Source organism: Thunnus thynnus, chromosome 17, assembly GCF_963924715.1.
Source record: "Thunnus thynnus chromosome 17, fThuThy2.1, whole genome shotgun sequence".
Classification (NCBI taxonomy): domain Eukaryota; kingdom Metazoa; phylum Chordata; class Actinopteri; order Scombriformes; family Scombridae; genus Thunnus; species Thunnus thynnus.
The window spans coordinates 9,755,407-9,827,247 of record NC_089533.1 but is presented as its reverse complement, the minus strand read 5'-3'; the positions used below and the strand labels follow the sequence as shown (position 1 = coordinate 9,827,247).

General features: G+C 39.4%; 3 protein-coding genes across 8 annotated transcripts; all 3 read right to left on the bottom strand.

The window, feature by feature from the left end:
• Positions 1-27,071: 27,071 nt before the first annotated feature.
• micall2a (mical-like 2a) lies at positions 27,072-39,552 on the bottom strand. The gene is made up of 17 exons (XM_067570417.1): positions 39,218-39,552; positions 38,358-38,406; positions 36,884-37,025; positions 36,518-36,684; positions 36,176-36,306; positions 35,582-36,085; positions 35,260-35,444; positions 33,932-33,989; positions 33,256-33,449; positions 32,509-32,616; positions 32,237-32,301; positions 31,916-32,039; positions 29,477-29,579; positions 28,950-29,023; positions 28,745-28,859; positions 28,575-28,621; positions 27,072-28,483 (listed from the first exon to the last, which is right to left on the bottom strand). Exons 1-17 carry the CDS (start codon positions 39,358-39,360, stop codon positions 28,404-28,406), a joined length of 2,289 nt encoding a protein of 762 aa, XP_067426518.1. The 5' UTR covers positions 39,361-39,552; the 3' UTR covers positions 27,072-28,403.
• Positions 39,553-40,722: 1,170 nt separating this feature from the next.
• Positions 40,723-44,867, bottom strand: si:dkey-43p13.5 (visual system homeobox 2). Its single transcript, XM_067616427.1, has 3 exons — positions 44,285-44,867; positions 43,829-43,986; positions 40,723-42,944 (listed from the first exon to the last, which is right to left on the bottom strand). The coding sequence occupies exons 1-3, from the start codon at positions 44,517-44,519 to the stop codon at positions 42,525-42,527; spliced, it is 813 nt and encodes a 270-aa protein (XP_067472528.1). The 5' UTR covers positions 44,520-44,867; the 3' UTR covers positions 40,723-42,524.
• A 6,878-nt stretch (positions 44,868-51,745) lies between these two features.
• Positions 51,746-71,489, bottom strand: ints1 (integrator complex subunit 1). Of its 6 annotated transcripts, none has more exons than XM_067615782.1 (48): positions 71,470-71,489; positions 69,642-69,762; positions 69,263-69,553; positions 68,957-69,153; positions 68,462-68,599; positions 68,192-68,351; positions 67,984-68,089; positions 67,634-67,820; positions 67,188-67,333; positions 66,952-67,093; positions 66,596-66,772; positions 66,391-66,499; positions 66,178-66,298; positions 65,996-66,073; positions 65,760-65,917; positions 65,371-65,467; positions 65,191-65,282; positions 65,025-65,085; positions 64,740-64,937; positions 64,075-64,204; positions 63,366-63,545; positions 63,046-63,195; positions 62,775-62,954; positions 62,548-62,661; positions 62,261-62,428; positions 61,820-61,931; positions 61,566-61,724; positions 61,330-61,476; positions 60,694-60,792; positions 60,412-60,536; positions 60,039-60,293; positions 59,507-59,666; positions 59,290-59,421; positions 58,516-58,684; positions 57,779-57,905; positions 57,550-57,665; positions 57,323-57,410; positions 56,948-57,198; positions 55,425-55,554; positions 54,831-54,964; positions 54,522-54,714; positions 54,259-54,383; positions 54,029-54,138; positions 53,738-53,851; positions 53,575-53,645; positions 53,392-53,483; positions 53,117-53,226; positions 51,746-52,924 (listed from the first exon to the last, which is right to left on the bottom strand). In XM_067615782.1, exons 2-48 carry the CDS (start codon positions 69,694-69,696, stop codon positions 52,809-52,811), a joined length of 6,570 nt encoding a protein of 2,189 aa, XP_067471883.1. In that variant the 5' UTR covers positions 69,697-69,762; positions 71,470-71,489; the 3' UTR covers positions 51,746-52,808. The 6 variants fall into 6 exon arrangements, with proteins under 6 accessions (XP_067471883.1, XP_067471881.1, XP_067471884.1 ...); XM_067615780.1 differs by lacking the exon at positions 71,470-71,489 and adding an exon at positions 70,146-70,281; XM_067615783.1 differs by lacking the exon at positions 71,470-71,489 and adding an exon at positions 70,146-70,281 and having other exon boundaries at positions 57,779-57,902.
• Between the last annotated feature and the right edge of the window lie 352 nt (positions 71,490-71,841).

Here is a 71,841-nt window from a genome sequence, read left to right as displayed (position 1 = left end):
GATTATCTGACACAAGGTGCTGACAGACGCTCACTGTTGACATTTCTGTTGATATTGGCAGTGAAAAGGACAGCAATGGCAGAGACTTACAGTGCTTACAGGACTTACACACTTGTATTTTCCTCTTTGTCGGCCCGCGTTGCAGGACTTAGCATATCATCGTCAGTTGAATGAGCTGTGGTACTGACCTGTCGTGACAGACCGGGATCATACATCAGGGCTGTTTCCTCTCTGTCATCACAGTTGTATGGTCAGGCCTGACACCTGGAACAGCTGAAACATCACAAATGCAAAATGTAAAAGCCTCATTGTAGCGCAGCATGACAAAAAGTATGTGTAATGGAAAGAGGGTCACAGTGTCGCTGTTTTTTTTATGTTGTGGTCTGATCCTCACCTGATTGGTTTCTGTTAGAAGTTATTATTAGAATAACACAGACCCTACTTACCATAAAATAACAGGTGAGGTTAATGGCAAATGATTTGTTGCATTAAAACCACAATTTTTGCATCTCTCTCACTTTTTTTGCCCTAATGGATTTTATTTTACTGAATATTCTCTGAAAGCATACATAATTCTGTGTGAAAGCAAATCTATTTTTCATGAATACAAAGCAATATTAAAAGCACAACTTAAGAGACTATGAATTAATAATTTTGCATTACAGAACATGAAAAATGCACAATTAAGAACATTTTTCCACACCCTCCTGTGTGGTGGCATAGCAGATGATATACTGTATAATATTATACTCTGAAACAGACCTTGAGTTGTTTAGGTCTTATTACACAGTCCTCACTGTGTTATGTTATGTTATGTTATGTTATGTTATGTTATGTTATGTTATGTTATGTTGAGTTCAGATGTAATTTTGCAAACATAAGTATAATATATAAGTTACAAATTGTAAATAAGCATCCACAATACACTCAGCAGACAACAACAGATGCATTTTACTTGCTGGAAAAGTCAATTCTACATCAGCCGACATCACTAACACACTGGTTATGATTGCATCCATAAAAAAAACGTGATACTTGATCTATTGTGCCTCCATGACATCTCCAGAGGACAAACTCTGGAGTCCCATAAGAGCGTCAGACTAATTAGACCTAATCACACCTTCCAGTAACATAATACATCCACAGTGAAAGAATATGGCTGGTGACAACAAATCCTGTGCAAAGATCAAAACCAACAATATGTTAGTCGGTATCTCAATACTTTCCAACTTACCTACATTATCTGTGGCTCTCAACCCCAAGCCCATCTGTTTCTACTGAGGATGCAAATCTTTAAAAACAAGTCATGAAAGTAAGTATTCTTTTTTTTTTCAAAAAAAAAAAGCTAAATAATCTCCTTAAATAACTGGGCACTGTCCTTTTAAACAAAAGTTACCCAAACAGGAGTGACTAGTGACTATTTTCTGCTGTGGATTTGGTGCGCTAGCAAGTATTTATGGTAGCAAGATGTATATGTGGGATCGACTCAAAATAAACTACAGTGCCAGTGTTAATTGTAATGAAGGAATGTGTCATCCATTTTTGGACAACGATGGTATGACTAATAAGCTAAAGAATAAGCTAAAGTATATCAGGCTTCAGCTACACATGCAATACTTGTTAGCAGGATCAATTCATTGTTGGTGTTTGTCTTTTCATGGGATTTGTTGACAATAGGGGAAATATAAAGTATTACCAGAAATATCCTTTAATCTACAATTAACCTTCAAAATTAATATTAAACTGTGTATCAGTAAGGTAATGGTACACTTTTGGCTCACTAAGACATCCAGAAGTGCCAAACATCAGAGACTAATGGGACAATTGACGATCATGGTTCTTGGTTGAATCAGCAGCCATGAGTGGATGGGTGGCAAATCACAAAGCAACAGATTTGTGTGTAAAATCCCTGTGGTATTGATATATACTTTTAAAATGCATACTTTAATTCCTGTGTATTACTGTATATATATTCTGTCACTGAACCTTATACTGTACTTGAAGCACAAGCAGAAATGGCTGTGGCACCGGCTTTTCCCATGACATTTGGAGGTTAATTTGCATTGGTTTCATGGTCATTTATCGATGGAGGGTTCAGAAATTAACATTCACCACGCTTTTTATTGACAGAAGTGTTTAATAACCCATCAAATCAAACAGGATGGTCAGCCAGGAAGCAGTTCTGCGCAGAGAAAATATGCTCCATTCAAACTAATACATTTTTAGTATCACACGCTACGTATTGTAAGGGATTTATGCCAGGAAAGCTTTGCGGTAAATATTCTGTAGGAAATGATGCCATGATGTTAGGCTAATGTGTGTGGAGGGATTTGCAAGATGATGAACACGCATGAGCTGCTTTGATCCAGATGGACCTGGTCAATGTAGTGGAGACAGGCGAGGGAAAAGGAAGGACTTGGCTTCTTGTTCTCACCACAGGTTTCCTTTAATTTTGACATATTTACAGCCTTGCTCAATCTGTTATGTCTTTTTTTTTATCACCTATACAGCATGTTCTGTCCTGCACACTGCTTGAGATTTACAGTGTAGCATTTCTCCTCACTTCCTTTCACATCCCTATTCCACAACTTTTTCACAAGAGGGAACATGTTTACTTTTGTGGTTGAATGAAAGATGACTGGCTGCAGAGAAGGTATTGTAGGTTTTGGAACAACATACCAAATATATATTGCTGTAAAAGCTGAAACATGTGCATTTTTTGTCTTGGAAATTAGTTCAAGCCCATAAAATACATTGCACATAATTTCTGTGATCTCCTTTATAATTCCCAGCTTCCTCCTCCACCCTTATCTTCCTCTAACCACTGTTGTGCTCAAATGTGTGTAATTTCACATCCACAGATTCACACGGCATGTCACCAACTCAGAGTGAAATATACTTATGTTCAAAGGAGTTCTAATGTGGAGTGATGGGTGGGCCTACAGTAGCCTCAGAGCCGTTGACACACAGCTGTCTTTGCTATAAATCTTGCAAATCCACTCAAAAAAATTGAAAAAAAAAAAAAAAAAACCCTCTCTCTTGAGACTTCTTTGAGTGGTAAATTGCTTCAGCTCTCAAAGTAAGCGTAGTAAGAATCTTCCTGTATACACCACTATTGAGCGAAATCATTTTAGTCCAATAGAGAAAGTCAAAGCACAATTGCAGTTCTAATAATACGGAGAAATTATTCTAGATTACATGTGTGTGACCAAATGTAAATAAGTAAACAAATCTGACTTCTAACGTATAGTTACTGGACAAGGTTAATCCTGCAGGTTAATAAATACAATGCATCCCTCTCTTAATAGCATGCATGGCCTTGTCAGAGTTCCTTTATCTACAAGCTTTGTCTGTGAGGCCATTATATAATTATATCATTGCATTTGTCATTTGCGTTCACCCTTGGGGTGAAGAACAAATTAAAGCACCGAGTATGTTAGCTTCATAAGCAGAATGTCTGCAACACAAACCACAGCAAAAGTTCATATTTTCTGTGTAATGAATGTTACATTATTTATACTATGAATTATGGATGAACTTGTGCAGACCTGAGCAGCCCTGAATGGGATGGCTTGTAATCAATCCTTGTCTGATGGACCTCTCCAACAAACAGTTATTAGTGGTTACTCTGACTCAAGTGTGCCTGGGAAAACCTAAATAACTGGTAGTGAGAGTAATAATATGAGATATTATTACCTGCGCCCTAGGTATAAATTAGGCTTTTATTCACAGGCAAAAAAAATCATTGCCAGTAATTTGGGAATAAATATTAAGATATGTGACGATTTAAAGATTGTAGAGATTAAGCAGTTCACTGATTTAGCATCGTTGAAAGGCTTATTGAGGCGGATTGTTAATACTTTTCACAAAATACTAAAGAGAATGCACATTAAATGACAGCATCCTTTGAATTAATACACTTTGTAGCTTCACAGGCAGTGGCATAAGCACTGAGCTGAGATAGGGAGGAAACATTATTCATGGTGTTTTTCATCCTAACTCTACTTTATTAGCTTATTTGATTCCCCATTCTCCTCATAGTTGATTCAATACATTTCCTATTTGCATAAAACTGTCCGGTAAGATTATCTTCACTTATTCGATCTATCCTAAGAGTCACCTTGTTCAGGATCTTATATGAATAATGAGATTTTAAATTGGAAGACACTCACACAGAGAATGAGGCATTTACAGTTAATTCATCTCATTGAGTTACATTGCTTAGAGGTATTGGAGGGTTTAGATTTTCATTCAAGCATCATATTTAACAGTGTCTGCTTCCCCCCACTTTACTGGCATTGATATTTAAATGGCCTGAGCCTGACAGATCCAATATTGCGACCCACTGTTGCTATTTTCCTGGGAGCAAATATATTGTCAAAATCCGTATATTCAGAGAATGAGAAGGCAAAAAAAGGGTGATCACATGGAACCCCTCATTTCTGTGGTTTACCCAAATATTTCAACAGGGCCAAGCTCCACTCTTCATTTGCCTATTTATAGAAACTGATAAACATCGGAATGATTTCACATCTCAAGAATTTTCTTTTAAAAATGACTTTTTTTCTGAAAAAAAAAATTACATACATACACGTTTGCACAATGGCATCACATAGTCAAATTTCTGTCACACATGCACACACATTCACAGTGATTTGACAGAGAGAGAAAGACAGAGTGAGAAAGAAAGGGGGGGAGGGGGTTAATTGGCTTTTTATGACTCCAATTAAATAACATTATGCATATACTGGCTTAACGGCTTATATGTGGCCTCCATTAACAATGTCCTCTTGATTGGTTCTTGGGCTTAAGGTCTCCTCCAACTCAGGCAGCACTTGTCATAGTGTTTAAACCCATATGTGGAGAAAAGGCTTGTGACAGTAAGAGATTTTATATGTGTGTGAATAATTTAAAAGGAAAACTACAAATCTTGAAAAGATCGGTGACCCCCCTTCTATACCGACACAACCTGCAACAAGACCGCATGAAACGTTATCTGTCTGAGATGACAATTGAATAAAATAAATCTCATCATTAAGGCCTTTGCGTGTTATCTTGAAAGCAAAAGAGAGAGAAAGAAAACAAGCATGTGCCTGTCCTGAAGCGGAGCTCCTGAGGTGTTAACTAATCTCTGGTGGCCAGTCTATGCACTGCCTCCTCTAATTGCTCCCTGTATTTCAGTCTGGTGTGAGAGCAGCCATTGTAGCGAGCGCCCAGTCAGCCCCCAGAGGTCTCACACCTTCATTATCACTCTTTATTGCAGAACCTTATACGGGCACTCGGCACCAAACAGCCTGCCCGTTAAAAATAGAGCCTTCTCCTCTTCTCTCCTTTTGGTGGTTTCAGTTTTAATTACTAACACAGAGCCAAAGCCAGAGTCCTCAGCAGGCCTAGCGTTTTTTTGTTCACTAATTAAAGCGAGGATGGAGTTTATTGAAGGGACCCTGACTCTGCTCTCTCATCTATTATTAAGAGGGCAGGACAAATCATTTTCAAATTTATATGCTGAAACCTGTCCAGGGACAGGCACGGGGCGGTAAAGGTTGGGGGAAGGTGGGGTGAAACGGTGCTGAACACAAGGGAAGGTGGTTGAGATGCTGTATATGTAGAGGAGATCCTGAAGAAGGATAAATGCAGAACTGTTATATAACACAACATCTCAGCATAAAGGAGGGAGGTACAGTAGATCAATGCTAAATGCTGTACATGTGCAAAGGCACCTGTGATGCAGCACACCTTAATTTAGGTCATTAAGGGATGAGAGTCTGGTAGACCTGCATCAGAAGTATTAGCAAAGATAATGGCATTGATTGGAGGACCCCCTCTGTGTGCTCTGTGTAAACAGTGGGCATAAATACCAAAACAGCAGGGTGGTAATGTGAGAGCACAACGTCCAGCCAGATTGATGTTCTTAGTGATTCACTAACCCCCTCTGTCTAGTATTCTTAATTGTCTAAACAGCCGCGACCCTGACAGCTGCACAGGTACCTCAGTGAAAGAACAAAAAGACAACCCTTTGACTGGAGAGACGGGAGGATGCAAGACAGCTGGCAACAAAACAGTAGAGACGGTTGGAACGGATACGTGAAGTCTTTGTACTTTTATGTCATACACATAGCCTTTATCTGATATTTGTACAGATTTTAATTTTGGAAATCATTTCATTTAAAACGCTGAGATGAACACAAGGATTTGGTTTGTTCCTGCCGAGGAACTGTTATATGTGATATCAATTGAAATCTTAAAACTCTTTGATTTGAATATACGTTAGTAAAAACAGATTTTTTTTAAATTGCATATTGCCTGCTGCAGCACAGTGAAACTGTCAGCACTGGAAAGGCCACTGGGTTGTTAAATGATTTGGAGTCTAAGAGAAACTAACAAGCTGGTTCTTCAGTAGCATTAATTCACAGTTTTCCTTATTTTTTGCACAAAAATGTGGAACATCAAAGAGATATCAGCTGATCAGAGCATTAGCAGACATGATTCAACTTAAAAATAAAAGAATAAAACATCCCTGACTCTTCACCTACTTTACTTACCTTCTTTACTTTACTTTCAAACAGTTATATACGAAGGAATGCGTTGTCAAATCGCCGCTATACGTTAAATTGCTCTCTAACAGTCACAGTATGTGAGGTTTCCATGCTGAAAGACACAAGTGGGGAGGAAGGCCACATGGAAAATTAGCAACATACAATTAGAGAAAGAAAATCTTCATATCTGGTCTCTAACCTTTATAAGATGAGGTAGAGTGAATTGAAAAGGAGAAATAATGAATTTAGCTGGGTGAAGAGCAAGAGAATCCTCCCTTAGCCTAACAAGCAGCTCGCATCCTCAGGGCAATTAGTCACTGTCATATGAGGGCAAATGTAGAACCCTTTGCATGCTTGTTAAGTAAAAACTTACACAGAGGTCACTGACATGTAAAAGAAATGCAGTGTAACCACTGAGCTATAGAAGATTTCCAGAGTAAAATAAGCCAGCCAAAACTCCACCATTACAATGAGTATGTGTGTGATTTTAAATAAAATCTAACTTAGTCGTATTAACCAAATGCTAAAGCGGGTAAATGAATGGATGTGCAGCAAACCACAGTCGACTTTTGGGGATTGGAATGGTATTGACCACCTTTATTTTATATCTGCCACAACATTTAATGTTGTCAAAACATATAAGCGTCCAGTACCAAACAGAATAAAGAAATTTAAATTATTTACAAGTCATTTAGTTCTACAAGTAAGCATTCAAAAGCAGCCTTCTGGCATACACGTTTAGCGTTTATGTTGGATTTTACTGATTTTCACTCAGCTCTTGACATACTGTGCATGCCTGACATATCTCCATCTAGACAATTTGGCCCAGTGCTTCACCCAGCTAACACCAAACAAATCCTCTACGTACAGCAAACTGAAGAATAAAGTGAATTTCACAACCGTTCAATATGTGATTGTTTAATTTCACCATTTCTATGCATTATAAATGTACATTTCTTTCAGGGTGGATTTTTCCAATACATACAGGGAGGGATATATAGGTCAGAGACCCCAGTGCCTTATCAGTAATTCGCCATTGCCTGGTTATTAAGGACAGCTTAGGTGGAGAGGGCTGGAGTACCAGGAGGGGTTAAGGTGAATTGATTGCCTGTGGACATGTTAAACATGACCCTGTCAGGCCTCCACTCCACTCCTAAAATGCACCAACCTGTGCACCTCACTCCAAGTAATCAGCTGTAGAGGCTTTAATAAAATTCAGAAAGCCCCGAGAACTTCCCCCCAGGGACTGTACCAAGTTGGAAATAATCGAAACCCGCGGCAAGAGACATTTGCACTGTGTTACCGTAGGAAGCATAACAAAATGCCTAGTGCTCTGAACCCTTAAAAATGTTTTCAGGGGAGAGAAAAAAAAAAGTTGTGGTTTATGAGCGTAATGGAAGCACATAGGTTGTTGTTGTTCACTGTTAAACAGATTGGAAAGTAATCACCAAAGTGTCTGTTCCTCTGCTGACTGGGTTCAGATGCAGCAGCTTGCAGCAGAGGGGCAGTGGCAGGGTAATTACGGGGTAACTTGGGCTCAATCTGTCTGTAGACGCCCTCCCTCTTGGAAGGGGGTGTTTCCCTTGATTAGCCCGACTCAGGGTGAAGCCCCCTCTGCAAACGGCAGATTGAAGTTCATCACAGGGGTCTCAGCTGCCAGTATGTTGCAATGAATTGCTTGCTGTAAGAAGGTGTTGACAGGAGCAGCTGGACATCAGAGAGTGATGAAAAGAAAGGGAAATTCATGGAGAACCCAGACAGAACGGTCCACTGGGGGAAAAGACAGCGAATTGGTCATCTGCTGGTGGAGAGCAGAACTGCAGCCATTGTAGTGTGGCCTCAGGGTGTGTGCGTACAAGTCATATTTGTTTATGTGTGGCCTTCATTGTGGAGAGAGTTTGAGAGTTAAGAATACTGAAGTTCAGTCACGCTGATTGATTGGATCACTGCAGCCTCCGGCAATTATTCAAGTAGTAACTTGCCTGAAATAGATATTTAAGTCAAATAATAATGTGAACCATTCAAAAAAAAAATATGATATGCCTGCAGCATGTTGATAAAATGACAATAATTGTGAAACTACATAATACTTATTTCTATTTTCTTTGTCATCTTTTGTCAAGCAGAGTGCACATAGTCAGGAATTCATGTTAGAAATGTTGACTATGTTTAAAACACAGATCACATCAAACCTTGTTTAGCATCTAAATTATAAATAATGACATTGGACAGGCCTTTCAGGGTGGCTGACAGTGACTGCAGGACATTACACACATGTGTCTATTGTCTCACAAGTGCTGCTCCTTAGCTCAGCAATGGTGACTAATGTTAGTGAAAATGAGAAATGTGTGTGTGTGTGTGTGTGTGTGTGTGTGTGTGTGTGTGTGTGTGTGTTTTGATGAATAGAGATGGTGCCCTAAGGTGAGGACAGACTATATTGGTGTGATTCTACCATTCACTATATTAATGAACTGCCTAAAGGTGCAAATTAGGTTTTAATGGGTGTTACTTTACTAGCTTGCTTCTACCACACACAAAGCCTTTTCACTCAATGTTCCTCCTGCACCTTTTTTGAAAAAAAAAAAGCAATTACAATTTGTAGTCTCTTCAGTAATGTCAAAATAAAATATAAACATTAGCAGCTCAACTTCTCAAGAAAAAAAAAAATGCTTATTCATTTTGTTATGACACTATGTTCTGAGTCTTTTCCCTACACATTTGAAATGCCTTAACTCATACTGCCAAATTTTGTCTTCCTCCAGCTTACTGTGAACAAAGCCAAACCATTTTGCATGCCTGCGCATTTGAACCCTTCATGCTGTATCATTTACAGTCTGTTTTTTTGCAGCGGGAGAATCTGGAAAGAGGAATTGTAGATTGCAACATTTCAAAGAAATCGGTGGAAGGAAAGACAAGTTTAGGGGAAAAATAGACAGAGAACAAACGCCTTTTAAATCAGTGGTTTTGAGAGCAGCTCCCTGCCTAACATGGTCTCTTAGCATACTTGACACCAGCCACTACTTAATTAGCTGCCATCATCTCTGAGCCCCGGAGAAAGAGGGACAGGCTAATGATTAATGATAAAAATGCCAGGAAAAAAGCCTTTGACAAAACACAACATGTCATCCTGTGTCCTCTACAGATGTGAACTACTGCTGTGATTTACCCTCCTTGAAGTCCATAAAGATTATTTATGCTCACAAACCTGATAAAGCTCAGATTTGTTGTCGCTTTTCCAAACACAGATGGAATTTTAGGACACTGTTTAGAGAAAAAAAAAAAAAAAGTCTGTTTCTGCAACATCAGGAACTGATAAGATATGTTTGACACATATATTGGCTGACTTTGCAAAGTCTACAGGGAAATCTGAGGAGTCATGTTTCTGTCTGTATGTAATGGTTAGGCAGTTTTGCATTTTTATGCTTTAACTCCACTGAATCTCCACACACACACACACACACACACACTGCACAATCAATTGCTTTATTGATCTATAACAAATTAGGGGAAGATAAATGGTTCAACTAAACAAATACAGGCTCTATAATGAGCCGATACAGTGCATGACATATTAATTGAGTTCTGCATAATATGAGGCTACCCTTCTATTAGACCTTGCGTGGTATTCGAGAGCCAATGTGACTGATGTTACGCGACAGATACCCGAAGCCTGATCAACACTGGAACATAAAATCATTTATATATATATATATATGTTTAGCTTACAGTAGAAAGATGTGTCCACAGCAAGGTATTTTGTGCTCTTACACCAGTGCAGCAAACACATCCCATGGTAAAACCACCTCTCCGGTGTGACTCGTGTTGTGTGCAGTCACCAGCGATCAAAGGCTAATTAGTTTCAGCTGACACAGGGTACGGCCCCCAGGTCAAAGATCATGACTGATGTTATGGAGATGATGGTGGAGAGAGAGAGAGGAGCAGGGGAGAGCCAGGGGAATCCTCATTAAGCAGAAATTGTTGCTCTTACATCAAATCCCAGACTAAACCGGACACATTTCTTATTCTAATCGCTTTGAAAAATCTGAACTTTTGGCTGTTTGTGTGAAACACCTTGTTCCTTTGTGTGTGTGTGTTTTTATAGAAAAGGCAGAGATAGACAGATATGTAACAAAATCAATCTTTTTTATGTTTCCCCAAAGTCCATTTTACAAAATCCACAAAAATACACACTATGCAGTTTACATTAGTGCCAGTGCAGTTCATAGACAGACTCATAACCAGGGGCTCCCTCTACAGGCCGACCGCTCAGTCCAACAGCAGGCAGCTCAGTCTCTTACTGACAACATGCTCTCTCGCAATGCTTCATTTGTCATAGCAGATGCTCAAAACTATTTTCCCTGGAAGCCTAAAATCTGAAGAAGTAAATTAATATCCCCTCCCCTCCCGTTTTAAGTCCCTCAGACTCAGTTCATAGCCTGCACTAAGTGCCCTTGTTGACTCAATTGGATTAGCACTAATATGTAAACACAGGAGGTAAGAGGAGTAATCCTCTAATGAGAGGAGAAAAAGTGAAATAAATAACTTGAAATGCCATGCCTTGCCTTTAACGGAGGCATCTGTCAGGTAAGCTGGATATGTGTAGATTCAAAGCAGGTATTAAATTTGGACCAGGGGATATTCTGAGGTAAACAGTTGTGACCATTCAGTGACAGCGTAATTACTCGTTTGTAACTTAGTTGGATAATAGGAATACAGCCTCCAGGGGATAAGACAAAGACTTGTTAATTATTAAAGCTTACATCAGCCAGGCACTAGAGAGTTGCAATTATTAATGTTGTTGTTCTTGTTTGTGCTTAAACACTACCTCTGCTGTTAATATGCTCATTAACCAAAATGAGTGATTTTATTACTCTTGATTTGGTTTGGGGTTTGTTCAGCATATCAGGGCTCAGCTGTCGTTGTTTACTGAGGGGTAAACACTTCTGGCAGATGTGAACAGGTGATGGGTTTTTGCCACTGATTCCTATTTTCTCTGATTAATTATAAAAAAAAACAGAATTGAGAGCACAAACTTTTCTCTCTTTAGTGATAGTGTGCACTACACGGCTGTGCAGTTAACCATAATCCCATAAAAAATATATATTTAATTTAGATTTAATCACACAGATACACTGCAAGTTTAATGTCAGTTAACGTACCACAAAGAATCACTCACAATTTAAACATAATATCGCACTGCGCTCAAAATATACAAGTCGTGTCTAATTATCCTGTGCCGTTGTTGAAATGGTGCACTGCTTTAACATTCTTTAACGCCTTCCTGTAAATGAAAAATTGGTCTATTAATATCTGTTGCATAAAATATTATGGCTCAAAATTTAAGTTGCAGAAGTACAATCCACAAAAGTCATTCAGTAATAAAACAATAGTATTATTATTCTTCATATATAAACTTTTCCATTATTTCTCAAGTCAGGCATCATGCAAATTGAAAGAAAATATTCATTATGATATAAAGTTGCTTCTATCTTGTATTTTAAGTCACAGCAGCCCCTCAAATGTTTTCTTGGTAAAACACTCACCAATAAATGCTCCTCTTACATCTTGCCAATAGTGATTTCAGATGTCAACACTGTTGATGCTGCTTGTGAAGACTCTCTAATTGGACCTGTCTGTTGATCCACTGAGTGAGGAGAGAAAAAGAAAAGGGATCTAAACTCTGAATGTCACCTATACTACAGCCATAACTCTGGGCCATATGACTGTGACAGTAGTTTTACTTAAAGTGTTATATTTCTGAATACAACAATAATTACCTTCACTGTAAGTCAGATATTCCCATTTTTTATCACCTCACATCTCGAGTTCTTTATTTAGTTTACTTGAGACACAGTGAGCTGTAACTGCTGTGACTCTTTAAACTGCTACCAAGGCAAATGTAGCCATTTTCCAATTTGGAAAAAAAAAAAAAAAAAAAAATTTAACTGAACATATTCTTGAAATACACAAACAACACAAAAAAACATAAAGCAAACAAGCAATTATATTTGTTCACTCTCCATTGTGAGCTAAAGCCATATGCAGCTTTAAAGGGTGTTCTTCTTCCTAATGGGCCCCATGGGAACGAAGGGGTTAATTGATGCAGATGTTGATCGCTTTTACACACGATGCAGGGAGCATCTCCCCGGTGGCTCCTATTAGAGGCAGTTTTAATGAAGTGCTAAACAGAAGGCCTTCCTACAGTGTGGCCTGTCCTCAGGAATACTCGGCAAAGAAAGCACTTCACAGGAAAACAAGGTCCCCTATTGATTGTCATGCCAAATAACTGAATCCTTTCTCAATCAATGCTTATTTCTCAACTTATGGAACCTAATAGAAGACAACATGAAAGAAAGTCAATCAGAGAGGTGTTATTTTGCTTAGGGCACATGAATGAGTGTGTGGTTGTCATGTGGAGAAAAAAACCCTGCTGATTTTAACCTCTTGTTGGCAGTGCTACCGATAATTCAGCTGCAGTTAAAAAAATGTTAATTCTTAAATACTGTTTTATGGGATATTTGCCTTTTTTTTTTTAGATGCTTTAAAGGTAAGAGGTAAGGTAAATTTACAATACAGTGTTTATGTTGTGACCAAAATATAGGCCATCCCAAAATTCATACATGAATTTGAACCCCAAACCATTTTTATTTCTAAAATTACACAAGAAAAAAAAAAAAAAGTCATACCACATAATGTGTACTAGTCAGTGGAGGTTGGTTAAAGTGATGGTAATGTAATGGGGCTTCTCACGCAGCGTTACCAGCCCATAGTCACTAAATTCTGCTCATTAAAATGACAAACCCAAACACACAGTTACTCAGGCGTGATCTTCAGCTGTGTATGGCATCTGGCCCTGACGCACCTCCGCCCCCAGCTCCCCAGAGAATAACACACACACACACACACAAACACACGCACACACAGAGAGAGAAAGAGAGAGAGTAACCCCAATCAAATTTTAAAACAATCAGCATTCCTTTCATTTCCAATTTAGTCACCTGCCACAGCCTCCTATTAGTGTCCACCATGATACAGTATTAGAGGTTTATAAATGAGCGCCGTGTCTTCCTCCCCTTCCGTCTGAAGGAGTTTTCTCCATTTTCCCCAGTCAGCTTCTCACTCCATCCGTCAGCCTCTTCCATCCTGATTATCAGGAGACACCAATTTCAAAGAGACATCTTAATAGTGATGTCAACGTATTAATTAGAAGTGTTAATGAGCTAAAAGCAACCCAAATTAAATTAATGCAGCAATAGACAGAGAGCGAAATTAGCTTCAATTTCTGTAAATGATTCTGAAGTGTGCACAACATATCAGCCTGTCTGAACATTCCCATCCCCCAAAGCTAATCAAGAGCTACATTGCAATTAGCTGCTTAATTAAAGCAACACTCTGCTCGGAAAATCCGGCACAATTAAGTAATGGCTGTTATAGCATGAAGACAGACTGTATTTTTCTTCTGGAGGAAAAAAAAATAGAAAACAACATATTCTATCCCTAATGGCCTGCAGGGGATTGAGCCAGCCAAGATGTGCCAAGATGGAGAGGTTTCTATCTCACGCTTCAATGGGGATCTTTGCTCCAGCTGGAAGCCTTGTGAATCAATGACAGCGAGGCAGATCAAACTGCCGTGCCCAGGGTTGCTAAGACATCTGAATTGGCACTGACTGGGGTGACTGTGTTCTAATCACCAGTTCTGTTTTAGCAGCTCAATGGCTTCCAGTTGGACAGAGGAGCTCCAGACTATTGACACTTTGCACATATTTCAGCAGTGGACCTGTTACTGATCCCTGTGGCTGTGGACACTGTTGTCCTTCAGTCCCTGATGGTGTGGCTGGAATATACCAGCACTGAAGGATAAACAGTGTTGGAGCCAGAGGAAAGTAGCTGCAGCTCTATATTTAAATTTAGTTTAGATATCCACACGGAAAACACACAAAGTAGGTAACTAATTGGAAGATTGTGAAGTATAGATTTGTAAAGATTTGTTTGTCTGAGATCTAATGAAAGGAGCTTATAGGTAAGGTCATTTTTATATGATGAAAATACACATTTCAGCAGCTAAAAGAAGACTGACCTGAAAACTGAGCACCACCCCTAAGTCAGACTGTGCAACTTCCCTATAGAGCAAGATGTGTACAGTATTTAAACTAAGTTTCATCATTGCTGGGGCAGTATTTTTTCCCGGGTGTTGTCAGAGTGACAAACAAACACTGACATTTATACACTCCATGGAAGAGTAACAGCTTCCAGAGTCTCCTAAATGCTGTATGTACAAACACAAACACGGTATCATATCTGACAAACAAAAAAAGCACAAGTTCAAGTTATTTGAACCACTACTCAGTTATTTTCTGGTTTTAAAAGTGCCTGGCTGAGTGGTGAGCTGTGAGTAACAGCCTTCTCGAGGTGGAGTCCAGGGACTGTGGTGTAAACGCCATCCTTCAGCAGGTGTAGGCCACAGCAGAGCATATGCCGTCAGGTAACCAGGCTGGTTCGCTCTACAGAGACTCCACTGTGATCGTTTCCCTGGGCCTGCTTCTGCTGGGAACCAGTGTCACTCACAAACACCATCTGCCAAGAAACAGGTTTGCCTGCTAAGAGCATTTATCAGCAGGTCAAGGAGTGGTGCCTTCTTCTCAAAAAAAAAAAAAAAAACGACACACACCTGCTGAAGAAAACAAAGGCATTGCTTTTATGGCTCCTAATTTCTTCTTTAGGAATCAGCCATGTAAACATAAAACAGTAAAAGCTTCAGGCACGCACAAGAGATGGCTCAGACCCCACAGAGCTCCAGGATACCTTTCCCTTTGCTGAAGAGAGGGGAAAAGACACCTGAAGTGTTTGACGCTAAATTAGCTTTTCAAAGACAATAATTAGACTTCTCCCCCTAAAGGTAAATTACCTGCTAACCAACTGAACTGTGTTCTAATTATAGGATCTTGCCCATGAGCCATTGCCAAGGATCCTTGTTCCTAGCAGGAGGATGTAAAACACATTTTGAAAAAAATACATGTTGAAGTGGTAAAAGCCTACAGAATACAGAGTGGAAACATGCTCTGTAACACTGAGTTGAAAAACTGACGGATCACTTGGATAACTGCAGTAACCTTTAGAGGATTTAAACAAGATAATTTCATACAGCAACCAGATGGCAGCTATCGTTCCTTATGTGAATTTTGACAGAAGAGGTTGACTGAGCAACACTGGATGGGTGACAACTAGGTACTTATCTGTGCTTTGCATATTTTGCAATTGATGTCATGACACTGCAAATTGATTTGTAAGACACACAGTCGGTGGAAAGGATATTGAATATTTACAGTCGCCATGTAATAAAACCTATCATGTCTGTGATGGGGAGGGTTTAGTTGGCCTTTAGGTCTATGTAATTTCTCATTGTTCTGCTGGGTTGAGTGTGGAGCCTCCCGCAAGGCGGCACTGTGGCTGCGGTTCGCTGCAAAGCCACACAGCAAAGGGCCACACATTTGAATTCATCACCCGTGCTGATAGCCTGCCACTAATTAATATGTAAATTCAACATTGTTTGTTTGCTGCTGTGTCAAACTTTGATGTGAGGAGCGGCTTCCAGGTTAACAGAGATTTAGCGGAGATTGAGGGCTGGAGACCTGCCGCATATCCCAACCAGCCTGTAATCTAATATTTTATTTAAATACATCGACTAATACTGTATGTCTCCACAGCTTAGAACCTGGGAGACAGGCTAATGATATTTTATTAAGCCACAGTAATTGAGGATCCCATCAAAATATGTAATTAAACACTTAAGCATAATTATCCAACTCAGTAGGAACCCGAATGAATTAATTAAAAAAACGTCAATACATCAATTTATTTGAATTCCTTTGTCCCTTTTCTACTTGTAATAATTAACATTTTAATTGCCTTAATTTGTGATGAGTAAAAGAAATTCATACTTTATTCGACACCCGCAATAAAGCAAGAAATTTGAGCTCACAGTAATGTGTTGGTAGGAAAATGATGATGAATGTTAGCCACATACAGCTCATTGCAGCCAAAGAAAAAAAAACTGTAATTTTTTTTTTCTTTTTTTGGTTGTAAAAGTGGGGGATATGATGGGATGTGCATTCATCTCTGTGACTGTGTGTGTGTGTGTGTGTGTGTGTGTGTCTTTGCTTGCTTGCCTGGGTATATGTATGTTCATTATCAGCAGGCTGCCTGGGTTTGATGCATACCTGGAGAGCAACTTAATATCCTCAGGCCACTACTACATGTCAGGCCATGAGAAAGATACACACACAAGACAGAGGAACATCTCTGGCCCCGGTGGAGCCATTTACCTTTCTCCAAGTAGGTTCAAGATATTAATTAAGATAAATCTACCTCAATTCACACATTCTGCCATCTGCCTATTTATCAGAATTATGTTAATCATTTCTGTAGGGCAGAAGAATTATTACCCATTTTGTACGTAATTCGTATTAACATTCAGAACTAAATGATTTTGCATTCTGCTCCATGTGGACTCCTTACACCATGACATCTTTTCAGCATACTGTAGTAAAATAAGGGACACATTCATAACACTCATACAGAGCGCATGACAGCGTTCCCCCCTCTTGTACTCCCACAAACAATATGGAAATGTATCCATTCTAATCATATGCAGCCTCTCAGGATTTATTCGTCATGATGCACCTCGTGCGTTTGAACAGCTTTAAACAAAACAATAATCTTACGATGATCCGTTCTGTCTCAGTGGCTGTGATTTGAAGTGATTCAAGGTTTTTTTTTTTTTGTTTTGTTTCTTTTGGGCCAATAGATGAGCTAGTTAATTAAACTCTAAGGAGATAATTAAGATGAGACGGCTGCTTGAATCACTCCGGTCATTCTGCCATTATCTGGGGCAGGCCGACAGGTGGCACAGGCCTGCATCAGGTGACAGCTCAGCCAACAGATAGCGCCATATGATGATATGGGCGAATTTCATGGCATCCCCTGATACAAGACACTCCTGCAGACCCACATGTCACGCAATATCCAAATCTACTGTAGAGCTACACTCTGTACAGAGATGTACGGACTCGATCTCAGCTTTGAGTTAGTGGCTGCTGGCTGATGGCATGTCTGGGTCAGAGTCAGGGGCTGGAAGGAGAGTGCCAAGGCTAAAACGGGGCAGATCATACTTCTGCACAAGCCAAAGACTAATGAGGGTGAGGACGGGGCCAGGCGATGCTATGTGATTAAATTTAGATCTGGAGGGAGATCTTGACCCATGGTGGCCTACGTCTAAGTGACATTTACCCAAGAGAAACACACTGCAGCTGAGGCTTATTAACCTTTTATAGATCTAAGCACTGCCGCCTGTCTTAATTGGCAATTGGATTATTAAATAGACCAAAATCAGAGTGATTTGATCCAACAAGGTCTACAATGTGGAGGCTATTTTGAAAGGTCCGGCCTGTGACAATGTGTGCATCCGATCCATGTAAGAGGTTCAATTTTCTAAAGTAAATTCTCTGGGAAGATTTTCAGTCAATTATATACTTGCAACAAGCCTTATTGGAGGTAAGTTGTTGAGTTAACTGTGAATTACAGTCAAAAAGACAGAAGTTGAATCAGTTCTTATAAGAAATATATAGTATAATATAGTATAGTATATATAGTATAATATGTCAAAAATCTGATGTAAGAAAAATTAACCAACACAGATAAATGATGGAAATTGTCTTGACTATACTTTATAATTCCTTACTTTTCAAATAAAAACATCTTGTTCATTATTCAAATCTCCATTTAAGATTCATTACAATGAATTTGACAAAGTGAGGAACGATATTTTAATCTGTGTAAACATACTGTCTTCTCTTGTAAATAGTTTAATTACATATAGAATTGTAATATATTGTATAATTGTATTGGACTTTGTACCAATTCAACTCATATAAGTCTAAATTAAGTGAATTGCAAATTGAGACCATAAAAGTGACGTTCCCTCCATGGCAACAACTATGGCCTCTTAACAAATACGTATTTCATATACTATATAAGAAACTGAAAGCAAATTTGATGATTTGAACATCTACAATAAAAGAGTAACTGCTGAAAACACATGAATTTATTTAGAAAAGGAATATTAAAACAGCTTTTTTCCAAAAAAAAAACCTTTTTAATGAATGAATGGCGCTGTGCATTTGTAGTGAGTATACTTTCCAAAAGTTTCATGATATCAACTTTTTTTTGAAGCTTTTTAAAAATAATTCTGAAAAAAATCAAGAATATTATAGAGACTTTATACTGATGTGTGTGGAATTAAGTACTGTATGTGTTTGTGACTGATGCAGAAGGACGACATGCCTGACTGTAACTGTGGAGCATCATGTGCATATTTCAATACTGTATTTGATTGCATACTGTAGCATCAATATTCAGTAGGTCTTCATAATAATAATCCAAATTTTGGCAGTTACAGTACATGTTGACTGCTTTGTCTGAATTTCATAGATAATTGTGTTCAGCTTTCCTTTTGCACTTGTGTCACTAAATAATTTTGTGGGTGTCTGAAGTTCTTGTTGAGAGCATGATTAGCTTTTTTTAAAAAATATATATATACATCATCACAGTGCAAATATAGTACTATATTAAATATTTTCTTTTAAGGATAGTACAATATGTATATCATTTCAAGAAAGAAGAGATTTCTGTGTAGTATTACGGTAACTTACAGTAATACACAAAAGAAAAGAACCCTCTTGAACCAAGGGACTGTAACAGAGCATAACTTCACCCACTGACTGATGCATTACATTTTTTTAAGTCATATACAGTTTATGTTGCATTACTTATTCTGCCATATAGTACATGCATTGCAGCACCAATGCATATTGTATATTGATATCCAAATACCAGAATAATGTCACTTCATGTACCAGAGTAAATTACAGCAGTATGTTATCCTGTATGTAGATGGACTTAATGGTTTTAGTCACCTGTTTAACAGTGATTATTGTTTATGGATACAAAGTTTATTTGCTCAGTGAGTTTAATGTAAAATAAAGAAGACGAAGCAGCTGAGCCAAATATCATTAGTACAACAGATTTTCCCAGCAGCTCCAAAACTTATGTCAGTCTTGTAGTGTTGATGCAGATATTCATTCAGTACAAGACGGCCACTTTTATGGACTTCTTACAGTCAGTTAAGATGACCGACAAGCACTGGGAACATTAGTTTTGTGCCACAAGTCCCATACATCAACTGTCTTGTGACGAGTAAGGGAGGGGATCAACATATTCTAAATGAGCAGACATAATCCCACTGAATGTGGAGTTAAGCCATTTCATAATTAGCAGATTTTCTAATGTATGCCAGGCTTTAATGACCTTTGCAAATGAGAATGGTTGTTTGAATTTCCATCCTTCACATCGTTTTATCCCTGCCATATCTGCCTGATAGAATGAGTGCACCAGTTGATGATATGCATAAGCTTAATGAACAAGTGCACACACTTCTGAATGGAAACTGATGGGCTCAAGCCAGGGAGATTGGAAATGCATTTCCACACCTTGCATATCATCATCATGGCCATAAGTGGTGTCTCTCTGACCCGTTAACAATGCATTTCAAGCCTTTTCCTTTAATTAGGTACACTTCTCACTCAGATTTCTCTCATTAAATTGCTATTAGCATACTATAGCATAAAAATATACTAGAATTCTATAGCATCACAACCTTTTAACTATTGTAAATGACAAGGTTACCATTCATTCAGCAGCACAGATGACACTCACACAGAGCAGAAAACTGTATTTGTAAACAGATTCATTCATGTGTAGATATCTAACCTGAAACTGAAATTATTGAGTATCAAGCCTTAAGTATAAGCTTTAAAATAAGTTGCCACTAGTTCACTATCCCTAGTGATGGAAAAGCAAACATGTTAAAGTTGTAATCTGATTACTTTTTGCCCATTTAACCTGGTTACACTAATTCAAATATATTATGTATATATTGTATAGTTATTGCAGTGATTAAGTTGATTTTAAGGGATACTCTCACAAATCTCAGCAACATTTTGTAATAGATATGTTTTTTACACATCACAAAAAAAACAAAATCAGCTTTACTAGCCTTTTTTATGGATAGTTCAGTTCCATAAATACTGAGACAGATATATAAATGAGATAAGCACATAGGCAATTATGCAATTTCAAATCTATAATAAGGATTTTTTGGCCATTTGGAGGCAGTGGAAAAAGCTATAAACACAACATTGACATATCATCACCTTATGAGGCTGTTATGGTGAACTTAGCAAAAAGTTGCCCATTTACACATGCAGCAGACGCAAAGCAACATTCATTTGGAGTCACATTTCTGCCCACCTGATGAATGTAAGTCCAACATTTACTCTCTTTTAACTTTGTTCTACTGAGGGAGAAATCTGGCTTTTTAGTAAATAAATGTGTCGCTTTTTTATTTTTATGTTACCTCTTTACGTTAAATAGGATGTGTTCTAAAAAATGGTGGCCACAATAAACTGTGGCTGTAGTCCACACCTTTTTTGGAAGGCATAAATCTTTATGTTGTGTTATTGTGTTGTATTGTTTCCAACTGTGGTATTTGAGTAATTGCCTTTTTATTTGTATGTGTATTACAGACTGAAATAAATTTAAATTACAACTACACAGCAAAAGTCTAATTTTGTCTGTCTGCCATTTAATGTTGCGCAAGCAGTGTAAAATGGGGTTTTAGAGCTTTTTCCACTGAAAACCGCTGCCCACTTCCTCAGGAAACAATGCTGATAAGAGCGGTGACAGTCACGCAAAACAGTAAAGTTGTGGGCTGTAAAACTAAAACAATGAGAATCCACTGTTAACTAAACTACACATGATATGACTATTAACAAAAAAAAACAAGATTTCATCAAACATCCAATCCACTTTTTATTCATATGCAGGGCAACAAGTATATAGAGTTCGAACTTAATGTGTACTCATAAAAAATCTTTGTTAATACAACTAAAGGCTATGGAGTACAAAGTATGAAACCCTCAGTGATGAACATGTATTTGCCTACTGAGCACTGGCTGCTACTGATCCCACAGACAAGTATCAAGTAGCTCAAGCTAAGCTAAGCTCACATTGTAGCATACCCTAAAATTGCACAAGACATTCAGATGTACCAATAAGTTTATTGCAATCTGGATAATGAGGGGGAATTACCCCCAAACATCGAACAATCCCATTTTAAGATACACGGTCAGCAAACCATGAAAGAAAGTTTCATGAAATGACAACACTGATGTATTTGCCGTTCCACAGTCACTCTGCCTAACTCTGTCAGATGCCTGGTAAGGCGCCACGTGGTGGGCTCTGCTAAAAGCCACCAACATTCATCATGGCTTTCATGCTATCAAACTCTAATCTGTCAGGGATTTCATGTGTGTTAACACAGCTACAAATGCAGAGAGCAAACACTTCAACAGCACTACATAAATGTCTCAATATATTAACTAGACAATAAACAACCTATTCAATTCCAGGGATTTGCATGAGAAACGTGAGCATTAGTGAACAGACAAGTCTTGTGCCTTTCTGCGGAGGGGAAGGATTGCTTCAAACATGATCCTTTGTCAGACGGGATGGGAGACACAGACACACAAGCCTCTCGGTTTTGGCAGATCTGGGCTCACAATGCCATAGATTAGTAACAGCCTGACCACAGAGCTGAAATAAGCTAATTGCTTAATTAGCTGACCCAATTCTATAAGCTTCTTTTAGCATATTAACAAGAGCTATGTAACAAATAGTTGTGTTTCACAGAGGCAGTGTTTGTTTATGGAATTACAATAATGAGGATCAAATACAAAACATACGGTCAATGGCACTCCTTTTATGGAATCTCTGCTTTAAAAAAATCAAAGTATTATATGATTTAAGCAACACTGAGGTGCCGTTTATTTATCTACAACTGAATTCAGCCTTTGTCTAATCCACATGCAAATTATTCTGGTGCTTATTTGTAATTGACATCAATTTTACGTCTGCTTTCCTTCTATGTTTATGTTTTTTCCCCATTTTGTCCCCCTTTTTTTTTTTTTTATTAAACAATTAAGCTGCTTCGGGGGAATAGTTTGACCGCCCTCTCAATATTTCTGGACATTTGAGCAACGAGGGACAAACGAGAGAAGGGAAGGGAAAAAAAAAATCTTATTAGATTGAATGATGATTGAAATGGATTAATTTACATTTTCTGCATGCATACTTTACATACATGATCTTTGCTCAGCACAGGGAGTTCTGGGCAAAAGAGCACTATTTGTATGAGATGAACTCATCTATATGCTAATTCATTGGCATGTAGACCTGCTTCATTTCTTCCATTCAGAACTGTTTACCTATTAGCTCATATAGATGCAAAGGGAATTGGAATATTAAAACCAAAAAGCTAAGGAATATAGAGCATTAGCAGTACATCACCTGTTATTATATTTATATTAAGGTGGCATTAGTGCCCTTTGTTTAAGCTGTAACCACGAGCCAACTTCCAAGACAGTTATTACAAATAAAATAATCCAACTCTTTCACTTTAAGTGAGACTTGTTGCCCCTTACAAAGGCACTGTGTGTTTTCAGAAGTCCTTCTTCAAATGACTGAACCAGACTACACCCTGCTGAAAACCATATGAGCTCTCCTGATTCAAATGAGGAATGATCTGACACTCAAAGATGGAAAACAACTTAGACTGTTTAGCATTTCACAAGTCGATTTCCAGGTTTCAAGGTGCTGTAATGTCCTTTTGCATGTTAGTCTCCAAAATAATACAATTCATAACATTGCAGAGCACAAAAAAAACGACTTAAATGCTTCATAGAAACACTAACATGGCCTTATAAGGACATGTTTGACAGATCAAGTTACAAGTGATGCCTAAATGCTAATGTAATTTAATATGAACCACGCTGAAAGAGATGCAATCAACCATTCCTGATTCAGACGACTGTTGTGTTTAAGAGGATGACAACCGCCTTTCTTATTGTCTATGTAATTCACCAAAATTGCCACTTACAGCCGCTAAGAGCAGGACGTTTCATCTCCAAGCTTCCTCTGGTCTTTGCTACTCATCCCATTTCTACTTCCTCCAAAAGTGCCACCACTTCATTAACCTTGCCAGGCATGAGATAAGAGAGGCAGTGCATCAAAGCTGCCTGCCCACAGAGAGAACAGAGCCCTGCATGTCTCCACTACACAGCAGCCATGGCACACACTGGCAGATACACAGTCCACAACCCATCCGGCACACAGAAAGGACCTTTTGTGTTCCAAACTGTCATTCAGAAATGTTTTTTTTTTCTTTTTTTTGCACAAGACATCATTATGTTTTAAATATAACTCTTAGAGGAGTGGAAGCATTTGGTTGTTCCAAAGGTTTTAAACAAGTTTGATTAGGAGGGAATGTAAAATAACTGGTCCGGGTCAGACTCGTCATTGCCTCAGACACTATACACACTTATTTAAGGTGTCTCATAGCAGTGTTATAAGAGGAGTTCAGGTACACGGTGCTGTCATCACTATGACCTACACACTTAAAACCTCTAGAATGAGAAAATCTAACAAGAAAAGCATCAAAGCCAACTTCAGCCCGATGAGTAACAACTCACGACTTCCTCAAAACATGAAAGTGGATGGTAGGAAATGTATTAACTGAGTCACAATATTGTTTTACTTGCACCACATACAAATCTCTCTGGTGCATTTAATCCCTCTACCCACAGTTTCTCAGAAAGGAGGATATAAATTATTTTCCTTTGGTGGAAACTGCAAATCCCTGTCTGGATTCTGTTAAAAGGCTTAAAATGTCACTAAATGCCAAGGCTGAGACTCCTGCTAACACGTAGGTCTTTAAGACAAGATGTTAAAGCGTTGAAAGTTACCTGAAATTGATGAGGTTAATATTCTTATCGCAAACCAAGGCTTCTGTGGAAGTGGATATTGAAAATAGCCAGGTAACCCTTCATATTAGAGGCTATCACAAGGATTAGCAGCATAAACACCAATTACACATTTAATTGTTTATTGTCAGTAGTATTTAGAAAATATGCCACAATGCATAAATTAAAAGGATTGGGGTGTAGAGGGAGGAATATAGTATTATCATCATAAGTACGTATTTCAGTGGAGAAGACTGTAAAATACACCCGAGCAAGAAAATGTCCCCAAAATAACAAGTCAAACTGCTGAATGCCGTGCTGTAAATGAGTAATTTACCATGAATATCCTTCTCTATCCCTTTACGGCCATATGAATTTCCAAACCATGTTATACTAGCGTGGAAGGGTCTGTCACTGAAATTTGAAATAGAGGACAAAGGGCTGCCGAACAAATAGGTTTTTTAGACACCATCCTCTGAGTTGTGTGCCAATGTGAATCAGAGGTAAAATACAGTGCATTAAGTCGACCTCTGAGGCAGCACAGAGGGTAGAGTGAGACATTCTGCTATCTATTAAGACTTGCGTTATGTATATATTGTGTTTTGAAGGAATTTTACTGATCCACAAAACCAGCAGGAAAGGATAAGAGTGAGTCCCTAAGACCATGTGGTAAGCAACTGCAGTGCAGAATCTCAGGCAAGTTGAAAGTTGCTGTGCCGTTAAGGAGAAAGTCTGGCAGAATCCTGCATGCCCGCTGATAACATGGTTGGATTAAGGATGTTTAAGGGAAGTGAAAATTATTCATTTGAGATGGATGAAAGCTGCACTTGTCAAGTCTACCAGTCATGCACTTTATACATTTCATTTCCACTAGCCAGCATGCATAATTTCCCCTCAATGCAAATTTCTACACACTGAAAATTGTGAGCATATTTACCCCGCTCCCTTAACACATTCTCTGACACAGAAAATGGATCATCTCTATTGAACAGGGAACAAAACAATGCAATTTTGTTTGCAGAGGTGTGAGAATCTAATTTTGTGCAGGAAGATAAAGTTACAAGACTCGGCAGAATACAAACAATAGCTTTCATTCGAAATCATGCCTGAATCAAAAAGAGACAATGTTTTTTGTGCCCTGCTCATCAGAATGACATCTATGGAAAATAATTTTAGCACATGCCCAATTATGCAAACAGTCTTCATGTCATGAGTGTAATTATTGGTTTTAAGTCACAAAAAGTCTCAGCCTCTGTGTTACTCTAGGAGTCTTGCAGCTGAGTATATGTACTGTATATCTGTCTCTCTGTACAAATATTATGATCTCTCTGATGAGAATTAAGTCTCCAGCCTGGATGGCCAATAAATTAGAGGCACGCTTCTCGTTTACTCATCAGAGCTAATGAGCCTGATAAAATTACCTCGAGGATCATAATTACAGGCTAGTGGCAGAGACTCTGGCAGAGACTGGAATAAGACGACACACACACACACGCACACACACAGAGGCAGAGAATTTAGATTGTGTTGCAAGTAGCAACGTACAACGACTAACCTAAAACATTACAAAGCACTCTCGTCTTATTAACAGAATAACAGACTAATGTCAATGTGCACAAGCAGAGATTGTACACCCTGCACATTTTCATTCAGGAATTCTAAACAATTCAGCTAACGAGCCATATAGAAAGCTATATTTTTGGACATCATCACATTAAAAAAAAAAAAAAAAAAAATGCACAGGATTAACATAATGTAAGGTGCTGAACAATATCACAATTTCCACCTTTCTGTCAGCGCAGTTCAAACAGATTTTACCACCCTTTCATAAAGATTAAGCACTTCATGGGTAATGGCATATTTTAATGAACGATGGCAGCCTGGACACAAGAGCTCACCTCAGAGGATTCCATTTCATCACACATTCACAGGATGAATTGTTTTACTTATGAATATTAATGTCCCTCTAATTTGAGGCTGTTGTTAATGCTTGTCGCTAGGAGCTTGGCAAATCAGGTCCCATTCCTGTTAAAACCATGTATTAGACACCCCCCTGACACTAAGCCCTCGCCTTTGATTCTTAATTGCAGAAGTGCAAGCATTTGCAGTAGATGGGGCGCAAAGCTTTAATTAACTCTAATATCACACATTCAGTCTCGACTGTCACCCACATCACGCATGGCATTTTGTACCAATATCATCCCCAACTCTGCTCAGCTAGAAAGATTGTGTTCCAAGTTCATGATCACAATTTCATGCATCTCAAAATGAGGGATATGTAGTTTGTAAGTAGCTGCAAATATATTGACGCCAGTGAATTATCTTGATGCCATCCTAAAAAAAAAAAAAAAAAGCCTTATTAAAAAAAAAAAAAAAAAAAAAAAAGCATACATTGATGCAGCTCTGATCACTGCACAGCTTTAATGCAAAAAAGGAGTTGCAGCATTGTTGGTTTCTCACTGAAAGCAACGTCTGATCTCGGCAGTGGTTGAATCAACAGTCACTGGTGAAGCTTGTAACATGGGGAGTGGAATGATAAAAAGTTCAGTGATATGTTTAAATAGAAAGATGTGTACCGAAAGAAGATATTAAGTAAATAATTCAACCTCACACTCACACACAGTAATCTTCAAAGGATTTATTGGACAACAGTGTTGAAGTTTAAAATACTATAAATAGTGTACAAGTACATACCATTCAATAATGCTTCTAAAATACAACATTACAGTACATTCCTCACGAGCACTGCAAATGCCATTTTCACAGATGAGCGACTACACACGTCGTTTGAACATTTTAATAGCTCAGGTGCCGAGCCATTCTGATGCAGATATTAGTAAAGAGTAATGTTTAATTAAACCAGGTTTGAAGATAAAGAGCTCAATACAACCTATAGTTTATAAGCCTTCCCCAGCCATAAGCTACTGCTCTACCTAATCCTCTTTCACATAACATTATTGCATCAGCACAGCTGAACATTTTTGCAGCATTTATAAAATTAGCAAAGAAATTAACTGTCTGTACTGTGGCAAATTGGATTTTCAAGTTCTCGCCTTGTGATACAGCATACCCAGGCTGCCACCTACAGTACAATATGAGAGAGGAACGCCAGTCTACAACAGGGCTGCTCAACATGTGTGGCTCTCCATGTTGCACTCCACAGCAATTCAAACTTAATTGTCAAGGCTTTTTCTCCTGCTAATATCCTTACAGGGAAATTTGTTAAAATCCGTTATTAAATGAATACTGAAATAATTTCATTTTGGATGAAGACTGTTGTTGAAGGATTATACATTTATTCTGCTCATTCATATTTGCATGTGGAACAGCCAGTGTTCTCTGTGGAAATTGTAATTTATGATTTGAACTCCCAACATCCCAGTTTTTTGACCCAGTGCAACTTAATCTGCTAAAAGTATGAATCAGATACCTCGTTCCAATCATCAAATAAATATACAGTATCTTCATATAAACACATCCATAAATGGTGGCATTGTGTTTTGTGACGCTTGAAATGTTTGCAGCAGCATTTGCCACATAATAAGACAAGAAAAAAATAGTGAAAAACAATTGTGAATATACAAGACACCCTCTGTGAGAAATGTGGATGGAAACATAACCTATATAGAACAATCTAACACAAGTAACAGCAAACTGAAGTGTGAATCTTAAACCACAGTAACATTTAAGTGAACATTTAGATTGAAAGTGAAACACAGACTGAAGACAAAACAAATGATTTGATCCAATATGCTTCTTAATTTCACATCTTCATCTTCCTTTGCCTTCTCATTAACGCACTACAGTACAATATGTAATACAGTACTTAAGTATAAAAATCTTAAAATTGCTAAAATTAAAAATAATAATTATAATTATAATAATTTAATCATCATAAACATATTTTCTGTTCATGTAGCAGGGAATAAAAGTTTAGTAAAAAATCCCTTGAGGATCATTCCACTCGCCTCTTACTTCTTCGTCTGAACAGTTTTGAAATGGATGATTTCCTCTTATTTTTGGCTTTCTTTACTCCTGTTCACCAAAAAAAATATATTATAAAATTATATAGTATATTATATATGGTAAAAACATCCATAAGAAAAGTATTTTATACAGTACTTACCAAGATTTTGCATCATTTCATTCAACTCCTTATCCTCCTCCACTTCCCTGAAAATGATTAAATATTAATTCCGGTAAGCTCTTTTCTTTTGTTTGCATAACAAAGTGTTATATTATCAGTGATCACTCCTGTAATGTAACAGTTAATTACATTAAAATGCACTGTGTTACCTCAGCCTGTCTTCATCCAGAACCTCAACAATTGCATTTCTGCCATCCACAATCTCCATTAGTCTCTGCATCAACTTCTTCTCCCGCTGTTGCTCCTCTATGGACTTTAAATGATCTGTGATACCAAGTTGACAGACTTGAGTGTTGGAAAAAGAGGAAAAAAAAAACAGAGTTGATGTTGAGCAGAGAGCCTGTTGTCTCTTACCTGGCTTCTCCAGCAGCCTGCGAAGTTCCCCCTCAACACCTGGCTGCTGCTGCTCCAGCTCCTGCGTCCTGGCTCTGAGATGAGCATTCATTTATCACATGCAAAAAAAAAAAAGAAAGAAAAGAAAAGAAAAAGGTTAAGATGATCTGTTATGCATGTCACATTTATCCCAAAACTGTAAATAATCTTGAGAAAATGTGTTTCATTTGACAGCTAAAAAGTTTGATTGATTCTTCCCAGTGGCAGAGAGGACGTGTGTGGCGTCAAATAAGGGAATAATGAAAATTATAACGGGCTACAATCTCAGAGGAAAAATATAGGAAAATACCTCAAGGTGAGGAGTTGTTTTATATAATTGAAAATTTAGAAAAATAGCCTTTTTGGCACAAAGTAAAACAGACTGTGTTAATTACAACTTCAACTGAAAGAAAACAAATGAGCTCAGACACAATAAAATGGAAAGTCATTTAACAATCTCACTGTGCATTTGCCCTTCAAGTTTTAAGGAATATGCAGGCAGTACTCACATGTATACAAGCTCTGATTCCTTCCTAATGTACATCTGCTTCTTTCGAATGAGGTTGAACCAGTCGACCATGAGTGGGTCCATCAGTATGTCCCCCTCTCCCTCTGAAAAACACAACAAGTTAAAGTAAATATATATATATATAAAAAGCAGGATGTGTATAAAATAAAATGTATTTCTGTCTTGTGAGTAAATGAAATCCTGCAGGACTGAATTAAGCTCAGACAGAAACATTTAAATAACATTTATGCCTTTCTCTGGCATAAATGATACAGTGAATGAGGGTAAAGAACTGTCAGATTATTCTGTTTGCTTTTATCCACAACATATAATTAGATGATTTCAAATATACTAAATGAGATGATTTCAAAAACAACAAAGAAGCCTGCCTTCATCCAGAATTGCGTTCTAATTTAACCAGCTCTTAACCGGTCTGTATTAGTGACACAATAATAAAATTAGGTGCAATAACACATTAGGTTTTTGGATCATTTGGCCAGTAAGCAGCAGGGTGCAGGTTTGTAATGACTGAGTGTGACTCACCTCTTGGGACCATGTCAACACTGTTCTTAAAAAAGGGGACTGTAGCAGCCAATAACACACAGCCCTGCACCTTAAAATGGAGCCCTGCGAGGCTGAAGGTAATCATGAATCTGACACTTTAAATTTAATGACCAGTCAACATGACTGTCTAATGCTGTAGCACAAAGATGTTAAAATAAATCTGTCCTCATTTACAGTATAATTATTATTAGTCATCCATGTTGTTGCATATTCTTAAGAATAGAACGCAATTTTCCTTTATTTTGCTGAAAGCTTTGGCAAATATTTCATTTTAAATTGGGTTCAATTCATTTTCTAAAAACAGTTCATTTTAGATTATATGATTATGATCAACTAAAAATAATCTGCAACCATTATGATCATCACTTTTAGTCAGTTTTCAAGCAAAAAACGCCCCGAATTCTCTAGTTCCAGTTTCTCACGTGAGGATTTGCTGATTTTCTTAGTCATGATATTAAACCGAAAACTATTAAGTGTTGGTCACACAAAGCAACCATTTTAAATAGGTGACGATTAATTGTTTAATTGAGAAAAAACATCAGCAAATTACTAGATAAAAAAATAACTGCTAGTTGCAGCCCTACAGTAAATATAGAGACCCCAGCTTTCCCAGCATGTATTATGTGATTCTCTTATCTAAACACTCAAACATCTTAATATGCTGAGGATGTAGAGCAACAAAGAGGGAATACATGAAGAAGTACATATTTGTCTTCATCATATATTTAATAATGATTTAGCAAAAATCCAGTAGGGATTGGCTTTTTTATGTGCTTTGCAATCTGAAAGGAAAGGAAGAAGCTCAAAAAGTCCTTGCCAAATACCAAATACCAATTTTACCTATTTACCCAACTTCCTATATACAGTTTTAGTGATTTCATTGGTCCCACTTAAGTATTAGGATAGACACTGCGACACAGCACTGAGCAGAACTGTCCACAGCTTGCATTTTCTGCTTCACCAAGACAGACTAGAATAACTGAGTAGGTGGATCAATTGATTTTCAGATTGAAAATTTGCCAATCCTAATTAGAGGCAAATCAATCAACACACACCAAAAACACTTTTACAATGAAGAGTGATCTCAGTGACCGAGGACAAGACAGTCCACATCCTGCCATCACCAGAACAAACATGATTTTTTATTCTGAATCGAACTCGAGTGCCAGGGTTTAGTTTTTACACCGACAAATTCCAGTCGAGAGGTAGATGATCTCCTAGGTGGTGTGCAATTGATGTCAAATTCTGGCCATGCTCAGGCTTCCTGGGTGGCGCGTAGAAAAGCAGTACGCAATCGACCAGAATATATATTACTATACCCGAGTCATGTTGACCTTGAGCAAAGCAATCAGGCCCCCTACTCCCACTACCTCAAAAGGGAAGCAACCTCCCTGTGGGCTGTCTGTGCCTCTCACCTCATTTGGCTGGAGAAACAGTAATAGAAATGGCAGGTAAATCCCACACACACACACACACACACACACACACACACACCAACCAACCTCCAGCTGACGGTGAGTGAATCAGTATGTGTGTGTGTGTGTCCTGAGTGAAACAACCAGGACGCTTCTTCACCAGAGATACTCTCACTGAAGCAGAGGTGGGACTCAGCAGTTTGCACAAATACAATAAAATATCAAAGTTTGTGTCGAGGTTATTCACTGCAAGAGAGCAAAAGTGACCATTGACATCTTCCGTCGCAGAATAAGTGAGTTGTTTGAGGGACTGTTTATTTTCAAAATTGCATAGCTTGCGTTTGACATGTCAACATTCAATTTTATTTGCTCGTCTAAACAAGAAGTGGGAGAAAATGTCCAGTTGCAGGGGAAGGAAAGGGGAGGGGGGGGGGGGGGGGGGGGGTGACGAGGAAAAGTACCTTCCTCACAGCTGCGGAGTTTCTTTTCCAGCTTCACACCCTCCTTCTCCAATTGTGCCAGGTTTGTTTCAATATCAATCAGCTCCCTCTCAATCTGCTCCACCGGGATGTTATAAGACTTCACCTGATATAAAACAAAGAACTAAAAGAGTCACGTTCAAGTATAGATAACTTCAATTTGAAAATTCTTACTTTAGAAACTTAAATGTGAAGAAGGTCGTCCATTTTTTTTTTTTTTTTTTTTTTTGCTGGGAATGTAATGACAGCATATTTGTAGAGCTGTTAATTAATCTCTTAAGAGACTTAATGGAGGGAACTTACAGAGGGTGACCTCATTTCAGTCCTGGAGGCGTTGGTGGGTGACAAATACTTTCCCTTTTTAGCACCTAAGAGGTAGATAAAATAGGATTAGATAGTCCTTTCATGGCAGCTTTTCAGAAAAGCATTGTCACATATGACTTCACCTGATTTATTTTCAGTTAAAATGACTGCTCATACAGTATGTAATCAACAAGATGGCTGAGGACATGTGCGTGTGCTTCAGATGATGACATTTTAAAAAAAAAAAAAAAAAAAAAAAGCTTCAAACCTACCTGACGAATGTCCGTGACTGTCTGGAGCAGTGGTTGAGGAGCTAATAGATTCTACAGCTGGCCGTCTTGGTGGGGATTTTACAGGCGAGTGACCCTCATGTTTAACAGCTAAAATAAGGACAGGGAGGTTTACAGTGTGTTGATCTGCAATAAGTTCAATCTGCAAATGGTTTGAAATGAAAAAAAAAATCACGAGAAAACACAAAAAAGCATGTCCATGTAGGAATCAGTGCGTGTGGATTTGAGAGCCTTTAGCATAGAAGCAAATTGAGCTAGACAAAATTTCAAAATGTTGGATTTGCCATAAACTTAAAGGACTAGTTCCACATTTCAGGAAATACACTTATTTGCCTTCTTGCTGAGAACTAGAGAAGATCAATGTATGTACACAAAATATAAAGTCAGCAGCCAGTTAGCTTAGCATAAAGACTGGAAACAGGGGGACACAGCTAGCGTGTTTCTGTCCGGAGGTTAACAAAATCAATTTATGTAACCAACACATATGACTGAATGACAAAAAGTAATTACTTTACAGATCGATTAAGCCTTTTGTCTTCTTTTTTTTTAATGTCACAAGTTTTAAAAAATGTTTCAAGCATGTATTATGCAACAATGCACTTAGATCATATAGCACTGAAGAAGGGTAAATTCTAAACATGGTGCTTTTTGATATCCAACATTCAACTGATATAAATTGATCCCACTGGTAGATAAATATCTCATTATAAATGCTAAGAGGTGACTCACCCAGGTTTCCAGAGCTATGCTGAGGTTTCTGGGGAGTGACTTCTCTGAAGTGTGCAGGATCAAACAGAGGAAAGCTAACTGGAGGTGCTGCGGATGTTGGAGCTGAGGGAGGCCTTGTTGCACTGATGGAGACATTAGGGGAAGTCATGGACGTGAATCCAGGCTTATGTTGCTCAGTAGAGGCTTCAGCATCTCTGTAAGAAAGACACAATTAAATTAGCCTTTTCATTGTGTGACCATTAAAAAAAAACACGGTGTAGAAGTAGAGCATTTATCTGACACAGATGTAACATCTATAGGCTTAACATAAAGAATTAAATAAGAAAAAGGCCTCACCTCTTTATTTTGTAATGAGAAAGGAGGTGAAATGGAAGAATCATCAGCAGGGAATAGAAATGAGTGAATCTAGTGTTAGAGTAGGAAAAGTTCAGGCGTGGCACTCCTTGGGGCTTGTTAGGATGGGGACAGAGCTAGCGGCTGAACTCTGAGCCAGTCAACAATAACAAAGATGGGCGAAGCTCGATGACTCTGCATTCTGGAGAGTGAATAAGCTGAATGGTCAGGAGTCTTTAAAAAGACAAATCTTTCTTTTTTTCACCACCTGTGTGAACTTCCCGCTCCCAGCTTAGTGAGTAATGAAGTAACAGTGGTAATTTAAATGGTTGCACAGACTTACCTTAGTGCTGGTTCGGTTTTCACAGGTTTGACGTTTGTTTGCCACTCATAGGCTGGATCTGCAGACAAAGAGATTTAGACAGAAAAAGTGAACGAATGACAAAAATAAAAAGGACGATAGTAAAGTTTTTTTTACTTATAACTATTGACTTCATGCTTAATTTCAATTAAGGTGGCGACAATTTTTTTTCGATTAAACTGATTAGTAATTTTATCTATGAAATGTCAGCGATTAGTGAAAAATGCCCATCACAATATTTCCCAGAGCTTTAAAGGTTACCTCTTCAAATTACTTGTTTAGTCAAAAAAAAAAAAATTACGAAACCCAAAGATATTATTCCATTTACAAAGATATAAAACAAAGCAAATCCCCAGATTTGAGAGACTGGAACCAGAAAATGATTGACATTTTTTGCTTATAGGACCAGTGTGTAGGATTTACTGACATCTAGCGGTGAGATTACAGATTGCAACTAACTGTATACCCCCCTGCTTCCCCTTCCAACCTATGGCGACCATGAAACTCACGATAAACACGAAAGGCGCTCTCTAGAGCCAGTGTTTGGTTTGTCTGTTCTGGGCTACTGTAGATACATGGCGAAGCAACATGGCTCTGTAGAAGAGGACCTGCTCCCTATGTAGATATAAAGGGCTCATTCTAAGGTGACGAAAACACAACGATTCTTATTTTCAGGTGATTATACATTGCCATTCCGCTAGACGCCACTAAAATCTACACACTTCACCTTTAAAAAATGAAACTATTAATCGATTATCAAAAAGTTGGCAATTGCTTTTATGTGATCATTTCAGCTCTAATTTCAAAACAAGTTAGAAATTAGCACATTAACTTTTATTTGACAATCCTTTAGCAATAAATTGTTCACTCAAAGCTAATGTTCGTTATCTAGTATCCCACAATAAAGTAGCTGATCTTCACCTGCACATCTGTATTAAAAGACCCAAATGATGCTCTAATCTGTGCACAAACACAGGTCCATTAGGAAGCAACTGAATTAATTTCCATGAGAGCAAGACTTTTACAAATGCTGATAATCTGATGTTGTGTTTCTGCAAAGCTACCAACTGGCAGGATGTTGCAGCCATTCATGCACATCCATCAACACGTGAACTTTCATAGTTCATTACAACACTGAGCTGACATCATGCTAGATGTGCTGGCTGTATAAATAGGCCAAAAAAATGACAAAAGGGCTTTGTTTTCTATGAATGCGTTCTGAGACAGACAGAGAATCAGGGGTGGGTGGATGTTGGCTAGATGTCAAATAATGGATCAGGAACAAGGGGAATGTATTTAGTACTGCTTGCCTTTGGCGGTTGTGTGTACAGTTGTTGGCCTTGTGTTGTCTTCGTTGATGGTCTTCAGACATGGCGATTCCTTATTGTTTGTCTGGCTGGTGGAACGCTGTCCTGCCAAGTTTCCTGCTGGGCCTTGGCTGTATTTATCCTTTCTCAGACCGGGGTTGTCAACTGAACTTGGCTCATCTCCAAACCTGCAGAGCGGGAAAGCCCTCACCATTAACCTTAATAACAAAACCATACAGATAGTAGGAAAGACTAGAAGTATCCAAGTTATTGCAAAGACGAATCTACTCAAGGCCACAGAAAGTATACAGAGTGCAATATTCACCGTCTCTCTGCTGATCGGATGGTGAATGGGTGTTTGTTGTTATTGTTGCAGTTTTGCTCTGCTAGTTTCTTTCCAATCACTGTCCTGGTTCTGTTCTTCTCATCATCAGGACTCAGTGAGACCTTCGGTCTTCCCAAAACATTTGAGGGCTCTGTCGGCTTCCTGTCATCTATTGAGGCCTCTGTGACTGGTTGAGCATCCTGGAAAAACCTCTGCCGGGCCGTCTGAGTCCTCTGGGCTGAGGCTGTCCAGGAATGCGAAGGTTGACTGGCACTGACTGGCTTCAGAACCATATCTAGTGGGGCTGACAGCACAGAGGAGGGGCATGGCGCAGGCTGGGTCTTGCTGGCACTATTTAGTTGCCCAGATGAACTGGTGGGTCCGTTTTTGATCTCAGAGGAGGACGGTTTGCAACTGTTCTGGTGGGCGTTACAGATAAAAGTGTCTGGCTCCTTACCGGGTTTGTAGCCTCCTACATGGAGCACGCTGGAGCATTCACTGCATCTGTTGTGAGTTTATTAGCATTAAAATCAGTGCAACATACACAGTATGAAATAGGAGAGTACAGCTCATCAACATAACTTAAGTTCTTACTTGAAACAGCTTCTGTGATAGAGCTTGCCCTCTACAAAGTGCCGTTGAACCAGATGAACGTGACTCTTGCAAGCAACGCATTTGCTATTGAGAGTCCCATTTTTGTTGACATTTTCCGCCAAAACCGCCTTCTGTGAAAGAAAACTAAAACTGAGGTAACCCTCTGTCAAGAGATACTACATTTAACTAACCCACAGGAAACACGAACACCTCCTTGTTCTTAAAATATAATAAAAAAGCAATCAAACCACAGCTCATGGTAAGATGTAACAGTACAAGACAATCAAAATGTATTACAAACACTAGTGTAACTTCAAGTGCCATGATGACATGAGTACTGACCTGAGCAGCAACCCTGGCAAACTTGGGTGAGGTCTGAGCTGTGCGAGTTGGAGGGAAACGATTCTCGGTGGTGGTTTTAGACACAAAGCTTTTGGCAACCACAGGGAGATTTTTCTTCTCTGATGGCTCCTCCTTGGAGCCCTCTGCTGGCCTTTTTACACCTCCCACTGAGGAAAAGTAAAAACCACTATTAGTGTCAAACATCACACCACAGCACAACAGAGAAACAATATACCTCAACCTAAACCTAAAAAGGGAAATATGTAAGAGAGATCCTTGAAGTGAAAAAATCTGCATGGTTACGAGGATGCACATCAAGATTATCTACACAGTTGCTAAGGATGTTTAAACTAGCCATATTCTCACTGGGAGGCTGTCCTTTGAAGTAGTTGTGGTACTGGGAGACGTAGGTAAGAATGCTGAGCCTGTCTGGGATCCTTAAAGCCACCATGTCCTCTGCATCTAACAAAGCCGGAATCCCCAGCTTCTCCTCTGCGACCTGAAAAGCCTTGACAAAAAGAAAAAAAACAGTTTAACCAAGAACTCTCAACTTCAGCCAAGACACCATTTAATGGTTAGTGTATGTTGGACCAAGTAAACAGAACCAAGCATGGTATTCACTGGGCACAGTAATGTCAGCTCCTACAATTACAGCATGTGCAACAATGTCAGACAATACAGCCTCCTTTAAATAGACGAGGCGCAGTCTGTGGCATGGCCCGGAGAGGTCTGAAAAGGGCTGTATAATGAATAGCACACTTCCTGTGAGCTTGTAGGGATAAGAAAGAGGATGGAGGGAGCAGGATATCAGGGCATTGTTTAGGATCAGTCTGGGCATGCTCATTAAATTTAAAGTAAAGCCTTACTTGAATACCAAGTCTGCCAACGTCAAAGAAGAGGAGCACGAAAAAAAATAAAGAATCTCTAGATGTGTGAGGTGTGTTCTGCAAACTAAAGGCAATTTCTTATTGAACAACTCCTGAAATAACCACCTGTGAGAAACATGATGCTATTCATGAAAAATAGAAGGGTGTGAATTACCAAGCTGGTCACATTCTCATGTTTCGTTACAGCGAGGGGAACATCTTCAACATCTGAGCAAAACTTAAACCTGATCAAACACACTGTTCTTTAGCTACAACTATGGTTTAAAGTCTTTCTTCTTGCATATCCTTCAAGAGGTATACAACTGTGTCTTCAAGAGAACTGTCATCTTGAGGATCAAGTGGCAGATGACAGCAAGCCTCATTCAAAATAAATAGCCTGGAGAGCCTCTCCCCTGAGCTCAGGTTTGTTGCTGACACTACCAGGACCACCCTGGACAACAAGGAAGTTGGCCTTTTAGAGAACTTGTACAGACTGCATACTGTAGCGCTCTGGGAGGCCTGTAATCCTCAGAGGAAACTGGAAGAAAATGGAAGAAGACTAAATAATGGAAAAGTCCCAGCTGGGCAGTTCGGGTCATGCAGGGGATAACAACATAAATGAGGTCAAGTGGACAAAAGCAAGAGTAAAGATTTAGGAATTTTAAAATTTGAGGGGAGCTGAAAATTTGTAGAAAGACACAGTTTACCAGGTGGCTTTGGCTTACACTGCTGTGCTGTTAATCTGTGGGAATGGCTAAATATTTAACCAATCTACTGCATAAATGCCAAGGCAAGAACAAATACTGTGTGTCTGTGTGTGTGTGTGTGTGTGTGTGTGTGTTGCCGGATGTGCTTTCATTGTGTCTGGGGGGTTAATGAAGTGGATGTGTTGTGCTACATCAGATTTCGCAGCTTGAGTATGAAGTCTGCTCCACTCAGTGCAACAATAGGTTGAACAACTTGACATATCTTACCAGGCTGTTGTTCTCAAACACATCCTCCATTCTGAGTGAGTCATAATCTCTGGGAAAACAATTCACAAAAGAGAGACGTTTTATTTGAGCTATAATTATACTTACATTTATCACTCGTATACCCTATATGCTGGGTTTCCTTAGATATAATATTTAAAAACAACAGAACTAACACTACTAATAAAACTTAAAGGACCACTGAAAAAAACTGTTTTAAGATTGGGGGAAAAAAACACAAAAAATCTGACTAAAAATTACTTTTAGATCAATATTGTGCTTTGGGCTGCTCCAAGACTTTTCACTTAAGCACCCAACCAAACCCCAGCACAATTTCACCACATTTAACCTTCATCCTACCAACATATTTATCACACAAGGACTACAAACTAGGGTCCCTGGGGAGCCCGAGAAAAAATTACTGTAAGAAACAACCATCATAGTAAAAAGTCAACTTACTTCCTCTCAAAACATTATTAGTTCTGAAGTACCTAAGTACAATCTTTTCACAAAGCCTTCAAAATGATTGATAGAGTGCCTCTACACCCCTGATAGTGTGTGATAGTTTAAATTAGGACACAAGGCAAACATGAACTCACTAAATAGTTCCATCTATTAAAACTGGATAGGCGGAAACTGGGTGCTTTTGACTGGGGTCCCCCAGAACCCCAATACATTGGTATTTTTTAAAAAAGCACTAATTAAAACAGAAAACAATTATATGAAGTCATTAGGATGAAATTGATTGGTAAAGTCATGAAAAATAGGGATGATACAATAAAGCACCTGTGAGATATGACAAAAAGTAGCTCTAGGATCGGTGGGATTAAGGTTAAACTAGGTCTTCAACGTTAAATACTTACATCAGGTCCGGTCTGTACTTGTGGATAAGCGCACAGAAAGCCAACCCGCTCCTGAATGAAGTCGTCATGTTGGTGATGGCCACATCTCTGTAGCCTTCACATTGCGTTTTACACCATTGCTCCAAAGCTTTGATGGCAGCCATGCTCCCAACAGCGACAGAAAACACTGTACAATCAGACAAAGTGAGCAACAGGCGGAGGTGTCAGCGCGGAGGAGCCGAAGGAAAGAAAGATAAAAAAAAAAAGACAAAGCGTCTCTGCTCAGGGTTTGGCCGTGAACTGCGGCGCTGCTGCAGCTGCGTCCTGTAACTGTTTCCTTCTGGTAGTGTGTGTTTCTGCGCTCATTACACTAATTGACACCGACCGCTGATTCGTCATTCACAACAGTTGATTTAAACTTGATCAGAAAGGTAAATCATTTGTGTTTGGAGTCAGTTTTTAATTCAGCTTTTAATAACAGAAAGTTGAACCTGCATACCTGAATTAAAGCAGATTTATGAATAAAATATCAGGCAGACAAAAAGACAAATTTATGGTGTAAAACATTATTGAGAAACTGCCCCTTGATAGGTTGAAGTGTGGGTTAACAGTCATATTTTTGAGTGTCCAACATCTAATGGGTGACAGACTCAGTTTGTCATTACAGCACACCACTATGAAATGGTAAGGGTCTTCCAAAGAGAGTCCCACAATCCTTTTCACAAGTGATCTTGAGGAACATTAAAGGCATATTCTGATTATTAATTGCTCTATATTATTTGTTGTGATCAAATGCTACATGTCTTCAGAGCCGTGTATGTCTATGGTTGCAGTCAAACTGAAAAGGATCATTTTCTTTTATTTTACATTACTACTGGTGGAGCATAGATACTTGCAGAATATTTGATAGCATAAATAGTCTAGGTACACCGTATTGTTATCTGGCAAATGTGTGCTTTTTCCCATTTGAATGGTCCCTTTGAATCTCATCTAAGGACAAAAGCTTCAGCTGTCATTCCCATAGACTATATGGACATTTACATAATATTTTTATTCAAAGCTTAATGAATTTCGTCTTTTTTTTGGAGGAAAAGGTGTACAGTTCTTAAGATTCTTGATGTAATTAAACACCAGACTTCAGGGTCAGCATGCTCAAGGAAGGTGGTGTGAATAAATGAAAAAATTACAGAATCCATGACATGCATTTTTTTCCCCCTCATTCATCTTTGTGTGGGGCCTAATTGAAGCCTAATTGAGGCCAACTATTGTCATATAAGGATTCTGAACAAATTAGCCCCTATTAGAGTGTCCCACAAAAGTTTGTACCAAACTTTATTTCTCAGAAACTTTCAACCTGGAAACGGCATTCCCCTGAAACTAAACCTTCATATGTGCTTCACTGACCTATTTTGAAAAGTAGCTTCAAATTTGACCCACAGACCTCATCGCTGAGTATTCAAACCTCTAACATGGGGAATGTGATTAGTGTGACGCCAGAGTTGAACTTGAGTCTTTTGAAATGTGAGTGACCCACTCTGACCTCATTCACTCATACAGGCCACACATACTGTTAGACACGTATTGTTTATTAATTGACACAAGAGGCCTCAGAGATTTCAAGCAGAGACACGCAGTTCTCTAAGTCTCACGGTGTTGCACACAACAGATAAAATATGTGTGACCATACATCACGGTAAAAAAAAAAAGAAATACATGCATTAGTTGAAATGTATTATTTGAACTATCTCATCTACCCTGTCTGAGGACAACTTCATGCCCAGAAGGGGGCAGCGTCATACTGCATGGTTAGACTGTCCTAACACTCCATGTGGTCCAATGCATGAATAATGCATGCACATAAACAGTGTCATTTACATGCAAACCTTTATGTAGGATTTATAAAGTAGAATTATAGCAGCACACAAACTATTAAATATGTGCATGATTCAATACAAACAGTTGACACTATGGGGCAGGCAGTTTGAGCATCCATTACTTATCTTATAGTATAACTACTATCAGTTGTTGTAGATTTATATTGTAGCAGTTAATCTTTATAAATATAAATATAATCTATAACATACAAAACTGACATGTGAATATGCAACACTTGGAATTTATTGTGTGGATTTTATTAGTTGATTAGATGTTTAAAACCAGGTTTCCCCCTATCATGATGCATTTTGAGAGTAAAGTATATTGTAAAATACTGTGTGCAGTACTTAAAGACACACACACAGATTCACTGCTGTGTTTGCTTAATAGGTTTAACATGTGAAGATCACTAATAATGCATACAATCAACTAATAATTAACCAGTTAAGGCATTAGTTAAGGCATGTTTTAAGGCTTATGTTTGGGCTAAACTGTTGTTGTTGTTGTTTGAATGTAAACCAGATTAAGGATGTTTCAAAAAGACCTAAACAGTTCTGTATATCTATACCAAGTCATATTTCCTGTCCTCATCCATGATAATCATCCATGATGTTATTTTGTGTTTGTTGGTTGGTTTAAGTCACTTCAGACATTAAATGACGACTCAAATCTTCTTCTCTTTAGATTCACAGTTCTTTATGAAATCTGTCTCACTATAAATGAAAACCAGAAAAGAAAAAAACAAAACTGTATATTACGTCTTTGATGCATGCAGTTCTGGAAAGAAATAGACATTTGTCATGTAACTTATATACAGTCACTCTTCATGATTTCATTTTTCAGCTATTTCCATTGTTTCCCATGAGGACGTGTGGCTGCATGCCGACTTCCTGCCTGTCTGTGAAGGTGACCCGAGAGGTCAGCGGTGAGCTTCTCATTAGTGAATCACTTAGAAATTATCCGACTGTATCCCATTTCAGTCAGAATGACATGATGCACTGTCACCCGCATTCAGAATAACATGTAAGATAATCAACCGATTCTTAAAGGAATGAATTAAGGACAATGAAAGTTTTTACAGCATCAACATTAAAGAAGACAAACCAGTGATACCTGTTAACCACCACAACTTCAAAAGAACTTTAAAAAGTCCATTTAAATAAAAATGTTTAAAAAAAATGTTAGTTGGAATGCACTATCAACATAAAAAATGAGTATAATGTGACAAGTTTCTCGTTTCTCATTTAAAAGAACATCATATATAAGATTACTGCAAGATTTTATTATTAGAAGTATTATTAGAAGTCATTATTAGAAGTATTCTATTAATGATAGGTAAATAATGAAGCTCCTCATCCCAAAACATTAAAAATAAGTATATTACTGCTGCATATTGAGTGTCTGCTGTTTTTTTGGTTATGATTATCTGTACAAACAGGAAGAAGGAAAATGATCAATCATTGCGCATGGCTTCAGCTTCCTCTGTCGGTGACTGTGTGTCGCCTCCTGACATGTTTACAGTACTGTTGATCTCGGCCTTGTGCTCTCTGGCTTTTGCCCGCAGCTTGGCGATGCTGCAGGAGCGGAGCTCCTCTGAGCTCGGTCCCTCCGGCCTCTCCCACTTCCCTGACCTCTGGGTCACAGGCTGCATACGCAGGCTCAGCGTAGCACTCGCGGCTTTTGTCCATGGATAGTTCTCTCCTTCCTGTTGTCTCTCCCAGTGCTCAGTGTCAGAACACTCTGTCTGCTGTTTTAAACTCCTGCTTGCTTTGTCAGACGTTTCATCATTGTCTCTTTTTACGTAAGGCCCCACAAGTTGGCCCTGGAGTTTCAGCTGCCGCCTCATCTTGGCACGGCGGTTCTGAAACCAAACCTGGAAACAAATTGAGGATTATAATCACAGATATGAATAATATGGAAATGTGAATAAACAAATACAATAGTTTATAAACAAAGCAAGAGTTTGAAAATGTTAATAGCTAAAATTGTAGCTTCAAAGTTTCAAAACTTTCTTTCTAAGCTATTGCAGTCAAGAGATACCTTTCAGTGTGACCACACAAAAAGATTTGCATTAAAAGTCCTAAAAACTTGGGAGGATACCCACTTCATTTGTGACATAAACTGTGACTGCTGAAGCCTCATATTTGTTTCTGCTGAACTTTTGAATACATTTTTGCACAGAACGAGTACTGCAGATTTTCACCTCCAACTCTCTACAGTGTAGTTGTGTTAGGAAGGAATCTCTTCATAGTCACTAAGGGCAGAAGGAACAAGTACAGAAAAGAATAACTCTTCCAATATTTGAATGTGAGTTATGTTTTCAGACAAACTTAAAAATGTGAAAACATTCTTAAATGCTATATCACATTTACACTGATAGAAAGATCAATTGCCCTGACATACAGTAGGACTCCATTCTTGAATTGTTTTCATTGTTTCCTGTTTTTTAGTGTAAATATGTTTTTGTATTATTTTTATCTTATTCTATTATGATATTCAACTTTGACATGGTATTTTTTGGTTTTATGTCTCTGTAAAGCACTTTGTAACTTGTATTTGAAAAGTGCTGCAGTATATAAAAAGTTATTGTTATCATAATTGCAGTTTTTTGGATTTAAATTAAGTTTAACACAAGCTGGTACTGATGGACCTGAAGAAGAGTCTGTAGGTCTGTAAGAGGTTTTACTGCACACTGTGCAGAAAAATTATGAATGAATGAAGTGAACATTTCCAGAAGGAGTTCAGTTTGCCAAGTACCTGTACTCTGGCCTCGATGAGGTCCAGTCTGAGGGCCAGGGCTTCCCTCATGAAGATGTCTGGGTAGTGGGTGGTCTCAAAGGCCTTCTCCAGCTCCTCCAGCTGCCAGCTGCTGTAGTTGGCCCGTGCACGACGCTGCTTCACTGGCCTCTGTTCATCTGGAAAGCACAGCGCAAGCACCAATTACACAATCGCCAACGGGTGACAAGGAACTAATGGCTCTAGACTGGATAATTAGCGCAGCGATCATTAGGCCCACTTTAACACTGCTTGATAATTGATTTTTAGTTACGAGCTGTTAGCCAATCTTTTGTAAACATTTACACTGCAATCAGATGGTGCTCACTGACTGTCTTAGAGACTGTGGTTGAACAGTGCCAGTTTGGCTGTGTACTATCTGTCTTGTATCATACAATCAGTCCGTCTTTAGCCACAGTAGCTGCAGTTTGAACTCACCTATGCCCTCTGTGAGTTGCCCCATCCCGACCGCCTGTGTGGCCAGAAGCAAAGCTTCCTTGCATGGCTCTGGCTGCAGATAATTCCTCAAAGATTCATAGCTGATAAAGGGCCCCGGGATCAGAATCTGAGGTTGAGAGCCCAGTCTGGTTGGGAATGCAGGGAAAAAGTGAGCTGCAGGTGAATGGAAAACTGCAGGCAGGAGAGTAGATACCAGTTGCCCTGGGCCAAACATGTCCAAGCTATTAAGAGTCCAATATCAAGCGTCAGTCCAGTGAAAAGGGCCAGGTTGATTCCTACAGGGATACTGGTGGAATGGTAAAATGCATCCCAAAGTGTAGAATAAAAAAAGAAGAGAAAATAAATCAGTTGTAATAAAAGCACTTGTCCATTAGATGTAACAGTTGGTTGTTGAGTGGCTCAGCCCAGGTATAAGGTGTTGCCTGCAGAGTAAAGGTAAGACGTGAGTGGTGGAGGAGGTGGAGGTGGTCTCATCTTGCTTTTTTCTTTCTCTTCCAATCCTCTCCCCCTCCTTTCCAAGTCACATGACATCCACACAGACAGCAGAGCTTGCTTTATAGGACAGAGGTGAAAATCCAACCTATGATTCATCTCTTGGTGGATTATCAGTATTACCCCATCAATGTTTGCTGTGTTTGTCATTAGTTTCCCAATAACATGTGTCCTATAATCTTCTTTTTATGCCTTATATTGATAGAATATGTGTCCCATGAATTTTCTCTCTGTGCCTACCTGCAGACAAGTTGCAACATCTTCTGAAATTTCAATCAGTGAGATGAATGGGAACTCCTTGTGCGGAAAAGTGATTGGGAAGATGTTCATTTAGACACGTACGCCTGAAAAATGTGCACAACTCTTATCTGACCTTCTTTAAACAGATGTCAAATCTAATAAAAACAAATTACTGCAAAGGAGACATAATGAAAACACAAGTTGTTCAGTCCTGTGGGACTGAAAGGAGGGATGAAAACAAGCACAAAAGCAGTGGACCCTGAACAGCAGGTTCCAGGATAAACACACTCTTCCTGACAACAAAGTGACAAACCTGAGAGCTCATTTGCTGAACCCTCCTAGTAACCCTGTGTTTACTCCACTGTTGATTAAATTTTATTGTTTTTTTCTAAAGTTGTGATACTTTACTTCCCACATCACCAAGACAGGCGGTGCAAAAATGATCATGTCTGTCAACCTTTATAGCAATTAACTTATTGAGTCGCAGCAGTGTAGACTAAAAATCCACTAATGGAATTTTAAACCAGGTAAACCAGGTGCAATAATAATTTTACACCTGTAAGTATATTAAACACCTGAATTATTGTACTTAACCGTAGTACAAATGTGCATTTTGCATGTCATGTTTTCAATCTTTATGATATAACACTTGTTATCCTTATACATTATGTTTATATTTGAGACTTTGACAGCACATTTGGTCCCTAACGTATGGATTTCTTAATGCTATTATAACCTGTGAAGGTCTTGATTTATATTTCAGTGGCTTAGTTTTGCACATTGTGAGCTTATCTTCATATGTTTGTACAAGTGTATTATACTGTTTCAACACTGATTATTTGTATTGGAAGAATAGTGCCTTTTCTGTCATTTATTAAAGAAAAAAGGAACATAGTGGAAGCTTTTTTTATAACCAAAATGTTAAAGAGCATCCCATTTAAAATGCAAAATACTTACTATCCTGAAATCTGTAGTTGTAACTGATGAATTAAAAAGACAGCAAATCCTGTAAAATAGAATAATGTCAGCAAGTAGCTCAAATGCCAGCCCCATTTGTGCCTCTCGTGTATATGTATTAGCATTAGCATCACAGAGCTAGTTAAAAGATAATGTTTGATAAACCCAGGTCATTTACCGCTCTCTTGAAGATATTATCAGAGCCCTCAAATACTCTTCTAACCACGTGGATGGAAAAAAAATTGGTCTACTACAGTGAAAAAATATTTTTAACCCATTTCTCAAGTTGCAACTCTGTTTGTTGAAGGAGGTTACCATGCAAATGGTTAGGAGAGTCTTTGAGAATTCTGGAAATAGCTAATGAACCTTCAGAACAGTGCTAAGTCTTGTTAAAGGTACAGTGTGTAGAATTTAGTGGCATCTAGTGGAACAGACTTGGAAGAAATGGAATATAATATTCATAAGTATGTATCAATTAGTGTATGTATGATAAAAATCTGAAAATAAAAATCGTGTCTTTGTTACCTTAGAATAAGCCCTTCATATCTACAGAGGGAGTGGGTCCTCTTCCATAGAGCCCGCCATGTTGCACCACCATGTTTCAGTAGCCCAGAACGGATAAACCAAACATTTGCTCTAGAGAGGGCCTTTCACATTTTTTATGAGTTTTGCGGCCACTGTAGGTTCTCCTACACGCTTGGAAGGGGAAGGATATTCAGTTGGTTTCAAGAAAAATAGATCAGCTGGTCCTTTAAGAAAGATAAATACCTTGCGCTGCTTGAAACCCGGTGTCTTTTAAAGGACCAGTGTGTAAGACTTAGTGGCATCTAGTGGTGATTGCAACCAACTGAATACCCCTCCCCTGCCCCTCCCCTTCCAAGTGTGTAGGAGAACTTACAGTGACTGCGAGACTTGCGAAAAACACAAAAGGCCCTCTCTAGAGCTGGTGTTTGTCCATTCTGGGCTACTGTAGAAACATGGTGGGCTCCACGGGAAAGGACCCGCTCCCTATGTAGATATAAAGGGCTCATTTAAAAACACAACAATTCTTATTTTCAGGTGATCATACACTAATTAAAACATACTTATGGATGTTATATTACATTTCTGCCAAGTCCGTTCAGCTAGATGCCAATAAATCCTACACACTGGACCTTTAAATGTAATGCTAATGCTAAAACATGAGAGGCAAAAACCTGGGCCAGACCATGTGCATAACTTTACTTTAGGATTGAGTAAAATGTAAACAGTCAACTTAAACTTATTGAACTTGTGATTTAGGCATATTTGGATCCAAACTTATCTGGAATACCACTTTTTGAAACTTGCTAACATGCAAAGAGCATGCATGCATCTCAGCGTAACCATTTCTCTTGATAATTAGTAAAAACATTCAGATGCTTGCACTTTTCATTCATGTTACATCATACATTTGTTAATTTCTTAAGTATAATTGCAAAAGATTAATGGTTATGTATTCTTGTTAAGTATGCAGACAGTAGTCAAAGTGTTACCAAACACTTACAGGATTTTTCCATCCCAGATCAAAGCATACACCTCAACACATTAACAGCCAAGACAGGAAGATTATTAACACTTTTTTTTTCTTTGAGCAAGCCAGCTGTAGCTTAGTGTTGATGGATCTCTGATGAGATGAATTAAACACAGGTGTGTCAATTAATCCGAAGATACATATCACCCAACAACACATCTTGCTAACTGCTTATCAGCTCAGACGGCAGTGAAAACATTCCCCCTGTCAGTGTTGTCACCGCTGAACTGGCGTGCGTAGGCGGCTTTGATCAGCCCGGGACCTCAGCAGGAGGCAGCTGGTCAGAGCTGAGGTGAGTCACAGGATGGTCATTCCTGTGCTAGCAGTGAGGACTGCAACTCCCTCACCTGTGGCCCTTTCATCTGCACCTGTTCAAACACTAAATTAATGCCTTAGTGGAGGTAGAGGTCAGGATTAGGGTTTGACTGATTTGGATTTCTTTAAAGCTTGTGTTGAGACAGAAAGCGGATACTTAAGTAAATCTGAATGTTTTTTGGTCTCTAATGGGCAAAGATTTGGTGTTTCTTCCATAATTTGATTCTTGGTGTTGTTAAAAAATCTCTTACAGCAATTTGAACATCATCGGACGCTTGAACTCTCCGGTGAAGCATACAGGACCATCATTAGTGGTAGACGACATAACTATCTGATTAAAAACAACTTTTAGCACTTCTGTCTGTATGTGTGTATGCATGTGTGTGGGTGAAGGAAGGAAAGGACAGACAGAGACTGAAGAAAAAAAAATAATTTCTTGGGTTTTAAAGTTCTGTGGGGAAAAGGAAAATAGATTAAAAGTGTCTGGTTTGAGCTGTGGCTAAACAAACACTGTGTGTGGTGGGACTGACGACTGAATAGCCATCTCCATTTGTCCCTGGCACACAGGTAGTTACAGGGATTTCTGCTCTGTCTGAAAGTGGACCCCCATCCCCATCCTCCCAAACTACTGTGTTTGTCTTTGCCTGGGTCCTTTAATGCCCATTGATCCAGATAATCAGGGACAAAATTGGTGAAAAACTGGTGGGGGAGGTTCTGACAGTAGTTGCTCAGAAGAGCTGCTTGTGGGTAATTGAAGGAGGCATTAAGACAACAATAGTAATGGCTAATGCCAGGCTTTATTGGTCTCTCAGGTATTCTTAGCTCCCTGGATGACAAGGAAACAGTGGAGATCCACAGCTAAAATGGCAATCATCGTATCATTAGCAGACCTTCAGCTGCGGGGACAGAATGTGCATTATCTGTGGGTTTAGCAAGCCACCAATGGGATGCCCTTCAAGATGGCTTCAGCTTGAAATGGACTTGTTTGAGCTTGCGTCCATTCATTGTAAACTAGAGGAAACGGGACATCTGAAATCCCCTTCATATGCAGGTTTTTGGTTCTTAGATAATGAAATGATTCACAAAAATCAATGATCATAACATCCAAATAGGTAGAATTTCAATTTTGCATAAAATGTTCTCCATAGATTCAAATATCCACGTTAAACAGAAGGTCATTGTCCAAACTGTTACTAAGGCTCATAAATTGATGTAAAAATCATTTTATCTTTGGATTTTTTTTTACAGAAAACACTTTCAGTGGGCTGAAATTTGAATTAAATGATGCAGGCTATTTATCACCTTTTTTCCTTGACAAACATGGCTGAAGTGTTTTAACTATCACATTCTGCCCTCACTGTGATAAGATACAATCTGACATAATGGAGATCCTGAACACTGCACACTATTATTCTTTCACATCCACTACAATGACACTTAAGCTCATAAAACAAGAGTTCTGCCAAATGTCACGCGAAGATGGATGGTTATCGTCAGCTACAATGTCATGGGAGTATATCTATCTGGTGTAATTTGCAGGCTGGAGCAGCAATGAGCACAGATAAGATCAATATTTAATGAAAAAGTAAGTGAAGCTTAAGGGTTGTCACTTATGCCTCTGCTGTTAATGACATGTCACATTATCATATTTATCAGATTGGGTCAATCTCAACCGCAATTACTGGCCTCATTTCTTTTTAATTCATTACAAATGTTGGATCATTTCAGTTGTCCACCTCTGTGCAAACACCAGGGATGTGTTCTCTGGTTGCTTGCATATGTATTTTAGTGCACAAACTTCACACTAAAATCTATTAATGGGAACGTGGATTGGTATAATTCAATCAACACACCTAAAATGTGTTTGTAACTTGGAAGAAAAGTGTATTTCATGGCTGAGGAAGCCCCTATGCTTGGTGCCTCACTCTCCCTGGTAATAGTATCCCACAGTGAGCAGGCTGATTGTTTTAGTCATGGATCACTGGCCATGGGATAAACCTGAGAGCCCAGCCTGCTTTTCATGTCAAAACCTTCAAGGGAAAGCGGCCACAATCCAAGAGCAATCACACTTGAGACATCAAAGTTCCAGCGAGAAGAGAGGCGAGAGACGGTCCACATTTTTTCCACGCAAGCCAAGTGCAACTCAAGCGTGGAGGAAGAGGAGATGATCTAAGGCGAGGGTGCCATTGAGAGGAAGACAGAGAGCAGACAGATGTGCATGGGCAGGTAGCGGCACATCAGGGCCCCTCCTGTAGCTGAGAGAGACACCAAGAACCGTCCGCTGGTCGCATTCCTGCTCGCTGCTCATTCACTGTCCACTTTCACATGCGCAGGTAAGCCCACTGACATTCACAACACAACACGCCAATGATCACCTCAAAGTCACACTATGATATTTCATTTCTAGAGGCAAAATGTTCATCATGGACAAATGAGGGGTTAGCTGTTAGCAGCTGCATTTCAGGGCATCCAGACTGGTATGATGAATAAAGGCAGAGGTTGTTAACTTGTCAGTGATCCGTCAGACTATTCAGCAACAGGCCAGCAGCCCCCGCCCTCCCTCTCAACCACTACTTCCTCGTTAGCTGTCACTCATCTCTGTTCCGCCTCACTGCTGCCCAGCCAATAGGATGCTGGCGCCTGACCAAGAGCCCAAGCTGCCAAGACTTGTGTAGTAAGTTGATAGATAACCATAAACAGAGCTTTCGGCTAGTTATAGGACACCATACAGGTGCAATTAACACATCTGACAAAAACAGCAGTGGGAAATCAGCAGGTACGGTGCATGATGGGTAGGACATGATTGGGTTTACAAATGGACAAGTTAATTACGGGAATGGATGTGTGAATACATATTCATTCAAGGGGATTTGGAGGCATCACGATGGTTCAGAAGACAAAGGCACATATAATTTATTCACATTGTTTGAATGATGTATGCAGCCAATTTATATCTTTTGTTACCCAAATAGGTCAAATTCATTATGTCCTTATTTTACGCCTTATGCAGGCAGTTTTTGATCCAAATTTAGAGCAAATTGACCTCATAGCCATGGTTACAAGCTAAGACTTTAAAACAAAAAGCTGCAGAAATGAAGTCTGCAACAAGCTGCTTTCAGACATCCAGCTCATGTATCTTATTGAATACCTGTTATTTCTGAATGACAGGCTCCACTGACCCACTAGTGTGGGCATGTCTCACCCTCACTGAGGATCCTTAACCATGCTGTGGCTTCATCCTCATGTTCTCCTATGTAACAAAACACCAGCAGCAGCCTGTGCTGTAAAGTGCCTTACCCACATCACATCTTCAAAGAACGCTTTGGTCTGTGTGATTGAACAATTACCGCCATGGTTAATTTACCATAAATAGGGACGTCCACTTTGCTAGTTTACCGGCATGCCTCCACATTGTTTAACTTATCCCTTTGACTCCATCAAGAGGTTTTCAGATGAAGTCAGTGGCATCGGGCAAAACAACTCACACTTTCATGGCAAAATGGTTTCCATCACAGCATGTGCATCACACCTTTAATTTGTCTGTTACACCCCAGTGAAAAGCAAGCGTAGCTATGACAGCTGTTTCCAGCTTTATCAGGATCCAAGAATTATTGGAATAAAATGAAAGGCCACAAACCTTGCGCCGTTTATTTTTTTTTCCCTCCCCTTCCGTCATGTTTGAGGTGCTAGAATGTTAATATGAAAGGTAATTATTGGTTCTTGTGAAATTTGTTTTTACAATTTCTACATTAAACCGCTTTCCAAATAAAGCAGCTGTAAAATGTCTGCACTGAGTCGCTCAACTACATAAATTAACTGCTGCCATAAGTTACACTGTTTACTCTCTATTAGTAAAGGCTGAATAAAAAATGAAAAAGGCAATGTCCAACAGTTATTTTTATTCAGTTCACATCAAGGTGGCTCACAGATGTTCAGTAACAATAAATCATCATGACTTTAAAACAAAGACACCTGATTTCAGCTATTTAAGGAGTTTGCAACATTGTATTAAGGCAATAACATATCTTTGTATTTTGGCTTCTTATTCTTAATAATTTGAAAGTCAAGCACTGTTTTATCATTTCCAGTCAGACGGGATGAACGGTTAATACATTCAAGCCCTTTGTTTAGTAAAAAATCAAATTCTTATCGTTTTAACTTTTGGATTTGGCAAACTCGAAATTTATTTGCACACTATAGCAAAAATTGTGTTGTTTAAATGTTTAACTGTACAATAATGTTGATATTTGACGTTCAAATTAAAAATATGATGCCAAAAACAGTGTCCTATTTTCCAAACACGCACTGAGATTTGAAGTACCCAATAATGTGACTGCTGATAATTTACTAACTGCAGAAATGCAAAAAAATCTCCCTCTAAAACAATTTTTAAATGTTTTCAATTAAATTAAACCATTTCAAAAATGATTACTAATTATCATAATTCAATATGTATTATACAATTAATTTAGTAAGTTTTGTTGACTATGACTCCAATTGTGTATATTCTGCGTGGTCTTTAACAGATGATATAATATCACCTAATAATGTTTCAGTTCTTTTTTTTCATTATTGGTTAATGTATTATTATATCATCAGTTAAAAAATAATTTATATCCCTAAAGTAATAAATGCACTAATTGTGACATTATTACAATGGCAACGATTTTACTCTTTTGATTATTACATTTTCAACTCAATTAGAGGAAATTTTTAATACATTCTTTGAAGTCACTAAATTATCCAGAAGTTATTACATTACTGGTAACTACCAGCTCACTGGAGGATCCTTTCATTTGTATTACTGAAGAGCCACCGAGTTTGTTAATCTGTAATGATAAAATTAGAGCCATGTTTGAACTAAAGGCAATAAAAAAATAATCTAGCTCTGGAATGCAGTGAATGAATGACACTATTTCCGATCAGACAGGAGATGTACGCTCGCTGTTATGTTGTTGCTTCCATGTGAAGGACCTTCATGGACTCTGAGATCATTGAGCTGGTGTCAATTTGTCCGTAGATACCCACTAAGAACGCCTTGTGGAGCAAGATGTCTGCATGTTCTGGAGAGGGAAAGAAAAACACATTACAGCATGTAGCTATGGATGTGTCACTCACTTCATTCTTAGGTTTTGGTTTCATGTTTTGTTAAATCAAATTTTTGGTCATGTGACTATAACACAAGACCTGCAAAGGAGTGACTGTTTCTTACAGCTGTCTGTCAACATGGATGTGACTAACAAGTATCTTCTTACCTTGACAGAGCAGCACGTACTCTGGAAGATTCCTGAGAGCAGTCTGTACAACGTCGAAGTTACCGCTGCCCATACAGTACATGAAAGTCGGCAGGAAGTCTGTTGCCAGGCTGCAGTACAGAAAATATACACTATTATTACATAGTGAAGAGTAAACAGTAACAAACAAAAGCGTCTTCTCTGTCTATCTCGACACATTTCCTCTCAGCTTTGGTATGTCGTTTATAGGTGGAGTTTCCCATATTTATAATTGTGTTGAAGATTCGTAAACTTACCAGGGATTATTCTGGATACAGCGCAGAGCCAGACTGAAGGCCATGTTCCGACACAACTCCTCAGAAGAAGTCATGAGTCTCTGAAGATCGTTCTACAAACAGTGACATAAAGTGTTGATTCACAGGTTACACACTGACAAGTATTTAATTTGACCTTTTTTTTTTGTCTGTTGTTTGACTCACTATGAAGTACTGGATGATCTCCGGGCTCCTCCTAGACCTGTCATCCACCTCTGTCAACACTTCTAACACATCTATAGCAGATAAGAGAGAAATACGTATATTACTCATTAAGTTCAGGGGGTTAAACATGAGACATTGCTGCAGTGGTATGTTATGTGGTTACCCTCGACTGCCTCTCCTCTTGACATCTTTTTCAGGTACAGTGTCATGTCAGCCGCACTCAGTGAAACTGAAGCAGATATGTTGACTAGGGGCAGGGAACCGGTGGACATGTCGTCTGGTAAAGAGCACAAAAGAATATTTAGCAAAACAATACGCTTCTGCAGAAACTAGTCTGCATCACAACCTATGTAGATGATAGCAAGGTGATTACTTATATTTTATGTTTAAGATACAAGGGCTCTGTAAAAGCTCTATAAGGTAACCTAGAAGCTGATATGGGAGCAATGCTTACCATCTCTCTCTTCTGCCGTAACCTCTGTAGAGGAGCTCTTCACTGGCAAAGTGAGTCCAGCCAGCAGAGATTTCAACTGGGCCAAGTCTGGGTTTTCTGCAGACAGACGCCTGACAGGAGGAAACAAAACCAGTGTTTCTGTAAATATTATAATAACTCCTTCAAGGTTTGCTATTTATTTCTGTCACAAATATATCTTTCAAAAGATATTGTTGCCATAATACACTTACTGCAAAATGTCAGAGTGCCTCTGTAGGTAAGGAATAGCTGCCGCTGCGTCGTGAGTTATGTACTTCTGTGTGAACTGCAGAAACTTGTTGATGAAGACTAACGGAGAACGACTCCTCTGGAAATTCTACAAGAAAGAAAGAAGCATTAAACACACAGGAAGACTGTGAAACTCTGATCTGTAGTTAATTTAAACAAACAGATTCATCTAATCTCGATCCTAAACCCTCTGTTGAAGATTTGAAAGTGTGTGTGAGCCACCCACCTGAAGGACCTTCATGAAGGACAGAAGGCAGTCTTGAAGTGCCCTCTGGTGGTCGCTGTGGAAAACAAGCGGCTGCAGCAGCTCCAGGATTGCCAGCACGTTACTGAAGAACGTCATGTGGTTTTGCTGTCGGAACTCCTGCATGTTCAGGTGAATGCGACCGTGAAGGAGACCTGCGATCATAGGTAGGTGTCTGGAGAAAAAAAACAAAAACAAGGCAAGACAGTGAGCGGGCTGGCTGACATCAGACAATCTACAAGTTTGTAGACTGAATCTAAAAACACTATTACATAGTCTTTTTGTTTTCACCTGAGCAAAAGGACAGGGTGCGACACGGCAAGTTTCCGACATGCGAGGTTGGCATCAGACACACGGCCCTCGGCGGACTTTGAGTCTCCTATATCAGCCAGCAGTGTGACCAGGCGATGGACCAGGACGTCAAGCTGAGAAGAAGAATTTTCGGTTGTAAGCAATGACTTTACAACAGTATTGAATTAAAAAAACAGACATATTTGTCTTTGAGTTGTCAAATACAGACAAGAAGATGATTATGAAGTCATATCACAGTTTTCAGCATTATGAGTACCTCCTGTGGAGCACAGCCAAGTGTGCAGTTTATGCAGCTAAGTGAAGTTTTAGGTCAAGACTTGTGACCTATTGTGTGATAAGCTGTGGACTCTTTTAGTTCTGTTTGTCCCGTTGGAGCACTTATAAAATCGGTTTTAAATCAGTAATATCCAAGTTTATACAAAATGTCAATACTGAGTCTAATCCGTATTTTCTGCTAAATGTGAATTATATTCACCGGGAGGATCAACAAAGGGATAAAATGTCTCAAAGAAAATCAGTTATGTTGAGTTGGTAAGAACTATGTGATGTATGAAACAGGCAAGAAATCTTTACCTTGCAGCTGCTGCCGTCTGCAGCCCCCCCACTGCTGAGAGTGCCTTCAGGCAGGGTAACGTGCTGGATTACTTCGGGAAAGTGCAGATAGATCTGCAGCAGCAAGTTCTGGCAACGCTTACTCATCGCGCTGAAAGACAAAATAAACAAAACGGGATGTATACTTAATGCTACATTTTAGGGACAAGCCAGCAACATGACCAATTCCATCATAAAGCTTAGTAACTATCAAGACTGTAATCCTTGATGTTATTGGGTTGTGTAGCCTGAAGCTATTTAATTGAAAGTGAGTGGTTGACCAATTTTTGTGCACCCATAGAAAGTTTGTCACAGCTTTTCAACTGAAGTGACTTATGAAGCAGACGATGTTCCCAGCTTCACAGAAAAATTACCCTCAAGTCCTCCATCTCTTTTAACTGATTTATCAACAGAGCTGATACGACATCACAGATAAGAGACCGTGATACAGCACGTCTCTATTGTTTCTATCCGCGAGCGACGAAAATGTATGTACATTAATACAAACTAGGCACATGAATAGTGTAATGTAAATCTCAAGTATTTGCCTTCAAGTCACCGCAGTTTCATGAAATCCTCTTACTGGCTAAGGCTCTTGTCAGGCTCAAATTATGCTAACCGAACTCTACTAACTACTAACTGAAGAGTTTATTACAGCTATGTATTAAGCAAATCAGAGCGACCTTGAACAAGAGTAAAGAGTCTGCTCGGTGCTCAATATTTGGTGTGTAATTGGAATAAACACCAGCTTATCTGACAGCGAGCTTTCACAGGAAGAATGCTTAACATACAATCAAGTGTTTATTCAACACAAGGCCAAAACCCTTTAACTTTCAACATGTATTTATCCGGCCATATTTTCACTAGCAACCATTTTACCAGACAGCTTAGCTGTACTTAAAATACTGTAATTCGGAAGCTAATTTTGCTTGACCTTGGCCAAAGTTTCCTCATTAAAGTGGTTTAATAACCAGAGACATATTCATGAAAGGAGGGTTTGCCTCCACAAAGAGTTGCACCCTGATCTCTGACAGCTAAGTCAGAGCAGGAATTCACAACACAGGCAAGTTTAGAGCTTCAGCCTTAATCCTCTTGGCTTCATTATAATACACTGAGCTTTTAAAGAGATCACAGTACAGACGACTTCTGCTGGTTTTAATTTCACACCAATAGACCTAATTATCGAGTTTTCCCTGGTCCACAGCATTGTGGCTGACAGAGGAAGTCTGAAAAGTTCATCTGCACTGAGAAGGAAAATCTAGTGCGATTTACCCCAAGTTTATCAGCACACCATAATAGGGTAAAAAAAAAAAACGACTTTCAGTATTTGGGCTAATTAGAAAAGAACAATACAATATGTCAGACTAGATGAGATGAGCACTTTGGTGAACCTTACATGACAAATGTGATGAGCATATGTGTCTTCATCTAAGGAAGGATGAGCCAGAGGAAAGAGAAAAGTATCGTGTATGATGCATTATTACACTTGATAACAACAAATATACCTGTCCTCCCATTTCTTTGTGCAGTTGATGAGGTAATCTGAGACCTTCTTGATGTTTTCTACATCGCCGTTGCAGTAGGAGTGAAGGAGGGGCAGCCTGGACTGGATGAGAGAACAGGAGGCCTGGTCCACACTGCTTTTGTCTTCATGGAGTGAGTCGTGACTGTTGAGCTCTGACTCTGATAGGATCAGGTCCACCAGGCTGATGAGCTCCTCTGAACTGAGTCGCAGCACAAACTTCTCTGTTTTCTTCTGCACAGACCAAAAAAAAAAAAAAAATACATGTCAGCTTCAGGAGAATGAACTACCTCTGACTGTGGTCTCATCAGAAAGGTAGGGACAACTAGGGACTTTGTAAGTGGGTGTTTGATCCTACTTGAGGGATCTTCTGGTCACGTCCTTGCCAGATACGTGGGATGTGGCTGCACGCCCACAGGAAATCCAGGGCTGATGATGGATCCAGTCTGAAAGACGTGACCGGCATTTAACTCACATCATGCTCAATAACATCTAATCAGAATCACAACACATTATTTCTGTGTGATTACATCAATCTACTGAAGTCATACAAGCTATCCCTGATAAAATGATAAAATGATGTACTTGTAGTCTCTGCGCTTGCTGAGAAGAGCACTGATACACTGCAGGAGGGTGGACCAGTTGGACTGATGTGTAAGCAAGGCCAAAAGATAAGGTCTGTAGGCAGGACTGCCTCGTGCCTGAAATAGAGAAACCGTAAGAAAAGATAAAATATATAAATATAAATACCAAGCACACACCTACTCCACTGTGATAAGACAAGTATATTATCTGCGAGCAAAGCTTATTTTACCTTACTGAGGGCAAACAGCAGTTTTTGTTGAAGGTCTGGACACACTGAAGTGACCTCAGGGTCGAGATACTCCAGCCAATCGACCAGTAACCCAGAGCTCAGTCCCGACTTTATCACTTCTGAGCTGCTGGCAAAGATGAAACTGAAAGGTTACATCTGTAGAAATGTAACTGAACATCTGTTGAGTTTCCTAAAGCCTTAATCAAGCGTCATATAAAAATAATGTACAACACAATAGAGCTGCATACATTATGCACAGTGTTTGGAAAAGTTCTCTGGTTCAATACAACCATCAAATCCAACAGCCCATCACAACAGAATGATAGAAATGGTTAATTACTGTTGTGATGACATAATAATATCACTAATCCCATTACTTCTACAGTTATATCTAGATAATCAATTTCCTGGCTGTATTCTGCTCAAAGGAGTGCCTAGACCTTGCATGTGACAACGAGTCTCATGATGCACCGCTGGCAGGGTTGAAGTGAACGTAACATAGAAAAGATTCTGTGATTTTCACAGTATATAAATCTGTAAAGCAAACAGAAAGCTGCAAAACCAATTAAACCTTTCCGAATCAAATCCAACAGCACAAGTTTACGAGTGCGAGAGAGCACAGACAGCGAATAGTGTTTCGCTATTTTTGTCACAGCCAACCGTGTTTGTCATTTAGTCCCGTCAAATATGAATGTTTCTTGCATGACTTGAGAGGGAAATGGAAGTTCGGTGCTCACTTGTTTGCGTCTACTTCCTTTTTCACAGCTCGCTCCTCACTTTCCTGAAGCAGCAAGGAAATCACCATGGCAACAGGGCCGGCTGTCCCATTCTGTGTACCAACAGTCATCAACAGAGACAACAGCTCCTCCAAATATGGCGACTTCACCTCCATCAGCCCTTGTAACACTGAGAAACAATAAAAACAGCATGATTAGTAATGCGCTGTCGTTATTTACCGTGTGCTATAAAGCTAGCTTTTGTGTTCTATTGGGAGCAAATTATAGGTCTGTATCTTGAGATGTTCACCAGCAAGCTTCTGATTAAGTACACAAAAAATCAACCAATTCATCACACATTTTATTCAAAGGTGTGGCTGCTGTTTCTCACTGCTTTGGTTTTTGTTTCATTTTACTGTCTGGTGTTTACGCTACTGTGGAAACAAGCAAAAATGGTTCTGGGAGAATTGAGTTGTTCAATTTTAAAGTGTTGAGTTGTACACCTACAAAATTGAATATTATTTTTCCTTTATTAAAAGCCCCCTATAGTGTAATAACCATAATTAATGCCAGTCACTGCTAAAAACACCTTCATTTAATTATGCAAAATGGTTGGCATTTTGACTTGATATATGAAAAAACTTTTACTTATTAAAGCAATGAATCAATTTTCAACATTGTAATAAATTAAAGTTCTGTGAATAAGTGAACTCAGTGGCTAATACTTAGAACACTAGGTGTGATACTCATTTTAAACTTAATGCAAATTCAGATCCACACTGTTTCCATTAATACCTTTCCCAATGAGCTCAGCCTCTGCATTACATCTCTCTCCAGCCTTCAGCATCGCAATGATGGCTCTCACTGGCACTTCAGCGTCTCTGCGATACGCCAAAGCCTCAGCCAGGTGGAGGAAACCTGTACGCACTGCAGGGCAGAAACTTCTATCACTCACTGTTTATATAAAATAAATTAATCAGCATCTCAAAAGATATATAAAAGAGGTGCTCACCATCATTGTGCCTGTGTTTGTGAGAGTTCTGACCAGCGAAGGATTTGAGCAAGGTTTTCAGTGGTCCTGCCTCCACAGTTGGATTGTCTAACCAGATTAACATCTCAACAATGACCTTGAGGAATAGTGAGGAGAAAGCAATGTCCTGGGACACGAGGCGCTGGAAACAAAGGACATCAGGCAGGAGAAAATAAGAAACTAGAAATACCTGCCTCGCAGTTGTATGCCTCCGCCGACCAGTCAAGTTGCAGTTTACATCCATGTCTGTACAAACTCATATTTGTTGTATTTAAGTGAAGACTTTGAAGGAATTTAATAAAAAAGGTATTAAGTGTATTTTCCTTCTATGTGTTCACATGCTTGGCAAATAAAGCTGATTCTGATATAACACAAAGTTGTAGCCATGACAGTAGACGATGCTTCAGATATGGATGATCGGACAGACAACCCAAAAACATCATGCCTCCAGCTACAGCTGTGTAATATGTAATTCAATGTGCAGAATTATACAGTGTTTGTCAGCATGTTGTACCTGATAGAGGTGAAGTTGGCGCATCAGAGGACAGGAGAGGGCGTGGTTACGGTGCATTGACATGACAATAGGTCCCGCGTGAGTAGAGGTAAGCAGGGCTGCAAGGGCCTGTAGGAGACGAAATGCCAATCCGCCCTGCTGGATGTGGCCCTGCTTGGCCCGCATCAGCTCTTTAGCCAGGGCCTGCTGCAAGGCCAGGGAGAGCTGGCTGGGAGGTGGACCGTGCCAGCGAGGGTCCACGTTTAAAGGGAATATCTGTGGAAGAAGCGATAACAGGAACAGGTCAGTCAGTGTTACGGAGATGTTTAGCCCGGTGTTATCCAAACAAATCATAAGGCAAAGAGATGAGAAACAAACAGTGAGTAGTTTCTACCTGAAGCATCATTCCAGTTAGATCATCATCAGGACCGACCGCAGGAAGCTGACTGGCTGCTCTCATTTTAACAGAGCTGTGGGGCATTTCTACGGTAACTTTGGCCTTACTTGTTTCAGCACCATCTGTGAGGAGGAATGTAACCAGGATATGGACTCATTTAGAAATATTAATATTGTTGAACTAATTTACAATATTGTGAGTCATCTTAACTACTTTCATGAGAGTTTAACATTCAATTAATTCCACATAGAAAACTATTTGGAGGATAAAGCCACTGACCTCTGTGTGGAGGAAGAGAGGAGCTAAGTAATCCATGGAAAGTGTGCCCCCCAGTGGCACCTCGCTCATGCTGCACCTCAACCAGGTGGGCCATGTAGTCTATTGTGGAAGAAATACAAAATGAGATGATTCAAAAGCCCCGTTTCCACCAAAAGTTCCAGGTACTTTGGACCCAGAGGAACTAATCTCAGGGACAAAAAACTTGGAACTTTAAAGTCCCTTTAGTGCAGTCCTGTTTGCATTTCCACCTTGTCCTAAACTGGTCTAAACTAAACTGATATGAGAGTACTTCCTTGTTTTATGAATGAAGCGGCACACAAGTTGAAGCAGCCGTGTTGTGTGTGTTTGAACAATCAGCGATGGTCATCCCTGTAAACCCCAACCCCCAAAGTTCCTGTACTTTTGGGAAATACTACCCCCCAGCAGGGACTTTTCTTGTGGGGTAAAACAATCCCCCAGTAACTTAATTTAGACCCTAATCCCTCCAGTGGAAATGCAGGTAGAGGAACTGAGTGCTTCAAAAGGTTCTTAGTATCTGGAGCAAGTTCCTTGGGCTGAACACAGCTAAAGATTGTAACACTATCAATGTTGAAATCTTAAAATGCTTCAAGAGTAGAATATCTCTCCGACTCTTACGCTTGTCCATGATGTTCTGCTCCAGTGTCTGTGGATCATGGGAGACAGCTTGATCCAAATACTGAAGCAGTTTACTCATGCTGGAGACCGGAATGCCGAAGGACTGTACAAACAACAGCAGCTGCTGCGGCTCCAGGTCTTGCAAAGCTGAGGGAAACACATGCATTGTTCCATTAAAAAGTCAAACATTATATACTTGGTGAGCAAAACACATTTTTCTATATTATGAGACGTACCTGCATCAACTAATCGAGAAACCTCTGATCGGATCATCCTCAGTTTCAACCAATCAGGCAGCAGAAGGGCCTCCTCTGACGTGTCAACCAGGAAGGCAGTGGGTAGAGGTTTCTTATCGGGAAACCAAATGTCCAAAAGATTGTAGAAGTCACTCTCTCCTGTAATATCACACAAAAAAAATACATATTAGTATGCATGTTTTCACAGTGCCTTTATCAATGCAAAGATCCCAGTGTAAAGTGAACAGGACTACCTTTAGGAGGCCCAAGAGTCAGCAGGATAACCATGGCATGGACTACAAGGATGTGCATTGTGGCGGTCTCTCCGGTAGTCCACCGCAGAAAAACCTGGTCCTGAGATTCTGACTGAAAGACCAACGTAAAGATTTATAAAGTGACTCCATCCTTTTAGATTTCCCCAATGCTGTCGGCATACAGTCATCAAACAGGGATTCATCCTCAGTTCCACTCAAAACATATTTTTCAAACCTGCTCATTGGTTCCTAATATGTTTATTTTTTCTTGCACCTAATCCAGTAAGATCAATCAATAATCACAGGAAACTTGTCAGGTCACTAGGTCCAACACTGCACTATTTTTTATTGCAAAAAGACTTTGGGTATATGGAACTTTATGCTAATTTTTAAACATTTCAGTGTAGTTCAGTTAGTAAAACGACTATTGGCAATGCTCACCCAGCTATAGAGATCCTCTCCTTCCTTGGTCTTCCTCATCCTCTTGATGTAGGTGGAGAAGATGGTGAGGAAAGCACTGAGAACAGCATCAGATTCGGGTCTTGTGGAATGTTTGGAGAACAGGCTGTTCATGATGGTGGAACGCTCAACGATCAGCCGGGCGACATCCTACAGAGAGCGAGAGAGAGGACGAGCAGATCCATGTTAGTAAAGCTTCAAGACAAATCTGATTGAAGAAATATATATATATATATATATATATATAAGTTGGAATTTAAGCAACTCGCCGTGATTACCAGAGCCAAGTCATTATGGGAAGCCTGCTCTTCCACTGGTGCATGCTGGGATAGGTAGATGAGATAAGCACTGATGGTCTGTGGATCTGTCTCCATGTGGATGGCCTTGGAGGTAGCAGACAGATAAAACATGCTTTCAGAATAAACTCCTCACTTATCCTCCTAAAATAAGTAAATAATTAAAATATTGACAGCTCACTGGTGAGACAGACACTGACCTGCTGCAGAGCAGTAGACGTCATACCCCTGACGCTGTCAAACAAGGGGAGCTTTGGGAGGTCTTGAAGCAGCCACTGGTACCCGGGCAAGAGCTCAGCATCTGTCGAGTCTTCTTCCATGGGCTGGTCCCGCTCCTCTCCGTCCTTCAAGCCTCCTTCACTCAGAACCAATGACAAACCCTGCACACAAATATATGATGTAAAATATTTTTTTAACAGTAACACAATGCTGCTAGAGATCATAAGATGTTTCCTGCTTCCAGTACAGTACCTTCATAGCTAGGACTCTTGATGCCACCTGAGAAGAGCTGAGACGGCGCAGGAAGTAATCCAGCACTTCACAAGTTGTCTGTTCATCAGCTTTAGGACCTAACAAAAGATCCTGGAGCCGTCCAAGTAGCTGCCTTTGCTTTTGTTGTCTCTGACAGGAAAAACATAATTCAGCATTAGTAAAAACTATTTCATACCCAGCTGAAAATAACTATAAATAAACACAATTATAAATTTGGCAGAGTGTTACTTTGAGAGCAAAGATAAATAAAGGCCTGTAATTAAAAAAGAAAAAAAAAAGAATTAATCGTTGCTGCATACTTGTCTCTTCTTGGCCCTTTGCTCTTTGCTCTCTCCCTCTTCGTCATCCTCTATTGGCAGACTGTCATCTGCAGCGTCATGCAGAAGGAATTCACACAGGCACTGAACTGGAAGCACATCCAAAGACCCCTCACTGGACTGGACCAGATCAGCCAACCACGGCATGGACTGAGAGGAAGCCTGTGAAAGGATTCAACATGCGTTACGTTACAGGACACAAATTGACAGTAGAAAGCAAAATAATAGTGTGATAGTGATGTGATAGTTCCTCTTGTATAAGCCAGTCTATATGCTTTTAGGCTCAATTTATCTTTTCGTAACCAGTGTTTTAGCTACCGACCTCTCTGTCAATACGTTTATATGAGACAAGGATTCTGTGTTTTTCCATCAGTTTGAGATTTGAGATGTGTTTTGAGATGAGCAGCAATAGCTCAACGTGCACATCAAACAATATAGACTATTCTTTGTCTATTATGACGGAGTTTTCCCCATGTGGTTTATTGCAATTCTGCTCTCTTTAACTTTTTTCCTCACAAATTAACATACACAAGATTAGCACCCTTAAATGCCCTCCTTTCATTTTATATTTTCTTGGGTGTGAGAGAAAAAAAAAACTTTTGCTTCCACAGACCAAGAATCTTCAGGAAAAGATGTTTAAACACAGTTTGAGTTGTAGCAGTAGTGTGTAGTAGTGCGTGCTCCCCGTTACCTGTCTCTGTATGATATTGAGGAGGAAGTCTGGGTTGCGGCTGCGGCAGAGGAGATGGCCGAGGCGCAAAGACTGGTTGAGGCTCTTAACCTGCTCCTGGACCTGAGGTGGAGGTCGACGAGGAGGACCCCTGAAAACAAACTCAACACATGAGCTCATCTTCTGGTCACATGACTAGTAAGAACACTTTTATCAAGATTTTCTGAAACTTAAGTGCTGATACAGCAAAATTCACAACAGTTATTTCCTTGTGGTAATAGTTTGGATTGTCTGCAGCATAAAATTATTGTTAAGGCTGCAAATTAAGCTGCCCTCACCAAAAAACCAAAAACAAAAACAAACTTTCAAGTCCTACTTTAAGTACCTTAAAAAGGAGCTGGAACAAAGCTGAGACAAATAGGATGCTGCTTATTGGCCTTCTTTGCAATCTTTGTATAGGACATATGGTACATGGCATAATAATACAGTGGGCAGGCCTGGCGAAATGCTTACTGGTTAAAGCCTTGTATAATGCTGTGACTATCATGACAAAGAGAAACAAAATGATCAGTGTTGAAACTGTTGCACATTTTTCTAGTAAGTGATTTCTGATTTAATAAATGTACCACAATAGAATAAACTTGAGTTAAATCATGCGCATAAAGTAGTTCCACTTGGTCTCTTACTGTGGGTCCAGGCTGGTAAGCTGAGACAACAACAAGCTGTTGCTCTCTGTGATGGTCTGTTTGGTGGAAGCAGCTGCCAAGTGGCTCTCAAAGGCCAGGATCTCTTGTTTCTCCCTCTGAGAGATCTGCAGCTCGCGGTTGATCATCTCCGTCTTTGTGTCCTCGTCGGCAACGGTGCAAGGTGGGAAGGTATAGTTACTGTGGAATCATAGAGGCGTGTGTGTGTTAGTGGTTCAGCATCGTCGACATGAAATCATTTAATTATAAATGGTAATTTTCACCTACTTTGTCATAACCATCTCCATGAGCATTTTCAGTGTAGGATAACCATCCCAAGCAGCCAAGCCTACAGAAAGAAATGTCAGATAATATACCATATTTATAGAAATTCTTAAAACACACAGAACTTAGCATATAGTCTTGTGTATGCAGCATAGAATTTTGATTGTACCTATTTTCTGTGGATTAAACGCAGCCACCACAAGCAACAAGAGCCATGCCTTCCAATAAAGTGTGGATATGGCCAAATTTGGTGGTTGGTACCTTAAACATTAAGAGTCATTTGTTATTTTAGACTGTAAACTGTGTAGCCTGTAAGTGTTTTGCAAGCCAGTAAAGACGTTTGTAGTACCCTGCGGGCAGCTGAATGTTCTCTGGGTGGTGGTATGTACACAGATTCAGCACTGCATCAATGAGTTGGATCCTCTCCACTTTCAGGACCTCCAGATCTGTTTAACAAGAAACAGTCAGTCAAGCTTTAAACTGATATGCCAAGAAATATTCAAATTATAACAATTAAGACCACATTTTCCTTTGTTCATTCTTTTCCTAACAGTCATTTTCCCGACTTGTAAGGATAAAAAGTAAATAAATAGTTGGCCCTTCGTAAGACTTACACTGGCTGTTCATTAAACTGAAACACATGTGTTTACCAAATGTCCAAATATTCTGCCACAGGGTAATATACACAGCTTTAACTTTGATCATAAACAGTTACAGCCTAAGTGGATCTTCACACACCATCAGACTGAACTCCGGCAGCCCTCTTAACCAGGTGATCTGCCAGCTCCATGGCATCGGCCGGGCCCAGAGGCAAATCACGTGACAGCCCGATCACCAGGATGCGCATCAGCGTGTCCTCCAACAGAGGCACCTCAGAACAGAGGCGAAGGAAGAAACTGAGGAATGAAAAAAAATCAGCTTAGCAAAGTCACAGTGGTAGATAGAGTCATAAGAAAATGTGGAGGAAGACTCACTTTCTGTCACTCTCAGGAGGCCAGTTGTCCCACTTGTAATATGTCTCAGGTTGCTCTGTGAAAAGCACTTTGTGAAGGCTGCGGACACGGGAGAGATTCGATAAATCATTCATAATATAGCTGAGAACACAGCTTGTGTAGTCTGAACAATGCAAACTGTTAAAATAAACACAGATACATACCAGTGGACGTAGTCTTTTGCACCAACTTTGCTGATGGTTGGAACCACAGTGTGAAGCCACCACACAGCGTCTCTCTGTATGGCAGCTATCTGGTTCTGAAATGATCTGAGGACCTCCAGATCTGAAGCAAACCAGATACACGTTGAAGGAAAATCTAAATCACGCTTACAAGGACTAATAAATATGCCATTAGAACAAATAATCATCACTCACTCTTCTTCTCTCCTTTGTCCCATGCAATGCCAGCTTCTTTGACCTGAGCGGTGATGCCCAACATCATGGAGACGGTCAGTAAATCTGTCACCTGGATAACAAAACGTTCCTATGGGAGAGATGAGGATAAACGGTTTCAGAGTCTAAATACGGTGAGACTGCGGCTGAAAAGAGGAAGGATTGAGGGATTTTCATATGCATTTACTTTGAACTCCATGTCCACATAGCTGGCCTCCTTTCTCTCTTGCATTAAACCGAAGCAGAAAGACTGGAAGTTAATCTCATGCTTGGTCTGTTTGATGATCTCCCTCAGCAATGCCCGGGAGGCGCGGAGGTAATCATCTTTATTTGTTAGCAAGTCTTGGAACACCATCGCCAAGAACTAGAAACACAAAAAGACGGGAGGGATGTTAATTTAGAAAAGACAATGCAAGCACAGAATTTCATAGCCAAAAAATGAAAATAGACACAAATGAGCATTTTTCCAAGATGCTACTGTTTTAAAAAGTAACATTATTTACAAATGTATCTGATTTAACAATTGAAAAGGAAAAAAAACACCTTTGGAGCTTGCTCTGGGCTGTGCTGCAGCACTGTGTGGAGGACTTGCATGTTGTTGGGATTCCTGGCATTGGACAGCTCATTGAAGATCACAAGCTTCACCATAGTAGCCAGGTTGTCTCTGTGTGCATTGAGCAGCTCCCTAGAGATTTACAGCCAAAGCAACAGTTAGTGTAAGCCAGTGAGTAAACAAAAAGATAGAGGTAAAAAAAAAAAGAGAGAGAGACTCCACAGACCTGACACAGAGCATGTAGTGGTTGAGAAGGACTTTAGGTTTGAGGCGGATCTTGATCAGGTTGGAGATCACCTCCATGTCATCAGATCCGTGTGTGTTGCAGTTCATACACAAAGACATGAGGAGGTCTTGAGCTGGTCGAGTCAACTGTGCACACAAAAACAAAGGAGTGAGTTAATACTTATCAATTACAAGAATCGAAATGCATGATCATTTTACATTTATCACAAAAAAACTGCAAAGTATACTCCTTTTTGAAAATGCTGCCTATATCATGATGCCATTGTTATGGTGGGCAACATATTGTGATAGTATTGTATCAATAATTATATTATTCACTCCCAATATGCAGTATTTTAATACAGACAGAAAATAAAACCAGTGAGATATGTGAAATTCAGTACTGCAGATGTCAGCGTATTCCAGGATATGTGTTAGACCTCTCACCTTTGGGTTCTGGAGCCACATCTCCAGCCTCTGCACAGCCATGAGCCGTGCCTCTTTGTAGCCACATGTGGCTGTAAGCAGACGCAGAAGATTTCGAGACACGTTGTCCATCGGCTGCCTGCGGTTCAACTGATCCCTGAGGACGTCGAGTACATAGTCCTCCACACTTTCTGCTAGTTCCTCATACCTACAGTACACCAGAGGGTGAGACAAAAGACATAATGGTCCAGGAAGTCAGTACAGTTTTTGCAAGAATCATTAAAAATAATTTATTTGTCATAAGTTAATATCAAAATCTTATCATCTAGAAAAAAAAATGTAACGTAATGTAATTGCACACTGTAGCATACCTGGGCATAACCTGCCCATCATCCTCAGGGCTGAGTTTCTCTTCTGCTATCAGCAATTCAGTTTGGCTGTCGTCCTCATCAGGGGTTGAGGGGTGAGGGCTGCTACCTAAAATAATAAACATAAAAACCCAAAAGCAGCATTACCAATCAGCACTTGTTTCTCGCATCAGCAAAAAACAAGCCAGTGCGTTTTCTCAATGTACTGTACCTGCGCTGAGATCTCCACCAGAACGGCCTGTGTCAGCCTGCAGAAGCATACTTTTAGGGGGCATCTTTGTGCCAAAAGCAGTCTGGATGTTGTCAACAAAATTCTTACAGTGAGAGCTGTCTACCCAGATTCTTTCCCCCAGAGAGTCCTCAATGTACACCTGAAAAGAAATATTGGATTAACATATTGTAAAAAAAAGAGTTCATACATATCTAAATTAAAACAATGAAAAAGGAATGTAAAAATTTGGAGTTATTAGGAGATTCTCACTTTGACAAAGATCTCTGGCCAGTTTTCATCCTCCTCATAAGCTGCCATTAGCAAGTTGCATGCAAGAACAGACACCAGGCTGTTGCCCTTCGCTTTAAAGTTGATAGAAGCATCTCGACGCAGGAGGCTGCACAACGCCTTGTGATCAAAAATGTTTCAGTTAAAACATAAGTTAGTATATTATACAGTTACACAGAAAAAGACTCAAGAAAGAGAAAAATGTGTGAATAAACCACCATTAAAAGACTGAAGTCAAAGGATCAGTTGATGTAGATTAAACTATCAAAAATCATCATAAAAAAAACATAGGCTATCTATGTGCATACATTTTTTTCATGACTTTTTTCAATTTTCATCATATACAAAATCTACCCCCATTTTTTGTACTTTTGCTATAAAAACTAGTAAGGACTGAAGAAAAATATATATTATAACTGGTCCCTGGGTTATTTTTCCCTCTAAGCATACATATTACAGCATACATAGAAGTCTTACCTCAATAATTCCTTCAGTAGCGAAAACGTTAGGTTTGATTTTGGCCAGAAACATAAGGCTGAGATACAGTGTGATGTCAGGTTTGGCTCTGTTTAATTTGAGTTGTTTCACTGCTCCACACAGCAGTCCCTCGATGCGATCATCATTTCCTTCTGACTCTGCAGCCTCAATCTCATCCAGCAGCACTGCTGGTGACACTGCCATAAAAAAAGAGAAGATGTAAAATATTCAGCACAAGGTTTGTAGCATCTTGGAGTCAGTGTTTTAAAACTTGTCACATAAATAGACATAAAGCCAATGACTTACCTTCAATAGGTACCACTGATGGCTCCTTGATCGAGGGTGATATTGCCCTCTTGTCCACAGCTGCAACATCAGCGAGTCGTCCCAGGGCACTGACTGGAGGGGTGGTGGAGAGTTTGGGCCGCTTTGCGAGGCTGGACAGACCCGATGAGGAGGGCAGAGTGGAGGTCGTCTCTCTCTTACGGTCAGCAGGTAAACCTGTGGCTGCTGGCTTTAGGAGGACAGCAGGGGCTTTGGGTTCTCCACCCTGACTCTTTGATCCAAGGGCGATGAAATCTCCTGGTGGAGGGTGCCCTGGGAAAAGCATCACAGTAACTCGTGAGTTTTTTCTGCTTAACTACAGTCAAACAGCATTTACATAACACTGGGATTGGCATCATACCTGATGGTTTTGCAGCACTGGGGCGCCTGAGAGTTGTCGGCTTTGGACGATTCATCTTGAACTTAAGTGGCAAAAGTCAACACCAAATTCACAGCAGGTTGAGCATGTGTCATTGCCTAGTCTGTGTATGAGACAAACATAAGAGAAACACACTATTAGCTAACGTAATAGCTAAGACAACCAAATGGCTACAGATAAGTTATCATTATCTAGCTAGCTAACGTTAGCTAGTTAGGGCCAATAAGTCACAATAACTAACCACCTAACTTATGAAAAAACATTAGCGTTATCGACCGACACTTCAGTAACAGAAAGACCCAGTCTAAGCTTACAGACTTACACTTGTGCTATAATATATAGTGGACAAAACATGCTAAGCTAACGACAACAAATACGGCTAAAGCTTCATGTTCATATGTAGCTGTTGGCAACTTTAGATAGATTAACAGTGTCAGGTGTTTGCAGTACCTACAAATGACTTAATATGAATCCAAAATGGCTCACTTGTTTTAATCGGTTTCATAAAACTGGTCGTTGTTAGCCCACAATATGCACAATATCAACGTTAGCCGAGTCAAAGCTAAACAAGCTGAACGGTAGGTTCTTCTTCTCTGTATTAAAGATGTTCGCTAACAAACATTAAAGCTCATACCGCCACCTAGCGCCAGTTGGTGTCAGCTGGTGACGTCATCGTTTGATACTACTCAGCTTTTTATTTTTATTTTTTATTTTTTTAAACTTTTTTATGTATGTAAAATTTGCCCATTGATAAAACCAGCGGAACAAAGAAAATTAAATCTTGTTACATTCAAAACGCCAAAAAAAAAGTCTTTATCCTCTAGTTGTAACCTATGATTCACAGCACCTAACACACACTCATGATTAAAAATGCATGTTAATGAACTCAGCTCCACGAATGTCAAGGCAGACACACTCATATCAAGCTATAAAGCTAATTTTAAGCTATAATTAAACTGGGGTATCTGTGCACTGTGATTACAATAAAGCTTTCAAAGCAAAGAGCCGTTAAATCAATCTTTACATAATAGTCTACGACTATAACTGAACAAAAACAGTAACGACATTGCAATACCAAAGCTTTGTCAGCAGATGTCACCATTTTGCATCAAATTCTTTTTGCCATCTCAGTCACTGTTATCATAGTCACAGTCTTTATTTCTGTGCATTGTGCTTACAACAGCCTCAGACTGGTCCAATATTGTGCCTGAAATGAGAAAAATCATCCCTCCTTTCCTGCAGCCAAATCCTCTTTCTTATTTATCTTTTGGCTTATAGCACAGCATACTTCCATAGATAATCAGACTTCAGTCATTAGCTGTTTTCTAGCTGGATAAAATAAAAGAACAAAAAGAAGGGGAATTAGATTATACATGAAGGTAAGTTTTTACAGTGACATCTTTATATGTCTGTTTATATTTCTATGTCTTGATTATAGTACAGTATATTCACTTTGATGCCTAGAAAAGCAAACTAGACAAATTCCACTACTCTAACACAGGGTGGCAGCAGTCTCCACTCTACAACACTACAATGTCCCCATTTCTTAAATCTACAATGTGCATGTGTATTCTCACTAGAATAGAATTTTATCATTTGTATCAATATATAAACATTTATGAAAACCTAACAAAAAAAAGCTTGATCTAAACAGAATTTATCAGCCCTGATAAGAGTACAGCTTTTAGATCTATCATAGACCACACACCTGAAAAGGGTCAGCACCAAGACAAAATAAGAATAACCTTATCATAACTCTGCACAATTCAGCACTGATAACACCGAACAACACAGCGACCGCAGAGCGTACCTTCAGATCAAAGCCGAAAGGGAACAAGACGCAGATTTCCTCAGTCTCATGTCATTAGGCAAGTTGTAAATCTGAAACTACATGATTATGAGTCAGACACTAACATCATGTAGACGCAGTGATTTCTGAGGAATCATAGTACGCAATCTTTCACCATTACCACTTGAAAAATGTTAATGTCTCGAGGAAAACACAGTTGGAACATCAAAGCTTTGCCACCCTCAATAATGTCCATATTTAGTCCCGCCCATGGTCAGTGGCGGTGATTTGTTCATTCCTTGAACATTGCTAAGCCCTGAATAGACTATCAAACATAGAAACAGGCCACTCTCTCTCTGACTGTGTTTAACAGAAATGCTGGCTGCACTGTTT

What these genes read in the sequence shown, in the direction of transcription:
- ints1 (XM_067615782.1), bottom strand. Translation starts at nt 69,696, where the DNA reads ATGAATCGTCCAAAGCCGACAACTCTCAGGCGCCCCAGTGCTGCAAAA. An exon ending in CTTACCAGCCTGGACCCACA is followed by an intron (nt 64,205 to 64,739) that starts GTAAGAGACCAA and finishes GTTTGTTTTCAG; the next exon opens with GGGTCCTCCTCGTCGACCTC. An exon ending in GGCTGAGCTCATTGGGAAAG is followed by an intron (nt 58,685 to 59,289) that starts GTATTAATGGAA and finishes ATTGTTTCTCAG; the next exon opens with TGTTACAAGGGCTGATGGAG.
- micall2a (XM_067570417.1), bottom strand. Translation starts at nt 39,360, where the DNA reads ATGGCTGCCATCAAAGCTTTGGAGCAATGGTGTAAAACGCAATGTGAA. An exon ending in GCATAGCTCTGGAAACCTGG is followed by an intron (nt 32,617 to 33,255) that starts GTGAGTCACCTC and finishes TCCTTATTTTAG; the next exon opens with CTGTTAAACATGAGGGTCAC. An exon ending in CAGGCTGCTGGAGAAGCCAG is followed by an intron (nt 28,860 to 28,949) that starts GTAAGAGACAAC and finishes TTGGTATCACAG; the next exon opens with ATCATTTAAAGTCCATAGAG.
- si:dkey-43p13.5 (XM_067616427.1), bottom strand. Translation starts at nt 44,519, where the DNA reads ATGTTTGGCCCAGGGCAACTGGTATCTACTCTCCTGCCTGCAGTTTTC. An exon ending in GCAACTCACAGAGGGCATAG is followed by an intron (nt 43,987 to 44,284) that starts GTGAGTTCAAAC and finishes TGTGCTTTCCAG; the next exon opens with ATGAACAGAGGCCAGTGAAG. An exon ending in TCATCGAGGCCAGAGTACAG is followed by an intron (nt 42,945 to 43,828) that starts GTACTTGGCAAA and finishes ATTTGTTTCCAG; the next exon opens with GTTTGGTTTCAGAACCGCCG.